Consider the following 72,089-nt stretch of genomic DNA (forward strand, 5'->3'; position numbering starts at 1 on the left):
ATAGTATTTTAGATAAATGTGATACCACAAACTCCAGTGTGAAACTTTAGACAACAGTCATACTAACAATACAAACTGAAAGGATACAGATAAGAAACAAAAACAATTCAAAAACAGTGTCTCTTTCCAAAAATCATGACCCAGTTACTTAAGATAATCCACAGACCTTGCTATGAGCAGTTTCATGTAGGGACTACTTTTTTTTATATAAAGCTGCACAATTTAGTAAAAAAAAAAAAAAAAAGTCATATTGCACTTATTTAGATTGACACTGCATTTTCTATATGATTTGTGGAAATGACCAGTTTTGAAGTACAAGTACCTCTGCTAGATTCCACTGCAGAATGAAAGTAGTTCTTGTATAAAACTGCTCACAACAAGGCCTGTGGATTATCTGGAGTAACTGAGCCATGACTTTGGAAAGTGGTTCTGGTTTTGAAGTTTTCAAATATATTTTTTTGGCACTTTAAGCACCACAAGCCGAGTATCATTTCAGTCCCATTATACTGGAGAGAAGGCAGACATATCTACGGCTGATCTATAAAACTTTGCAACTCACAACAAAACTATTCAGATGGATAAATAGCACAACAGGCCAGGAAGAAAATATACATTTTTGATTTTGGGATGAACTGTCCCTTTAAAGACTACTTGAAGCGCCACAAACATGATCAATGTCAATGAAGAAGTTTAAGTAACAATGTGTTTTGTTAATCATGATTACAACACATTTTAACAGAATATATGTGCATTGATGTGTCAGTTTTCTGGCTGCAGACTTAAACGAATAAATTAAAATTAAATATTTAAACTGCTGCTTTGTTTGAAGTGAAGCAGGGAGGAAAACTAACTTTATGTCCACCAAGCAAATGACTACTGAATGTTCAAACTTAATTAGCTCCTCAAGAGATTAGCAGCAGAGTAACGGCTGGTGCTAATTTTGACCCGGACGTGGTGTCATGACAATTCATGTAACAGCAGCTTTAGTTATCATAAAGTGTTACCAATTCTCTTTTAAACAAAACTGTGTGCTAACGCTACATTTCGGATTTGAACGAGGAAATAAATAAGCTACAGAAACAGTTAGCTAGGTGCTAACATTTTCCCCAATGCGTCGGCTAAGTTATAAACTGTAACCGAACGAGTTAAACCCATTTTTGTAGCTAATTTAGTTGACAAACACTGATGCTAACAGGCAGACATGCTAACGCTAGTTAAGCTGAATGAGCTAGCTTTAGCTCTGCTGCAACATGTTTTCTATATTAAAATAAACTTTTCTGAAGACGTGAAGAGTGTTTTACCTCAGAGACAGACTCATTGTAGGAGGATATTAATGTCTTAAAACACAAGTTACTGACGCTGAGCATACAGAAATCACCGCAACACACAACAACAAATCCGTTTATGCGCGCTCTCACCGACGCTTCCTATTGGTCGCTGGTCACCAGGCAGCAGTGAAGTCTTCTCTGATTGGTTCGCGGCTTGTTTCTCTTCTTCTGTGCGGTTTAACGGCAGCCTCGGTGTTGTATTAGCGCCACCCTGTGGAGTTAGTTCACTCCTACTCCAGTTTGTCCCGTTTTCCTCAAGAATCTGACCAAACATCTTCTGCACTGTTGACTTAAACCAGACTCCAGTATCATCTTTAATCTGGCCTTTATTGTCCCTCTAATATTAGATAAAATAAGCTTTCTTGATCCTATATCCACTTGTTTCAGCAGCCCTAGGATCAAAAGTATATAAAATATTAAGTAATAAATAAAAACAAAATAAAATAATACATACACAAACTGTATACATAATACACACTTTTCACATATACAGATTACTGTTCAGGATCATTGCACAGACTTGGGAAAGATATTGTCAATATTGTCCAACCAGAGCACCTTCAGACCGAGAACAACCACAGAGCGCCACAGGAAGTCTTTTCTACCTGTGGCCATAAAACTCTATAACTCCTCCCCCTTCCTGCAGGAAGGAAAACTGACATGGGACTGAAAACAATAATAATTCCAATGCTGTGTTCAGTATTACTTTCAACATTAATATTATTTTTCAGTATTATTTGCAATACAATGTTCACTGTCATGTGCAAGATCAGGTTTAATGGCATGTTTTAATATCATGTAGAATATTACTTTTCATCATCATGTACAATAACATTTTTTTTTTCTATGAAGTTTAATAAAATAACAGCTACTGATATTTCAGAGCTGTAGTCAGGGCCATAGATTCTAACTTGGACAAACTTTGCATGCCTTTTCTTCCACTAGACTCTGATGTATTTTGTCTATCTTTGACTGTCTTGAACTTTAATGTATTTTGCTTAAAAGTTATATGTGAGCTGATTAAATGTGTTTTTGTTAATGCCGTTTGTTCTGAACCTCTGAGTTTGAATATAAATCAGACGCAGACCTTTGAGTAATAAGTTTGAAAACCCCCGTCCTACATATTTAGAAGGGGAGGGTGAGACGACAGTAATTTACATGTCTTAATCTGGTATATGTCATCCTTTTCTGGGGCAGTTATTTAATCTTCCAAAGTAAATGGAACCCTCTGCTCATCTTCAGTGTTTTCCGTCCTCCCTGTAAGAACATTCTGAATAAAAGAGTTATTGGAGAAATGACTGGTTGTTTCTCCCTCTGAGGAAACCTCAGTTCAGACTAACTGAGCGGAACGGAGCCACACACATCAATACTTCCACCAAACCTCCTCACAGTCACAAAAGACTAAACAGAGACACAGAGCGGAGTTTTTCTGACTCAGTTCACCACCAACAGTCTCCTGTGGAACAACACACAGAGAGCTGTTGTACTGCCGTCTGAGTCGCCTCAGGACGAACTTCAGCAGGGGGGCAGACGGGGAGATAGAGGGGGGAGATTGCTGAGTTGTTGCAAAGATACAATCATGAAAAGGCCAAGAACAGATATGTTGATACCAGCGTGGTCCAGTTACCTGTGGATGGTTTATTTTTTAGGCACATTAGCGGTGTAGCTGTAGGGATGGTAATGTCAGTCAGTGTGTTCGATCCAGACTCGAATATCTCAACAACTATTGGATAGATTGTTGTGAAATTTGTGTCAGATATTCATGATCCCCTCAGGATGAAGTGGAAGAACTTTGATGATCCTCTGACTTGTACAAAAACAAAAAACAGTTCTTCATTCACTGGATGCTTTGAATCTTGCTGGCATAATGTTAGCTTTCTGACAAACAGCTGAGCCAAATAGTTCTGTGAGCTGAGCAGACTGGAAATATCTCCTGTTGCTGAGACATATATCTGTGGTTTGTCCTATTTACTGGAGTAGTGAACAACGTTTACATTGCACAAGAACCTCATGGGACGCTTAGAGCTATCACAGGGCGGGGCGAGGCCCTGCTCACATGCATTCGCTTGAATGATGGACGTGCACATATTCTAGTGCTACTGCATCACAAACTTATGACCAGTGTCACAGCAGCACAGCTTGTGACTGTTGCATCATGGGCGTTATCCCTAACTTAATGGATACCCTGCAGCCAATCAGAATAGAGTACTCACCCAGACCATAGTACAACAAATGTTAGCATGCTAACACATGAAACTAAGATGACGTTGTTCAATGACACTTATTATCATTATACAACACAGGGTCTAAAAAAACAAACACATATATACATCCACATATACACCCAGGAAATAATTCTGTAGTCCATTCTTTGAGTTTGCATCAGGTTGAATGTAAAGAACAGGAACAAGATCATGATGATAATGTGGTTGACACCTTCACATAAAACGTTCATCATCTGTTCCGTCTGTTTAATTTTCCTGTTTCACTTGTAGCATGGCTCTTATCCGCTCGGCTCCGCTCCTCTTACCTGCAGCGGTGCATCCAGCTGATCTGACTGCACGCTCGTAAGATGTTGACTACATTTGTTGATCCTCTCAGGGCCCCACTGCTCTTTCACCCAAATTCCACACTTCATTTTCTAGTGCCTACCAGTGTATTTGTCATATGTATTCCAGCAATTAAACCCCCCAAAAATAACAGTTTAAAAGATAAAAGTAGAGTTTGAAAGAGCCACCAGCCGCTGCATCTACACGCACAGCCATGTTATAAACTTTACTGTGGATTTTCCAGATTAATGGGGATACTTTTGAAAATTTCATTGTCACCTCGAAAACTGGACAAATGAAACAACCACTTGCAGTATTTTATTAGACAGCTGAATTTTCAAGTGTGTCAGTTCATTTTATCTCGTCTTTGGGGTGAAAAAACAAACAGCATATTTTGTTTAAAGTCGGTCACACCCAGCTCTTTTCCAACAGTAAACATTAGTGCACTTCAGGGAGATCATCTTCCTCAGCTGGGTGTGACTTTAACAAATCAATGTTTTGGGGGGTTTTTTTGGTAGTTGGATTTGAAATGAGGATGCCAGTTACATGTCAGGCCATCAGGTCGAAACTGTGTGAATTTTCAAGAACGGTGGTCTCACGTTTTCACTGACCAGAGGGAAAAAAGACTGAAGAATGACGACAGAGTCGAGTCCTTCCTGTGATGAGATACAACCTGTCTGTCAGCCTATCTGAGCACACACATGTGAAACAGGAGACTCAGGCTGAGATAAGCAGAGACCCGGCGGCACCTTCTTCACACCGACTGCCACTGTGAGTGAGAACCCTCTGTGGGAAATACATGATAGTGATGAAGAGGACGCCACGGGTCGACAAGGGAGGAAAACCTTTGAAGAGAATTTATGTGTTCAGGCTGGGTTAACAAACAGCTCAGAAATGTCCTCTGTCATCCACTGAGGACTTACTGACAGAGAATGGGAGGAAAACACAGAGATCAGAAAAGTTAAAGTGCCCAAATTTGACGGTCACATCCCCGGTCACAAGTGCAAACAACAAGATCTGTGGATTATCTTGAGTAACAGGGTCAGGATTTATGAAAAGAAAACACTGGTTCTGAATTTTTCAAATATATATTTTGGCGCTTTGAGTGCCACAGGCTGAGTGCCATTTAGTCTGGAGAGAAGGCTGATATCTGCAAAACCCTGCAACTCACACCCAAAAAATCTATGTGGAAAAATAGCAGTACAGGCCAGGGGAAAAATATGTATTTTTGATTTTGGGATGAACTGTCCCTTCATGTGGGTTTGTGTAATCAAGGAACTGCAAATGATTCATAGACGACAATGTATTTGACAGGCAGAGGTCCTATATGAGCCAAATTTCATGACAATCCATCTGATAATTGTTGATATTACATTTTAAAAAATGAATGTCATGGTGCTCAAAGAAAAGTCTGGAATCATTAAAGTCAGAAAGCTTTAACCTGTCGAGAAGATAAATTCTGTAAAAATAAATTTCATGGCAATTCCATCTGATAGTTCAAATCAAAATAATCTACAGAGATGCGCACGAGTGGTCTGAAAGTGGGTGAATAAAACTTCTTTAAGACCCTTGAAAATCATGTTCTCCTGTCGCTCGGTGAGTGGTTGGTTAAACATGAGCTGCTGGATATTAAAGTCCATGTGAGGTCAGTGAAATAAATAACCATGAGGCTGAGTGCAGCTGTCCCGTGTGTGAACCCTCGTGTGTGTCAGACAGAGGTTGTGTTTCATGCCTCCTCTCCCTGACAGAGTAACCTTGAACTCAGTCCTTGTTGCGGAGGTGAACCCGAGGAGGGGGCATAATGACCCGAGCGAAGTATTTACCTTATCCGCCATCAGCGGGCTGCACAGAGGCGGCTCTTTGAGGGCGCCATATGTGGGCACGCCGTCCAGAGAACATGAGTGCAGGAGTCGGAGGGGGGTGCGGGGGAGGACGGAGCAGAGCTGCACTAAGAAAGCAGCTTCTGTTTGGACCCTGACAGAGTTTGATTCAGGAGCTCAACTCCACTTAGAGGAGGTTGATTGAAGTCCCAGATCAGGGTTCTGCATCAGATCTGTTCTGTGTGCACATGATAAATGAGATAGATTTATCTGATTGTTGATGTTTGATACAAGTCTGGATTTTGATTCAAGTTTTTTTTAAGTTCTATTATGCAAAATAACAGTTTATTAAAAGTTCAACAGAGTTTTTAGAGCGAGCATCAAACAGGAAGCCGTTCTCTCATACAAATGATGTCTTTTCTTAAAGAAGTTTTCTTTTCTTAAGTTGTCTTTTCTTGAAGTTGCAACGTTTTTAGATGAGAAGTTTTTGTTCTTGGGAAAACTTGCAACAATCTGATAGTCTTGATTATTTATTTATTATCACTGGAGGACTCAGTGGGGAGGCAAGGGGGGAAATCACTCCCCCAGTGTCCCTGTGTGAAAAAACACAGCAGGAGTGCCCTCTTAGATCCCCTACGGTAGAGAAAACATAAAAGTAGTGCCCTCTAGGCTGCCCTTCTAGTGGTCAAAACATGAAAAGTGTCCGCTAAGATTCCTTTCAGTGGACAACACAGGAAAAGTGTCCTTCGGGGTGTCCTTCTGGCAGACAAAACATGAAAAAGTGTCCTTTAAGGTGCCCTTCCAGTGGACAGACTTCAATCCAGTGCCATATTACATGCTAGTTGGCCTTTATGTGTCTCTGAGTAGTTTGATATAAAAAGGCTTAACTAGGTTTTGTACTTTAAGTCACATAATAAAGTCACATTATTTACTTAGACCAGACGTTAGAATGAAGTTGATTCGATACAATCAGCTCTTCAAGAACTTGATTAAAACTGATCAGCTACTGCTTTTGAGCCAAAACCTGGAAAATAACAGTTTATGAACAGTTGAACTGAGAGGGATGATGATTTTAAATGAGAAAGTGTTGGTTCTTAAGTCACCTCTCTAAAAATATATTTACATATAAATACAGAATCTGTAGGCAAAAGACATGATTATGGTGTCGAAAGTGTTCTGGTTTCAGTTTGTTGGTGGTCTGTTTGTCATCCTGTTCTCACTCCCGTCAAATACAGCAGCTGGGTCGGCTAACTTTGATCAAAAGATTAAAACACTTTGTATAACGGCTGTTGACTGTCAGTGTCTAATCAGCAACAAATCTAGGGAGTCATTCAGACTTTCAGGGAGAAAGAGAAACAAATCTATTATATTGTAATTTATTCCCATGCATGCTGTAATCTTAGTCAGCACTCCTCTGGCAGCAGCACAGCGTCTCTACGTCTCCCTTTGTCCTCTACACCTCAGGCAGGAGACTGACAGCCTTTATGGGGACACTCTGTGTCTCTGTTACTCTGAAACTTTACAACAACACAAAGAAATCATCAATAATCAAATCTGAGCTCCACAGAACAGATTTTAAGAGTTCTACAAAGGTAATTTTTCTCAGGCTTTTATGCACATATAATAGAAAAAAGTAAAATACAAGCAAAAAAAAAAAAAAAAAAAAAAAAGAATACTGTTTCTATACAGCATGAATTGTGAATAGGACTCAGAACCGGTCATTCATGTTGTTGGGGAGGGGCTGCAGCATGTTAAAGTCTCAGTGTTTGACATGTGTGTGTTCATGTCATTAAACCAAATTCCCCTGAACTCCACCCTGAACCAGCACAAAGACCCCCTGTACACACAGTCTGCACACAGCACAGCACTTACACAGATTTTACTACATGTATGAGATGTTTCCTAAAAATCCTTTGTTGTAAATCATGTACACAGCCAGTTTAAAATCAGTCTAAAAGAACACAAAGAAGCACAAAAAATATTTAAGACAATAATGATCTTCCTACTTAGCAGCAGTTTGCAGAAGTCCCAGAAGTTGTTTCATCATGTTCCTCTGCACAAAGCCACACATCAACTGGAATCTGACAGCACAGAGGAATTTATCTGATCCAGAGGACTTAATGACTAGAGCTGCACAATTACCTGACAAAGCTCAAGTTTTCACTACATGTTCACAGAACATGTTTGATGAAAACACCAACAAAACTGTCCATCCTCAGCAGCCATTTTCATCAGGGGTGTTGATGACCAATTCAGAGCGACAGAAGAGCTGCAGAGTTTGTGTGCAAAGCACAACTGACTGATGTATATAAAAATGTGACAGTGCAGAAAAATATGTCAATGGAAACATGACCGCTGGTGCAAAAAGTGAATCCACTGTTTCACAGTGAAATGAAATGCTGCTGTGATCAGAGCGTTAGCACTCTGGCAGCTGGATGGGAGCAACATCTGGAGAAGAGCCCAAAAACAGACAAGTGGAGGAAATAATCGACTATAGATACAGCAGTAATGTTTCACCGTCCATGTAATTTGTTTGTCCACATACTTTTGAGCATCAGAGAAATTCCTGGTTTGTTATTTTCACTCGCAGCTCTGCCTCCCGCCATCACAGCTGATTCTGAGTAAAACTCATTAAGTCCACGACAAGATTTACTCTCTGAGACAAACCTCTTGTTCAGCCTGATCGTCGACCTTTTCAACTCTTTATGACTTTAACCTTTTGCTGTAAAGCTCACTGACCGCGACAGTGGTGCCGTTAACGGTGCCGTTTTAGCAGAGCGAGCGGGAATAAAGCAAGAGGTTCATTTGACTTAACAGCCCTGGAACCTGAGTCCTGCAGACTCACAGCATCCTGGACAAATAAATCTTTATCTTTTCTTATCAAGAAGCATTTATGTCTTCACTGTTCCTCAATCTTTAGACGCCTACTGAGAGAAAACAGACCAATCGAGCTCTAAAACCAGTGATGAAGCATTAGGAGGATCTGAATTCTTCCTCCACTGCTGTTGACAAGTCCATTATACAACACTGACTCCAGAGGAAAACTAAAAGACGTTAAATTCTTCATGAATTAATTTAGTTGTCCTCAAAAACCCGAGAAACTGCAAGAATAAACTGTCTGACATCTGACTCTGTGTCCTTTTAATCACCTTTAAATCCCTGAAACAACAGAAGAGACAGTAAAGGAAAACAAAAAAAGGAAGGTGTGGTGTGAATGTAACCGTAAATCAGGTGACGGTGAAGCGGTGGGAGAGATGAGCGGAGATAGATGGAGGGAGACGGAGGAACAGAGGAGGGTGGATGGAGGATGGATGGAGGGGAATGTGATAATTGGAGTGTAATTAATTCTTGGGTGGATTTGTTGTGAAACATTCTCCACAGCATGTGGCTCAACACCCAGGAACTGTTCCTCATTACACTGAAGACTGGATCCACCATGTAAACATGGGGAGGGCTTTCTCTGGGACACGTCCCATTCAGCTCAGCGTCTTACACGGAATATGTCCATCCTGTCTTCTGTCACACAGTCAGAACATTTAGAAACATGCGCACAGCAGAGTGCACATTAAGTGGTGTGTGATTTCATTCACCAATGTTTTCATATTTTGAATTTTCTCTTAGATACAAACACAATTTATGAGATCCAGACCATGTTGAGTCGCGTGAAGTCAGTCTGCTGGTATCCAAACCAAAGTTTTTCACAAATGACTGAGTATTTCATTAGTTTGAAGATATTTTGAGTTTGAGAAATAAATTGCATTATCCTGTTTGCCTGCAAAATCTTTTATAGCTCATTAACTAAACTCTAAACTCATTAAACAGATATCTTAATATAACTGCAGAATCTGTAGGCAAGTGACAAGATTTTAATATCAGAAGCATTCCAGTTTCTACTTGTAGTCCAAGCATCACTGACTAATCACGTTCAAGCGGACTTTGACTGCATGCAGGTAAACAGTCAGAGTGGAGAACAAAAGAGGCGGAAAGCGTTGACTAAAATGCTTTTCCAACCTGGTCATAGACGCCGTCTCTCAAGTCCAGCCCCATTCTTGCATCTCAAGTTGCTGATTGGACTGTTAACAATGACTGGCACACAGAAGGAAGAGGAAGTCTGAGCCTGGATGTCTGTTATCAGGATGTCCTCTGGTTACACTGGACATTGGTCCTCAGAGGCTAAATCATCATCACATTACAGCAGATGGGTTCTGAGATGATTTTTTTTTTGGTTGCTTGCTTCACAAAAAACTTAACTTTGGTGATCCTGGATAGCTGGTATGATGAAGCTGGTTATTGTCAACATCCACAGAGTGTGAAGCTGAAAGAACAACAGGGACAAACCGTCCCTCTGAAAGTAGTCAGAAACACAAACTGTCTCACTCCCTTCTTGGTCCCCCAAAACTCTTGAGTGAAGATTTCACTGTTGTTTATGAAGCAGTCAGCATTGACCCTGTTTACATGAGTCAGAACAGTGTCAGGTTTCAGTGTAGGTGTGTCTCAGTTTAGATTCTGGCTGCTTGAACTCGGCTGGATTCAACTTTTCAATCTAATCATTAGCAACGCAACATGGGAGGGACAATAAAAGTTATCCTCTGCCAGTGGAGGAGGGAGTATTCACGTCCTCTGCTACAGTAAAAGCACCATAATGTATTATTTTCTTTTACTATTAATGCATTTAATCAACAGGGAAATTAGTCGCCAGGAGCATCCGCAGTCAAAACCATTATTTCTTCACATTTAGTTGATCATTTTTGTTAATTTTTTTAATGTTTTTAATGTTTTTTAAAGTCTTGCATATAATTAAAATAAGATGAAAAGCACTTTTAAACGGACACTGATGGTGGTGCAGCTGCTGGTGTGTCCATAAGGAGCAACTTCAGGTTCAGTGTCTTGCTCAAGGACACTCATGGAGAGAGGTGGTGTTGCACCGGGGGCAACTTGGACTCTTGACCTCAGTTAGTTAGTAAAATCCTGCCTGTTTTTGTCATTCTGTGTTTCAGGTTCATGTTCTCCAGATAAATGAAGGAAACCTGGAACAGATTGTTTCAGTCGGAGAATTTTAGGACGTTAAATTGAAACATAGAATTCAGTATAACATAAATGGTCGGGTCTATGTGCTGAGAATCCTTCTGATTCTCACAGGTGAGGATACTTTAAAGAAAAGTTTTTTTTTTTTTTATTGGAGCAGATGGACTTTAAAGGGGACCTTTTATGGGACTTAGAGCTCAGAGACAGGAGGAGCAGAGGAAACAACTCTCTAAATCAACTCTGTCATCACACATTGAGCAACAGGGGCTGAGCTGGGCGCCTCCTTTGTTTCAGACCAAGAACAACAACCCAGAGAGGACAGTTCAGGTTCTGTGGATCTGCAGTGATGAGGAGCAAAGTGACAACACCTCTGACACACTCCTGATTTCACTGCTTGGTGACGCTGCTTTTCTTTTTTGCGTCAGTTTGGAGCAAAAGATTCTGGAAATTATTTTCACCTGCGTGCGTCAGAGCGCAAAGTCCTCTCATCCCCCCACAGACACACACACACACACACACACACACACACACACACACACACACAGGAGGAGGAGGAATGCGCGTGTTCGCTGCTCTCTGAAACACTTGTGTTTCTTTAGTTGAAGCCAACAGGAGAGACTGAAAACATCCACAGCGCCTGTTTCCTCTCACCTTCACTGTGCGTAATCACTTTGCGCTCCATTCCGCATCTGGACCGCCGCAGATTCAGGCTTCCACCGCAACACAGCGCACTGACAGAGGTAGGATACAGAACTCTGATTCTCTATTAACAGACCGAGAACAACATCTGTAATTTAGGTTTTTATGGACTATTTCCTCGCTCTTATTAGACATAATGTTGCTTAGTGGAGTGATGGAACACGCACTTTTTTGGCACTGTTTGGACTGGATAACAACAGAAAACAAGCAGGCAAAACAAGCTAACCAATAATATAATAAACTTTTTAAAATGCTTAATATGATGCAAAGTGCTTCACAAAACAGAAAAGAAACGAGAGGACAAAGATGATTATTGTTCTAAACTTTATTTAACTCGAAAATTCATTGAGGGCTGGCTCTCATTTACAATGACGTCGAGTAAACAATGATTTAAAAGATACAATATAAAAACAAAAGATACAAATGATTAAAGGCAAAAGGTAAAAGAAAACAACATGTTAAAACTGTTAATAAAAGTACAAAAAACAGTTGTGGATATGGAAATAATTGTAAAAGAGCTATAATAATAATAATAATAATAATAATAATAATAATAATGATAATAATAATAATAATAATTGATGTGTAAATGATACAAAAGGATGGATTAGAGTATAATAACATAATAATAACAAGTAAAGTCTTACAAGGAAATTGTATATTATTTGATTTATGTCTTTATTTTTACTAATTATCTTTATATAACATTTGTATATACATCAGTAATCATTATGTTTATATATCTACTTTTGTGAATTGTGCATTTGTGCATAATGGACTTATAATAAAAATAAATAAAAACAGTTTTTACAGTTTTTTGGGTCCAGAAACTAGAAAAAAAAGCAGCTTTACCAAAGAAATTACAACATCATGAATTTAATCGCTAATATGACTCAAGAACAATTCGTCATTTCTTGCTGATAGTCATTGTTTTGTTGACTTGTTTTTTAATTTGCATGAAGTTTCAGTGGAGTGACTCACAACATGGACGTGTACTGATTGAGTAATCTGAGTGATTACGTCCTTGTTCTGGAGTCGGTCTGTGATACCCATGCCTTTAAGACATATTTTTTAAAATATATTTCTTGCGTCTCTCTTCTAGTGTAGCCTACAGATTGTGCAGTGTGTGATGTGTCCTTGTCCCTGGTGAGGTTAGGGTCTGGTGACTGGAGGAAAAACCTCCAGGAGGACTTCAGACAGCTCTGTTGTATCTGTGATGTATGTGTTGTGTTCACAGTCCTGTTGGAAATGTTGTAAGTCGACAGAGCAACAATAATAAGCCCTCAGCATATTAATCTGTACGTTTCCGTGATTGTCAGTGTTAATGAGAACGTCTCTGAGGTTGTAACTGAATGAATATGATTTATGTGGGGGAAATACACAAACAAAGAGTTTGCTGATGCTGTTGTGCTGACATTTAATGTCACTCAAATTCAACAGAAACTGTTTTGTTAGGTTTAGGAAAAGGTTGTGGTTTGGGTTAAAATAAATATGTTACGCAAGTCATGTAGGTAACGTAATGTACATAACTTACATACCTAACATAAAGTCAAGGTCGACTTTTGGTTCACATGGGACACAAACTTTAGTCTCTTGGCTGAAAGGCCTGTTTCCTGTATATGACCCATCCATCCACTCACTTCCTCCAAACTCAGACGTTCTCGTTCACCTGACTTCGACAGCCAATTAAAACTTCCATCATATTTTTAAGTGTATGCTGATGTATTTGACGCGTTGGGAGTGAGAATGAACTGTAAATACAACATCTGCTCAGTTAATGAACAAAATACCGTTGTTAATATTATTTCTGTCGTGTTAAAACATTTGTATCCATAATATTCCAACAGTACATACATTTTTTAATGTAATGCTTTTACAAGAGGACACAACAGCCTGAAAGTTCCACCTACCACTTTGCTGATACTGCTCGCCATAATTTGGTGCAAAAATTAAAGACATGACATGAAAAGATGTGAAAAGATTCAATTATGTTATTACTTTTTACTTTTGCAAAAGTAACAAGTTAACTAGCTTCCTGCGATATTCCATAAATCTGCATTTTCATTAAATTTAGTAAAGCGAGCAAACACTTTTGAATATTTTGCCCTGTCACCTGTTCATGTAACATGACTCAAATATCAAAATCAGTATAATTTGTCAAGCAGCTAACCAATATTTTGATTCTGACCAATCAGGAACCGGTACCAGTTTAGCATTGGTTCTTGATCTTGATCTTCAGCCACCTCTGTCTACCAGCATCTCTAAAATTTGCAGCGAGAGAGAGCAGTGATTTCTTAACATGGACTTAGTTACCTTTGGACAGAACCAGGCTAGCTGTCTCCCTCTGTTTCCAGTCTTTATGCTAAGCTAAGCTAACCAGTTTCACATTTACCAAACAGACAATCAATCTGAACATCTAACTCTTATCAAAATGCTGAACTATTCCTTTATGTTGATTAAACCCATTCATGTTTTTATTCTGTGAAACAACAGCACTGTCTGAATATTGGAAATGGTTTATTTTGGCATTTTTTAATTTAACTGACTGACTTATTGGCCTGTTGCAACATCTATCATCTTCCCTTCAGTCATTTGGGTGTCTGCAGTGTAAAATTGTCTCCGCAGCGCCCCAATAAACCGAGGTTTTGTTTTCTGTCCTCGCCGATCCGCGCGCCGTCTGTCAGCTCAGTCCGTCATATTTCTAACAGTTTTCATAGTTGTGGTCGAGCAGATTGTGCAGCGAGTGATTTAAAGCCACTTCCAGCACAACAACCCCTCTCTGTGTGCTGGCTTAGACTCAGCGGCTCCACCCTGACCCCCACCCATTACCCCTGCACCCACCCAACACACACACACACACACACACACACACACACACACACACACACACACACACACACACACACACAATCCCCCAAATGAAAAGGAGGGTGTATTCTCTGCAGCAACACAGACGCACAGTCAACTTCAATTAGCTCAGGAAACAACAGGTTAAATGAACGTGTGTGTGTGTGTGTGTGTGTGTGTGTGTGTGTGTGTGTGTGTGTGTGTGTGACATGTGGGTTTAGATGTTAATTAAGAAGAGGTCTCTTTATTTGCTTCATGAATAGACGTTTCTGTCATGTTGACTAATGTGTTTGCCGTCAACTGGCTGCAGCTTGAAAGGAAATGTTCCCCGAAATAGTCTGTGTGTGTGTGTGTGTGTGTGTGTGTGTGTGTGTGTGTGTGTGTGTGTGTATTTGTGTAGCAAACTTCTTGAGGACACGTTTTCTGAACTTTCCCGTTTAGCAGAAGTATAAATGAAGTCAAAACATTTATTCAAGGTGAAAACGTTCACTGTCTTCGTTTGCTGCTCAAACAAATGAAATGCAGATGAGACACAAAATATAAACGGATGTTTGTAGGTGAGTGAGGACACGCCTCAACGAATCATGACACTGTGGCTGAAGACATCTGAACATGAGGTAGAACTGCTGTCAGGTTTGTGTTCGGATTATTTGGAGTGTGGTACTTACCCATAGTCAGTGTTTTACCTGCAGGAGATGGTGATAGACACGCCCCCAGTTTGAAGAAGCAACTGAAGTACAAGGAAATCAATAGTAGTTTAATTGTACACTATATTTAGCATATTTTCACAGCTTTACCTTGCTGTCAGACAGACATTTTTGATGGGAAATCACTATTATAAGAGCCAAATATCACTCTTTCCAAATCAACCAGACTCCATTGACAAAATCACTAATTTTATCTTGCAGAACACAGGAGTTGCTGTCTGCTGTCTGATACATCTGGCCCTCCTCCCATTCAAACAAATCTCCGCCCATTCTGGTTCCTATTGGGCCAATCACAACCATTTATTCAATCAGGGGGCATCACCCGTCCAGATTTCTTTCGAGCGGAACGCCCCAGTCTCACGAAACTCAGATCAGGCCGTCAAACCCTGAAGTATTGATCAAATATTCTGTGCATTGTCTATTTCTTCCTCAAATCTTTTCAGAAACATATTCTTGTCAGCTGTTGAGCTGTAATTTGAGGAAGTTTGTGACCAGATCATCATTCTTTTCCTTCCAGAAAATGGACTGAGCATCGCCTCATCTTGCATGTGTCAGATGAAAGACGAACTGAGAGGTTCCAGACTAAATAACATTTGCAAAATTAGGCTGGCATTGTTGATTTTGTAGAAACAGGAGGACATTTTAAGAACTACGCTTGTTTGTTTTCATGGAAGAGACAGTCGATGCCACCATCATATCTGTGCAGTAAATAAGAAGCCAGGATATCGTTAGCTTAGCTTAGCATAAAGACTGGAAACAGGGGGAAACAGTTTGAAGTCTGAGGTTCAAAAACTCACCTCCCAGCACCTCTAAAGATCAGTAACATGTTGTATCCAGTGGTGGAAAGAGTACTGAAAATCTCAAAGTACAAAGTATTCTTCTAAAAAACTACTCAGTTACTTTTTAACCGCTGATGTTTAATGCATCATCATTAGTAGCACGGAATCGAAGTAGATTACATGCTGTAATGCATACTTAAGCACAAGTAAAATACAGACTTGAAAATCAAGTACCAGTAATTTATTTGTAATTTATTTGTAATTAGTTACTTCCACCCTTGGCTGCATCTTATCTGTTTAATTTGAACAGAAGTGTAAAAGCTTGAGTTTGTGTTTTGGGGCAGAATTATGAGCTGGAACGTTTTCTTTGTGTCCATCCTCCCAGAGCTCCTCTGCAGGTAACAGATACAGCTGGTTTAGGTTTAAAAGTGCTTTAAAAGTGTTAATAAGTCTATTTTTGGACTTCTGACAGACCAAGTCAGCTCTTTCTTGTCTTTTTGCTAAGCTTAACTAATGGCCTCCATTGTTAACCAATAAACCTTTTTCTGTCATCCCATTAACTCACATTACACTGTGTGCAGATAAATACACCTTGAATGAGTTTTATCCTTATTTTACTTATTTAAAACCCATAACGGAGAGGAAATGAGACGTAACCCTGAAGCTTAAAGTGTTAACCTGTTTAATATCATTAGTATCACTCGGCTGTGACCAGCGCTGACCTTTGACCTTCAGCTTTCACCCCTGGCTCCTTCTGCTTGAGAACGCAGTGAAATAAAGAGAAGATACGAGCCCACATATTAAACACAGTGGCACGCTGGGATGGAGACGCGGATTACCTTTTAACTGTATGGCGTTCCTCAGGGTCAAGGCGGGCGGTTAACAGAGACGAGACAAGCGTAAATCAGACTCTTACAGCTGGGGGGGGGGGGGGGGGGGGCAGGGGGGGGGGGGTGAGGAGGGAGGTGAGAGGCGGGAGGAGGGTTAAAGGGTGACGGTGGAGATTATCAGCTCCTTAAAGAGTCATATATCCTGGAGGGGGTGACTGCTGCTGCTGGGCTTCACTGTCAGGAACTTCTGTGCGAACAAAACAAGGAAAATTTATTAAAAATTACTGCGGTTAAAGCAGGGATGAAGAGAGGAGAGATTTACCCCCCAAACTTCTCACATGGTTTCATTTAAGCAACAGTCTGAGGCCCATTTTTCAAAGTTTCACAACAGTCATATGATGACCCCTCAGATTTATCTGGGGACTTTTTGGAGGGGCCCGACCCCTAGGTTGGGAACCACTGGACTAAATTATCTAAGTGTATATAAAGAAGTTTCCACCTGGAGCAGCTCCAACAGTAAAATCCTGCTCAAACACTGATGCATCAGTATGAACAAACTGATAATGTCACATCGGAGCAGGAGACATTTTACTACAGAATTAGTACTTTTACTGCTGATACTTTGTGTACATCAACCTGGGAATACTTCTTTAACTGCAGGACTTTTTCCTTAAATTACAACCCCAAATCTGAAAAAGTTTAGATACTGTGTAAAATATAAATTAAACCAGAATGCAATGATTTGCAAATCATTTTTGACTTGTATTCAAATGAATATGGTGCAAAGACAAGACATTTACTGACCAAACTGATAAACTTTGTCGTTTCTTGTGATGTCTCGAGAGGTCGGGAGCTTTTCTCTTGGGGTTTTTTGAGGTGTGGGTGCAGGGAATGAAAACAGCCAGCAGATATCCTCAGCAGATAAACAAAACCAAAACTTAAATCCTCAGAGCTGTCTCTCCTCCACACACACTCCTCACACCAGTTTCTGCACCCTCACTGGAGTGATCAGCTCATCTGGTCCAGCTGGGCAGCAACTGATTGCCCTCCTGACTATGGGTTTTGTAGTCCTTTAACGGATGCCATGATGGGTTGTCATCCTTGCTGCAGCCATCAGGAGGGGATGTATCTCCCCTCTGTGACGCAGCCTCTCGTGACATCACTCATTCTGAGTTTGAAGCCTGCAACGTGCTTTAAAAAAGTTGAGACAGGAGCAACAAAAGACTGAAAGTCACATTTCCCGTCTCGTGAGTGTAGCTGTTCACACGCCTCACGTACAACGTGTGTTACTGAAGGATTCCACGCCACAGACCTCGGATTATATGAAGCTAGATGGAAAACACTTACCATATTGTTTTGTGGAAAATTGGTGTCAGTGGACTGACAATCAGCTCAGGTGTCTGATGGCTGGTGGACAAAAGACACAGACGTCACTGTACGTGCCACTCATGTGCACATTGCATTGTGCAGATGTGCACAACCAAAACTCCACACAGATGCAGAACATGTGAGGCAGCCATCACACACATGCAAAGGTGTAGTTAAAAGAAAGTCTATCTGCTGCCTAACGCTCCATCAGGAGGTGACTAAGCATATTTTCTTGGTTTCTGCTGGATAAAAATAATGTTCTGACTTTTTGATGAGTGAACACTGTGTGACAGAAATATGGAGGAACAGTATACTGAGGTCACAGGAGCTGGAACACATCAGATGTGTTTCTCAGAAACGCACGTCCTGATTGGATGTTTGAGCCCTTAAGTCTCGTTCCCGCTCCTGCGGCCTCACCGGCCGCCACACCTGCCCTCACAGCCCCTCTGTCCTCCACACTGAGGACTCTTTGTGGTGCTGATGTGACGGTGACGTGTTGCAAGTCGCTGGTGGACCGGTTTGAACCCACCGCGTTAACCGCAGAGGAAAATATATGTTCTGTGCAACGAGGAAACGGACTGACTGAGCTATTTATGAATAACTGTGTGTATACAGCAAATACCCCACCCATCACTTCCTACCCCACCCACATACAAACACATGCACGCTCTCACAAGTGTCGGTGTTTGTCAGGTCGACTTGTCTCACAGCTGCTGAGACCTGTTACATCAGGCTGTTCCTGCTCTCGTGCTGAATATAGCATCAACAGCTCGCCATGGAAACGCTGTGCGAGGGGAGGAAATACCTGCACGCACAACCAGACTTTAATTTAGCCACAAAAAATGAAGCCTGTGTTTGGCTGGAGGGAGGAGGTTTCCATGATTTTTAGAAAGCGGCTTTATTACACAGAATCTCTGCTTCATTTTTGCTATTTTTAACTTGTATTTTTTCATGTTTGGAGACTGACTTTAAATTGAAGAAAAGTGGTGATTGTCTGAGTGTCTGCAGTGACACTGTGAGTGACGTCTTATCTGTTTAACTGGAGTATCAGTGTCAGCTGGGTGACCTGAAATGTTCTCCAGAGCTCGCCGCTGCCTCTCCTGCTATTTACACCATCAGACTGTCCAACCACAGCAGCCTGAGTCGGCTTGTTGTGTTATCACCTCTTTGTGAGACACAGAATTTGCATCCATCCAGCACGTGAAACCCGCTCCTGAAATTTCTTACTATATGCAGCGATCAATCAGGTGCATGCACGTGTAAAAGTCAGCAGAATTTGAGCTTTTTTTAAAATCAGGATTTTAAATTCTTTAGACTATTTACATAAACAACATCAACATCGGTACTTGATGTATTTATTTGCTGTTGTTCCTGAGACCTCTTCCTGCTCCTGATCAGAGCTGACAGTATTTCAGTGCTTTAGCATCTCACTCCGATAACATGAACATAACATAACCAGAGATGTCGTCTTTTTTACTCACACACACTATGCACACATTCTTCCTCTGTCTCTAAACCTGGTGCCCACATTACCCACGATGCAACTGGACTGCTGACGGCTGGTTAGAGATTGAGGTGTCTAATCTACCCTGGAGCCTCTAACCTGCAGACATTGGTTTAGCTCACTTCTTTTTAACTCCTCACCAACAGATTTTCTAACTTCTGGTCTTCAACCAGCACTGACTCAAGTGACATCACTTGAGGACATTTATTTATTCACACAGCTCCCTCTGGAAGCACAGAGGGCTTCACACAACTGCAGTAACTCTCCTATCACGCACCTGGAAACACTGAGGTGTAACGTCGACACACTTCCCCTTTAAAAGAAAATCAAGACCTCTGCTGTGACATAACTGAGACAGAAATATAATACACAGCCTGACATCATGCTCTTTTTGTCTTTCTCAACATAAATTGGAGTTAACGTCAGCGAGACATGCGTGTAATGGAATCTATACGTTTATCTGACCGCCTGCTCGGCCCGAGAGCTGCTGCGGCCCCTCTTACATCACATAAACACGCTCTCAGGGAGGCCCTCTCAGGTTTTTACTCTCCTCCACCACAGTCAAGTTAAGTTGACTGATGCATGATGGACGTGGTGACAGTAGTCAGGTGACTGTTGTCATGGGGGCATTTTATGTTTTTATTCTTTTGGGGTTTTTTTTGGGTGAACTATCCCTTTAAAAGCTTTTGATTTCACACGGGACACAAACTACAGTCTCCTGGGTTTAACTGTTAATGCAGACCGTCTCACTCTTCTTCTGCTTTTCCCTCGATGACGTTCATGTGTAAAATGATGTCAGTACAGAGTGAATGATGTGAAATGATGTACAAAAGCAAAAAAGACATTCTGTTAACATTCTGCACTGTTTGTAAAATGTTAAAACAAGAAGCATCAAAACAACATAACAACATAAGTGTGTGTGTGTGTGTGTGTGTGTGTGGACATTTTGTACTTCTATGCAGTAAAAAAGGTTGATGTTTTCTCCACCTGGCTTCTAATAGTCTCAGATAAAGTTTCACATAGTAAAAAGTGTGCATGTCCAGATTTATGGAGCTGCTCACTTCACACACACACACACACACAACATGCAGCTGTATTACAGACTGAACAGCCAAAACAGGAGCAAACTTATGAACACCTGAAGCCACACCACCAACACCCTGAAGCATAATTTAATATCCCAAATATTTAAATTCAGGTGTATATTCCAGTGTGACGGAACCAAAAGCAATTATCTTCTTACTTCTTAGAATATTTTTTTAAATAAGTAAATCTCTCTGAACCCAATCAAAAGCCTTTTGAAAAGCAACAAAACATAAAAAAGTAGAATATTTTCAGCGAGCCTTGTTCTAACAATAAAAGGTTTTGGAAAAGTATGTAAAAGATTTATGTAGGAACAAATCATTTCTGTTATTTGATTTACAGATACAGAACATTAATGACTTTACATTCGTTTTAAAGTCATAACAATGCCAAACTGTCCTCAGATCAGGTATCTCCAACAGTTCTGACCCGTGAAGACCTCTACTAGACACATCTTTTCACTGTAATATGAGTCTTCAATCTTCTGTCTTTTGTCCGTGTAAGCGTCCCCTTGGGGTCTCTGTCAGACTTTAAGGCTTTTGGTTGTTTCACAGCTCATTTAGTTCTCCTACCGAAGGAGGTTTGTGAGGGTCGAGTGTCCACTCGCTCCCTTTGCACCTTCATCATAAATATCTGTCAACAACAGCCGGACTCAAACCAGTGGGACGTCTCCAGTGTTACTGGGAGGGGAAGAAGCCCACGTCTCAGGGCACAGATGACATTTTATAGTCCTGAAGTATCAAATTTATACAGCTGCACACTAAAACCACATTTGGTTTGTGTGTTCTGGGTGATGCAACATGGCCGCCTCTATGGAAGAAGGCCCCTGTAGATCTCTCATTCTAAGCTAACAAAAAACACAAAAAGTCTACTTTCAGGTGATTATACTGCACTGAAAACAGCTGAAAGAGTATGAAGAGCTGGAAGAATTGGAAAGGTGCACAATTTAGTGTGCAAGCTAGAAGTCTTCACCCAAAAAGACCTAGAAATGTTCAACCGAGAACCAAGATGGCCTTTTATTTGTAAACTAGGACCAAGACTCGTGCAGATCCGAGAAATGTTGAACCCAACCCAGCCAGGAAACACAGACCCGATCGGAACTGACTTCACAGCTGATTGTTATTAACCAGCTAATGTTCATTTACAAGTTGTCAGAGGAAAACTTTGTGTCTTGGCTAATGTAACATTAGGTTTTCTTTCTCTCTTCACTTGTTGTCATGGTGACAGATGACAAATGTTTATAATCAGTTTTGCAGGTTTGTTGCATCGAGCATAATGAAGATAACTTTGACAATTTACTCTGAACTGCAATAACATTTTCTTGTTCGCTGCCACGGCTGCCGGCATTGTTAGTTTATCATCTGAACTCTCTGTGATGAGTCGGACCTCTGCTCTCTGACCCTTCACCTCACTCCTGCAGGTCATTTAGCGACACCCTGTGGCCACAGATGCACTTTGCAGTTTGCTTGCAGTTGCTTAAAGTTGCAAGATAAACTCTCACACAACAATTTTATCATGATCTGGGCTGTCTGATTACAGCCGGGTTCCTCCTGGGATCCACCTGGGTAATACAAATAATGTTAACCAGACCAGGGACCTGAAGAAACCAACCTGGATCTGACTGACCATATAATCTGTTTATATCCAAACTCGTACAGGTCCTGGATCAGGTATCGGGCATTTGGGTTTAAGTGGACCTGTGAAGACCTCTACCATATGAAATGAAAGGTGTTTGGTTATAATTTGAGGACTTGCACGACTAAGTGTACAGAGAAGGAGTTGAGGTGCTTTACTCAGCAGAGGAATGTGAGAATTAACAGATAAACGTCCCAACTGTAGCCTCTGAGTTCACTGGGAAAGATTTGTCAAACCTCTGATGGTTCCTCTTCACTGCACTTGAATCCTTTCTTTGTTATTTATCTGAGCTAAAACCAACAAAGACTGAATCATGTGGCTACATCTTTTAGTTTGAACGGGTCACTGACTGTTAAGAGGGGATATCTCGATTGTGGATTCCAGATGTGGTGATTCTGGCATTTCAGAAGCAGATGTTCTGTTGTGATTAGATCTGTAGTTTGCAGAGAATGTGGTGCAACTTAACATGCAGCCTGTAGTCAGATCAGAGCGTGAAAATAATCTGTAATTGAGGTCAAAGAGCGAGAACCAGAACCATTTGAACTGACAAGAAGGCCACAAGGAAACAGATCACCCAAAAATCATGTAAAAAAAAAAAAAAAAAAATTCTTAAAAAAAACATTTTGTCAACTCTGTAAGAGTTTGTACAGGAAAACATTACTGCACATGACAATAAACACTTTGAATTTATTAGTAATTCTATTAATATTTTGTGTTTAGTCCTAATTAGCAAATGTTAGCTTGTTAACACAATGAACTAAGATGGTGAACAAGTTAAATTATATTATAAACATGTTAGTATTGTGACTTTGAGCATGTTTCCCTGCTAGCGTTAGCATTTTTGCCCCCGTAGCTTGAACAGCTGAGGCTAATGGAAGTCATCTTTGAAATACACTTATTCACTTTTGAGCACTCGTCTGTTTTACGTTTATATTTCTGTAGATGGACTAAGTAGAGACATGTCTTCTATGTCACAGTTTTTCTGGTCTTTTTCTCACGGTTATAACCAGGTGTTTATCTCAGAAGATGTCACCGCTCTTTATCTCAGCTTCAAAGCTCTGATTGGCCAACTGCTTCTCCGACTGGCAGGAAAAGAGAGAGATTTGGGCAGCGATTTGGAGATTTAAAGGCTGCTGCAGGTGGTGCAATGGTGTTTTCCTGGCACATGTCTATGACTAAGAAAACATCAGGGCAGGTGTGTCTCTTCACTGGAACAGTTGTTACATTTTCAAAGCAGAACTGCCAGCAAGATAACGTGTCACATCGCAAACACTTCTTACATCAAGGTGATTTCCAGAGACCTGTGACAGCGTCTTCAACATGACAGAACACCTTGTAGATAAACTGGAAAACAAAGAGGTGCAGCTGTGTGGTTTTTCAGCAATCAGCAGGTCCTGCATGAAGAAATCCAGCTGTTTTAGATAAAAGGCCTAAAACACACAGGGCTACTGAGAGAATGTACAGGTCCAGTGTGTAATATTTATGGGGATTTATCAGCAAAATATGTCAGAAATGGAGTATAGTCTTCATAGGAATGTTTCTATTAGTTTATAATCACTTGAAAATCATAATCATTGTGTTTTTGTCACCTTATAATGACTCTTAACACAGCCTTTCATGTTTTTTGCGAGTTTGGCAACCACCATTGGTTCTTCTACTTGGAAGGGGAGGGTGAGGCAAGGGATATTCAGTTAGTTCCAATCTGCAACATCACCACCAGATGCCACTAAAGATTACACACTGATCCTGTCAAAGAGTTATCTGTTAGATCAGGTGTTGCATTTTCATTGCAAGAGACAGATTAAACTGATGGCCCTTTGAGACACAATGTACTCTCACTAGGTTCAGCATGAGTTCGACTTATGGCTAATGTAATGCAATGCAAAAGCAAAATGAAAAGATGGGGTTCCTGGGAACAATGCATCTCTCTCTGGCTTACTGTCTCACGTTTAAGCCGGGGTAGCTTAGCTCTTGTCCCAGCTGTCCTCTGTGATTGCTGTCCGGCTGGTCTGGCTGGGTGACCCGTCTCAAAGTCTGCTGCTCCTACGATATTGAGTGTGTTTCTGCCTGTCTGTCTGTAGATAAACCTGCTGTATTTCACCATCCGACCAATGTATGCTGAGATGTAAGCTAGCTTTAGCCTCAGTCAACGTTGTATCATGTACGCAGCTGTTAGCCAACTTTGCATAAACACTTTCACAGGTTCTTGTTTTAAAACATATCAGATGAAAACATTAAAATGTCAGTTGGAGAGAGACTTCTCGGCCAACTCAAGTCCAGTTAGCATTAGCATTAGCCTGCAGCTCCCAGTCCTTTAAGCCCCTCCTCAGCTGGGCTCATGAACACCAGATGACATTTCTTCATCTTCCTGAGAGATCAACTGCATTTTAGCCAAGTCATTGCTCATAATCTCACATTATGTTGATTTGTAGTGTTTCATTCATAGTGAGAGGAAATGAGATATAACCCTAAAGATCGAGGTGCTAATCTGTTCAATAACATCAGCAAGGTGCTGAAATTTGACCTTTGACCTTCACCTCTGATGCCTTGAGAGGAGTACAGAGGAAAAGTCAGATGGTCTCTGAAGTCTTTAGGATTCATCCTCCGGGCAAAATGAAAATCAAAGCGGTGGACGGACCAATCATGACACGAACACAAAAAAAAAACAGGCATCAGAATCAGTGCAGCAGAGATCGACGTGCTAACTTTTAATAAATCCCTATGAAGTTATCAAGCTCTAAAAACTCTTGATTCTACAAATCCCATGATGCAACTCAACAGCACCTTTTACATTAGCAGTTAAGATCATCGGGGTTATTTTCTTCTCCTCTTGATGAATCTCCTTCAGAGCCTCGTTATGTTAAAAACACCATAAAAATGTTTAGGTTAGTTTTAATTTGTGCAGAGCTATTTAGCACTCGTGTTTAAAAGTGTTTATCATTTGTGGAGGAGGTCAAAGGTCACATAAACATGAGTCTAATGGAAGGCATTAGCGCAGAATATCTTTTCTTCTGTTAACAGAAACTGTGGAGACTAAATAAAAGAGAAAAACCAAACATGGAGTGGAAACTTTCAGTTTGTGTGTGTGCCAGTCAGAGGCAGAGGACTTGACCTCATTGTTTTAGATCTACCTGCTAACATACTGAGCTTGTTAAAATAAATGTGCCCTGGTTTTCTGTCCAGTTTATTTTACCTCTGTGTGTTGAGGCAGCTTTGCTTTGTTTGACTCTTGTGGCTGCTGAGAAAACACATTCATACTTTTGTTATTCTTATTTGCTGCCAAAAAATGACTTGATATGTTTGAGTTTTGCCAAAATCTGTGATCCATTTGACCATTTAAGAAAGCCTTATCCTCATGTAAATATGATCATATTCATAGTTATTCCGCTATATCACTGCTGTAACACATGCATTTAAAAAAATATCCTACAGGAAGAAATGTACCCACTAAGTGCTCTTTTCACACCTGCCTTGTTTGGTTCGGTTAAACGTCGCCCACAACAAACAGCCGAACAGTGAATCACACTTTTAGACCAACTGCAGGCAATAAGCTGCCAGAGCCGCGAAAAGACAAAAGAAGTCAGTAAAATGAGCTGGGTGTGGAGAAGAGGAAGCCAAATGTTTGACTGTCATTTGGTCTGACGGCTCACAAACTCACAAAAATTGTGAGAGGACGAGAGAGCGAGGAAGCGATTTGACATCATGCTGATGTCAGAAGCATGTCTGTCCCCAAGCCAATCAATATCGAGTATAGCAAGACGCCGCTCATGTAGGTGATGACAGGATGAAGGTTTATCATGTAGAGTTCTTTAGTGTGCTTGCATAGTTGTAATGTGAAACCAAAGCTAACTGGATGAATTTTATGCGATATATCAAAAACATGAACCATGGTTCAGACTTTCAGAATATTAAAGTGTACAGATGTGGCTCAGGTTGATGGGAGTGTCATTGGTTTTGCAGGTATTTAGTTTAGTGGTATTATAATTATTTTGGCGTCTAGGCTCCGACCTCATCGCTCCTCACAGATTATGTTGACATAGAGATATGGAGGAGCGATGAACGAATATCTTGGACCCCCTGTCGGAGCCTGCGGGTGGATGCTGGGGAGGTGGTGGGGCTGAATGAGAAGGCAGTGATGCTGATGCAGGGCAACGATGGCATTGACAGGCAGAGGGAGAGATGGGAGGGTTCAGCAGTTTAAATAGAGAAGGGTGCGTTTGGTTTGTACTACAGGGAGTGAGGCGTGTTGCATGTACTGCAGCTCGCAGGCGTTAATGGAAAGTCATGGAATCACCAGTCAGTGAGATTCATCCTCTGGGAACCACCTACTGATTATCTTGATGAACTAACTGCTAATAATTAGGGATGGGCATTTCAAGCCAACTTGCTAGTCGTTAGTCACGGGCACTATTCGACAATTATTTGAAGATCGGAAGGAATGCACAACCACAGAGAGATGCAGTTACAGCGTCTGACCACCTGCTCTCATTATGAGGCTGAACGTCCACACAGCGTTTCTCAGCCATCGCCCAGTATTACACAAGTTAGTCCGACAGCGTCCAAACCTCTGAGAAAAGCCGTATTAGCAACACTGCAGTGTCAAATTCAACAGGATAAGCTGCAGAGCAAGCACTAAACACAAAACATGAAAAAACGTGCAGCTTTCCAGTTTGAAGTCAGGTCACAACAGCTGGTATTTCACCATCACTGATCTTGAACCGGTACTGGCAGGTGCTCATTGAGAAAACAGTCAGACGGGGGAAGAAATCCACACACGTTGTCCTCAAAAATAACTTTTTGTCCGCTCAGCTCGTGTCCTCTGAGGCCGGAGGCTGATGTAAGGATTTGTGCTGCTTCTTTGACATGGTGTCAGTTAGTTTGGAGCCGATAAATGTTCAGTAAACAGCCTGTCAGTCTGAAATAAAACACGTCAGGGTCTGCAGACCAGTCTGCTGGCGATACGACCTGGGCCTGAAATTACATGAGATCCGGTGGTATCATGTTATTTTCAGGTGCCGTTAAAATAAGGCAAACAAAGACGGGAAAATAGATTTACAAAGACAAAACAATAGTTACATGAACTATTTGACTTTTTATAATTTAATGACTATTTGAACATTGGAAAATCATGACTGAACCCTGCTAATAATCACATAACACCAGTGGATTGAAACAAGCACTCATTCATATTTTTTTCTTTTGTTTTGGTGATTTACTCTAAATTTGGTTTAAATTTGTGAAGCATTTCAACTGAAACATGCTAACGCTGCTAGCGTGGCTAAAACAAACCAGCCTGTCCTCTGGATAATTCTGTTGGCTGATTGAATTTGTGAATTCCCCAAATGATTTTGATGATGAAAGTAAAAGTAGAGTTTGCCATATAATTATCATAATAGAGCTGTCAGCTGCCAAAATCACACACACACATACCCACACACACACACACACACACACACACACACACACACACACACACACACACTGTTGACCTTTCAAAATAAACCTCAGTATTGATGAGTGTGTGAGTGCATGTGTTTGTGTTGGCCTGTTCCAGTCACTGACTTGCATCCTGCAGTAATGATCAGGGACTGGGAGGAGTCCTGCTGTTCTCTCTGAGAGACAAAAGATCACTTCAGATCCAACTGCACAAAATATGTCTTTTAACTAATCACACAGTCTGATCTCATCCCATGATTAGACGCTTTCTTCTGGTTTTCTTTTCTGTTTTTTTAAATTTAAGTCTGAAGACGAGATTCTGCAGTTAATATCTTGTTTAGATGGATGTTATTAACGGTGTTAATGGAAGTGTCTGATGCATCTCAGTACTGGAAAAGATAAACAATTTAAAAGTTTTAGTGGAGTGAATGTTGTTAAAGGAAGCTGCAGAAGTTCTCACATTAAGTCAGTTTACTTTTGAATATAATCCAATTTTATTTGTGGATGGGATAGTCACTGGCAGTATTATTGATTATAGAAAAGAAGATATTCCTACAGTATTTTTACAACATTTTATTATCAGTTTATTTGTACTTTTATTATGTGAATTCTCAGAGGCTGGACATTTGAACAGTTTATTCATTACATTTTTTTTTTAAATTTGTGGTATTGTTACATTTCCTTGAAGGGTGTTTTTAAACCTGGGGTCTAAATAATAATGGGTATCAAAAGTTTTGGAATTGCTCCAGTAGATTGTCTTGGCCGGCAGCTGCAGTGGCTGTGACATATCACCAGACTTAATTTAAAAAAAAAAAAAGGTTCAATTTTACCTCACAGAAGATGGAAGTTGCTGGTATACTGCTGTCTTGATCAGTTAGTGTTATTGTACTAAACCTTTAAAACACCAAAGTCACACAATGACACAAACAAACTAACAGATCGCAGCAGCTGAAGAGCAGCAGTTCCTGTGTTCTTTGAGGTAAAATTACTGTTTTTGTCAGAGGAGTCTGGTGGCTTTGAGGAGAGCGATATAACAGCTGTCTCTGGTTAAACAGGAAAGGATCTTATTCTTTAACAAAAAGGTCTTTTTCTGCAGGGATCCTTTCATAATGTTTTCAGAGACTTAGAAAAACAATCTAAGCCTGTTAGTTGCAAAAACAAGAATTTTTAGTATTTTAGTGTCTAAAATATGTACAAATAAGTTTAAAAATACCTATCTGAATACTTCTTTTACCACTGATAAAACTGAGCTCCCTGACTTGAAACTATAATACCAAAGTAACACATACACAATCTGACATGACAGCTAGTTAACTCCTAACTTCTGAGGTCTTGAGGAACCAAAAATCATTGAGGAAACACAGAATTAAAAGCTTTTCTTTGCCCAGAATGTGTTGAACTCTCTGCAGACAAACTGTTACAGCATCACACATCCTCAAACCTGTGGATGAGAGGAACCATCGACATGCTGTTTGAGGACAAATAGGTGACGCAAACACTCACACACACTCACACACACACACCTGGCCTATAAAAACGTGGCCTTGTTTACCCTCCACACAGATGGATGCTGAGGAATGCTGTCACTCTGGAGGACACATTTGCTAACTGCTCTGTATGTGTGTGTGTGAGTGTGTGTGTGTGTGTGTGTGAGTCTGGAGATTAGACACACACACTGATGATGTCTAGCCATGTGTAAGTTCTCCATCATAAACAGCTGAGCGTGTCAACAGTTAACACCTGCTGATGGTGGAAGAAGCATTCAGATCTAATATCTCATGACACCCTGATATTAGGACTGTTGTTGGATGAGATGGAGCAGATCAGACTGACACTAATGATCTGTTTCAACTGATTTCACCATTAAACTTGTATCCTCTTCAAAAAAAAAAAAAAATCACTGTTTTAAGAGTTACTAGAAACTTTATAAGCATTTCTTCTAAATTCTTACTGTGTGCTGGTGGCTGCTCCGTGTCTATCTACCAACAAACACACTGTTTCAGCAGTTTTTATTCATTCTAATTCTATTTTTTCACATTTTTTTCACTGTAATTATGTCAGATTTTACAAACAAACAAGCAAACACTAACCAATGTTGGCTACCTCTCTGTCACTGGTGGAGAAAATCACCAAACTGCATTAATAAGTACAATTAAGTACGGTAATGAAGTATTTGTACTGTATTGTATTTGTACCATGACTGCTAAAGCAGTGAGACAAATGTAGTGGAGTAAAGTTATTTCCCTCTGACATGTCGTGAAGTAGAACAGTGAAGTGTCATGAGATGAGACGACACAGGTAAAGTACTGATACAACAAATCTGTAGTTTAGTGCATCACTTGAGTAAATGTACTTAAATATTTGATTCTGTTGCTAATGGAGCATGAAGCTCCAGCCTCCTGCATCATTTCTGCTGCTGCAGAGTCCTCTCAGCCTCCTCCTCCTCTTCCTCCTCCCTCCCTCCCTGCTTCAGCTGTTTTTTTTTCTTGCTGTATCTCACTGTCTTCATCTCCCTCCGTCTTCTCTCCTCTATTCTCATTTCACACATCACCTGCTCCCTGCGCTCATGTCCTGCAGAGAACAGTCTGACTCCAAGTTTTTACCCTTTTTCAGAAGGACAAGTCCTGTCTTTACCCTCACACTCCCCGCGCTCCACACACTTATCGCTGCAACCACCGCCCCCCCTCACTCGTCCTGTCCCGGCCTGCGTAATGACTGTTTTCAGGCAGGGAGGGGTTATAACTGATGTGTGTGTAACTGGCACAGTGTGTGTGTGTGTGTGTGTGTGTGTGTGTGTGTGTGTGTGTGTGTGTGTGTGTGTGTGTGTGCTGCAGAGTTATTCTGCTGACTGCAGGAGCTCCACCTGGCAGAGGGGGCCGGCGCATCAGCAATTTGGGACGGAGTGAATGAAGATAAGGGTTGGGGGGGGCTGAAGAGGGATCAATCCAAATGACTATCCACCTCATACACACACACACACACACACACACACACACACTTACTTTCTGAACTCACACACAAACCTCAAAAGAAACCCTGTGGAAGTTCACAGCTGCCAATAATAAAATTAAATCATTTAATCAAAATCAGAACTGAAACAATTTGTCAGTTAATCGAGTCGAACAACAGAAAACAAACTGGCAACAATTTTGATAATCAATTTATTTTACAGGTCTGTTATTTTAGAATCATTTTCCATAAGTTTCCTGTAAAGTACAAAGTCATTTTATGCCTGGTTTTATAATCTGGTTGCGCCAATCACAACTGCTTCTTAAATACGGGGCAGGTCCTGTTTGATGATTACCATTCTGATTTGAAAAGTCACATGTTTGACTGCTCTGATTGGTTGATGGTCTATCCAGTTGCGTCCAGTCAGCAGGTCCGTCCATTGCAACACCTCACACTCTCAAAACTGTCAATCTAGGCAGCGCCGATCAAATGTGGATCAATAGTGTCAATAGTGGATCAAAAGTGATTGTAATGTGATCAGATGTGCCACATCTGGAGGCAGTCCACTATACTGTATCCAGATCAAGTCCATTTTAATACCAGATGTAAGTGCAGTTTTAACAAAGAAAGTTGTGAGACTGTCTTCAGTCTGAGCGAAGCATTTAGCGACTGACTTGCTAGTCTAGGCATAATTATACAGAAAAAGTAGCAACTGTTTCTGGTGTAATGTAGAGAGCTGCTTCAACATACATCAAGTTAGCTGAACATGCAAAAATAAGAAATTTAAAAAGGGCCACCATTCCACTGCTCTGGTTTTTTGGCGAGGTTTGCCTCACATAATTATACTTGCAGTCGTCTGGTGCAGGACTAATGAGGAGAAGAATAACTTCATTAATCCCCTCGGGGGAAAGTCAAATTTTCACTCTATTGTGTTTATACACACCCGCAAATACACACATGCACCTCAGGCAGTTACTGCAGGGATTTGGTGCATTGGTCAACAGGCAGAACAAACTCAGAGAAGCTGAAAGTTTTCTTGTTTTGGGGAATCATTATAACACTTCATACTCTGACTGGTACCTCTGTTCACCAGATGTCAGGTTTTACTTGGTAATGTGTTTCTTCAAAGGTTGCCAGATGCTGTTAGAGGATTAAGCTACACAATTGGCACCTTTAAAAGTAGCCGAACTGTTAGCAGCTCCTGTTTTCAGTTTACCCATGCATGTTCAGTCGAGTATCACTGTTTTACTTTGATATAATACTGAAGAAAACTTCTCAGCGGATTTTTGGACATTTATTCTGCTATATCTGTATCGGATCTGTGTGTTTCAGATTAAACTGAACTATGACTCAGAGGAGGAGCATCTCATGCTAAGGCTTTCACAGAATAGTTGATTAGTCGATTATCAGAGCTACTAACTAGTCCTCTAGTAGCGCCACTGTGCATCACTGTAGATTTATTATTCATTTGAGTTTTTAGTAGAATGTAAGGTATTACAAAAAGAACAGACTCATGCTATCTGTTCAAGAAATCAGTCATATTGTTACTGCAGCTCAGAAGACTCCTGCAAAAAATGACACCGCAGTCATTTTAACATGTTTTTCAACTAAAATAAGAATGAAAACATAAAAATTATCATTACCTCTAATATTGCAAATCATATTGCAATTGCAATATCAGTCAAAATAATCACAATGAGAACTTTATTCAAAATTGTTCAGCCCTAGTTATCAGGTGGAAAAAAAAGAGACGTATCTGCCACGATGAGATGAGATGACTACTTTTTGAGCATCGTCAATGACTTCTTTAATGCAGTAGTGTTGAAGAAAATTAAAAATGCATTTTTTTTATTTAAATTTGGAATTTTGATAAGACAAAAGAAAGACTTTATTTCAAGTCATTTTAATATCGGCAGCCCTGGACTTCCATAAATCACATCCCTACAGTGGAAGTGAAATAGTGAATCCTTCTCTATCTGGGATGAGTGTGTAGAGGCTGGGCTGCAGTGTGTGTGTGTGTGTGTGTGTGTGTGTGTGTGTGTGTGTGTGTGTGTGTGTGTGTGTGTGAATGAAGGTGGGGGGTGACGCTGCACTGTGGCACAGTCTCCCTCTGAAGTTGTGGACTGTCAGTGTCACCGGGACATGCTGCTGCCTCGCTCTGCTGGATGACAGGAAACATTTACTGCACAGTATGTAGCCGCTGCACACACCTACATACACGCATGTATGTCAGATCTACACTGTGTGCTGCTTGTGATGTGTGTGTCCTCTGTGGTGTGAAGCTTCTCGCGGGGACGTCCGGTTTGTGCATCGAGGACGATTCTGCTCTGTTTCATGCAGAGTTTTTGCATTCTGACATGGCGTTCAGTAACTTTAGAATGAGGATTTGAGATGTTGCGTTTGTCTGCAGATGTGCTCAGTGAGGAGGATGCAGACTGTTCTGCACTCCTGGATTAATTAAGGAGCCTTCGGGGCGAGAAACAGCACTGCAGAGAGAACGTTTGAAGCACACTGTGGTGCATGCAGAACATGTTTTTATATGAGTGACTTTCCTCAATATGTTACACTCTTACATGATACAACTACAGGAAAATGTTCTCATTAGCATCATCTGAATGTATATATTCTAACATATCCACCTCCACCCTCTGTGTGTGTGTGTGTGTGTGCGTGTGTGTGTGTGTGTGTGTGTGTCTCTGCAGTGATCAGACCCCCAGTTTGGTGATGAAGATGATTCCTGTGCTGATCTGTGCTCTGATCTCACTGACTGTAGCAGAGAATGACTTGGACACCCTGTTTCCTGAGCTGGAGCACTCGAGGACCATCTATGTCTTAGGTGAGTGGTGTGTGTGTGTGTGTGTGTGTGTGTGTGTGTGTGTGTGTGTGTGTGTGTGTGTGTGTGTGTGTCTACTGTGTTCATTTGATACAGAGTTTTTGCAGAATCCACAGCGTCTCTCCGGTGTCCCCCTCTGAGTTGCGTTCACAACACTCACTCTGCAGTGTCATCTGTTTCCTCAGTTTATCAGTTAGTTCTGCTGCTGTGGCTCGGTGATAACGCTGCTATGTGGGAGTTATTAGCTCAGGGAGATAAGACTTATCTCATCAGGACCCGCAGATTAAAACTTTGTTTGAACATGTCAAGATTTTAAACACTGTAAGAAAAAAGGCAGCTGAGGTGCAGAGGATTGTTTGGAATTATTTGTATTTTAGAGAAGGGGCCAAGATCTGTGTGACCAGCTGAGATCTGTTATTTAGACTGGAGGCAGGAGGGAATCAGCTGACTCTGTCCAAAGTTAAAACATACACCTACAAACACCTCTAAAGACCACCAATAAACATGTTATAGCCCATTTAATCTGTAAATCGAAATGAGAACACGACGCCGTCATAACCATGGCATGACACCTGCTATGAACAGCCTTTTTGAATGTTCATAGCTGTTTTTATTAAGTGTTATTCAATCAGTGATTTGACTTTTTAGTGAAAAGTTGATGTTTGAAATGTCTTTCTTATGACAACTTGACATTTATCAAGGCAGCAATGTCTTTGTTATGACGACTTGACATTAAAAAAGACAACAATATCTTTGAGATGACCTGTCAAGGTCTTTCTTACGACAACTTGACATAAAGCAAGATAAAATGTCTTCATGACAACTTGACATTAACCAAGACAACATAATCTGTCAATATCATTCTTATGACAACTTGACAAACCAAAGACAATGTCTTTAACACAACTTGACATTAGCAAAGACAACAATGTCTTTGTTATGACAACTTGACACTAACCAAGACAAAATGTCTTCATGACAACTTCACATTTAACAAGACAGCAGATGTCATTCTTATGACAACTTGACATTAACCAGGACAGTCTCTTTGTGACAACTTGACACAAACCAAGACAACATGTCTATAACAACTTGACATTGACCAAGACAACATAAGCTGTCAGCTATGTCTTTGTTATGACAACTTGCATTTAACTGAGACAACTTAACTTGCCGATGTCGTTCTTATGACAACTTGACACTAACCAGGTCAGTGTCTCTGTGACAACTTGACATTAGCAAAGACAACAATGTCTTTGTTATGGCAATCTGACATTAACCAAGATAACATAAGCTGCCAATGTCTTTGTTAAGACAACTTGACACTCTCCAATATCAAACTAACTAAATCTATATTTAATGTAACCTATAAAGGTGATAATGAGGATACAGAGAAAAACAGTTGAAGGTTTACAGTCTAAATGTCAGATTGTCAGTTTAACAGAAGAAGTAAACTGCAGTTTGACGATTCAGGAACTGAGAAAGCAGCTTAAATAAAATGCGAACTGTCCCTTTAACCTCCTCACAGTACAGAACATGGGATCGATGTACCATCAGCTGTTTTCACAGTTGACTTGACAATCACTCGTGCTTATGCAGCTTTGCAGACAAAGTGAAACGCTGTGGTGGTTAAACAGCGCCGGGGTGAGGAGGCAGCCAATCAGAAACCTTGTTAGTGATGATGGAAGCTGAAGGTCACAGCAGCAGATGAACCACACGCTCATTTCAGCGCTGTAACAGTGTGTATATTCTTGTTTACACTTAAACACACTTGGCAGGCTGACAGGTAACAGGACATTATTTAATGGAGAATACAGTGATGGATTTATTCACCTTGAGATGGCAGCACAGATCCATAACCTACATAACCTGTCAGTGTATTTGACAACTTGACATCAACCAAGACAACATGACTTGACATAAACTTGGCATAGCAGGCCTTATTTTCAAACTTAAAGAAACTGTTTAGCTTCATGTGTGAACACTACATTAATCTGTCATATATGGTTGGTTTTGACGCGGCTCACCACGTCCTGACTGCAGCTCTGTATTTGAACATGTGGACATAAGACTGATATCGATTCTCTCGTGTCTCTTTCGTTGCGTTGCAGAGAACGGCCCTCGACTCTCAGTGGTGGCAGAACAATCGAAGGTGCTGACGAGGCGAGGAGGAAACGTTACCTTACCATGCAAGATCCAAAGGGACCAATCACTGGCACCGAATCGAAAGATGAGGATCAAATGGACCAAGCTGACCTCAGACTACCTGAAAGAGGTCTATTTTTCTAGATTATAGATTTGCCATCTGTTTATAGATGTATATGCAGTATTTCTAAGCATCAACATGCTATTAAATTAAGGGAATGATCTACTTTGTTTTTCTTGTAGATGAGTCTTAAATTTTACTTTTATTAATGTGCACACAGTACTTCAGCCCTGACAGAGGTTATAAACTGGAACTTGTTTGACCTGTTAAACAGTGAACAGACTCCTGAAAGATATCCTGTGGAGGTTTGGACCACTACTGACGCTAACTAACAATATTTTGATAAGTGGTTCTCCATTTTGTTGGTATTTTATGCACATGAGAAAGCCCATGTATATAAACTAAGCACACACATCACTGCTAACTGCAGACTTCCATAATGAAAATGTTTGACGCATGCAAGTGTAGCAGTTTCATGTTTTTGCACAAATTGACTTCGGTGGCAGAAATGTGCCAATAAACAGCAACACGGCGGTAAAAAGAAGGGACTGAGAAGTGCACTAGGCAGTGCAGACGTCTGTAAACACTGCAGGTCCCAAAATATTTTTTAAGAAATCTGCTATTTGCTAATTGAATTTTTTACACTACAGTTACAGTTTTTATATGAATTAGAGCTGTAGTCAATTTTTGAACCAGTTGATTGGTCAGTGGGGGAAAACACACATAGTCGAGGACCGGCAATGCATATTGCCAAGTTCAACAGGCCAAACTGCAAAATAAACTACAAAACAACATAAAACATGACAAAACTTTGATGCCTCATTGAGAAAACAGGTCCGGTGAAGTACAATCCATACACATCATTATCAGAAACAACCGTTTTAATCCTGGTAGCTCTGTCCAGTACTTTAACTTTGATATGGTGTCAATTAGTTTGAAGCCTGTAAATGTTATTTTGCTTTTGCTATAAACTGTCTTTTGCTGCCAATGTCAACACGATACTCTGATTATAAGGACAGCATGTACTGAAATATGAAATAATAATCTGTACATTTGTAATTAGCCTCTAAAGTTTTATCTGTTCTCTAATCTTAAATGTAAATAGTATGAAGAACTAGAATTTCATACCTTGGCACCACAGGGTGATTCCTCTTCATCTCGTTCTAGGTGGATGTTTTTGTTGCCATGGATTATCACAAAAGGAGTTACGGCAATTTCCATGGACGCGTCCATCTACAAGGCTCCTCTCCAATGGACGCCTCTCTGGTCATCACAGAAATCACCCTGGAGGATTATGGGAGATATAAATGTGAAGTTATTGATGGGCTGGAGGATGGAACGGTGGTGGTGTCCCTGGACCTGGAAGGTACAATAACTGTGTGAACTATTTCTATACAATTATCTATTTATTTTTGTTAAATGTCATTGTGCTGTAACAGGCTGCAGTCAGGCTAAATTTAGCACCACGAGCAGGGATTGCTCGGGGGAAAGTCAGGAGCGTAAGCATGGAGTACATCAGTGTCAGAGCAGCTTCATTATGTCTGAAAGAAGCAGAGATATCAGCCTGAAGCCAAACGTGCTGGCACCAGGCAGAAACAGCTGTGCTTACGCAGCATGACATGCTTTCACTTTCGCTCATTAGGTTAAATAACAGGATCGAAGACAAAACCCAGAGGACAGATCCTCCTATCGTTCATCTGTCATTTCTGTTTCTCTCCGTACAGGAGTTGTCTTCCCATATTTCCCCCGCCTGGGTCGCTACAACCTCAACTTCTACGACGCCGAGCGGGCGTGTCGGGAGCAGGACGCCATCGTGGCGTCCTTCGATCAGCTCTATGAAGCGTGGCGAGGAAACATGGACTGGTGCAACGCCGGCTGGCTGAGTGACGGCACTGTCCAGTATCCCATCACCACCCCCAGAGAACCCTGCGGAGGCAAGAACACGGTGCCGGGCATCCGCAACTACGGTCTGAGAGACAAAGACAAGAACCACTACGATGTGTTCTGCTTCACCGCCCACTACAAAGGTGAAGGACGTTAGAACCTCCCTGTTTATGTGTGTTTACCTTTAGTGAAGGAGGTCGCTCCTGAGGACAACAGTCCAATAAAACAGCGAGCTGGTGGGTCTTTCACTGTCGGCCATGAGGATCTTTGTGTGTTTGATAAGCAGTGGTGGAGGAGGCACAGGTGTTTTCAGTTAACCTGGCTGATCACACCTCTTCTCAGGACTGTGTGGGCGTGTGTCAACTCTAATTGATTGGCTTTGCTGCACCTGTCTTTTCTATCTTCTTAATCTTTTTTATCCTTGAAACACACTGCAGTGCAAACTCTGCTGAGAACATTAGCTACTTAACTATGTGACCATATATGAGGTGAGATATTATCATTACATTTAACTGTGACTGGCACAGCTGTGATGAGACTAATAATCACCACACCCACTGATCTAGATTCACCTGCATCCAGCCCTTTTGCATGTTGCGTCACTGCAGATCTATGAACCAAAATGGAAGGTGCACCTGAAACCTGCCACCTTGTGCTTGGCATTTCATCAAATTTCAACTGAAGGTGCGATGCAAAGTTTTTGCATTGTAGTTAGTTTAACTGTAGAGAAACGTGGGCTATTTGAGTGTTGTACAGATATCTGTCAAGATTTGGGACACTCAGTTTAAAACTGGGCAGTCCTGGTTAAACAGGAACGCCTGGTCATCCTAATGAACCTTACATACCATAATATAAGACAGTTTACAACTCATTGAGGTAGTAACAGTTGGCTAAATCAGAATGTCTTTAGTTTGGAGATATCTTAGTCTGGAAACACAGAAAGGCACGAAAGCAGCTTGTAATGTGTGTAAAGCCAAGATTCCAAGGGGTGGAAGTTGTGTTCCACTGCACAATACATCAGTATCTGTATCAGCAGATACCAAATTCATGTACTGGAATCGGATCGGCACTTAAAAAAGTGGATCTGTGCGTCTCTGATTGGACAAATTCAAATGTCGGCTCTGTTGCTGTTTGCAAATATGCTCTATTTTTACATCTCTATGTCTTTGTCCTTATCTGCCCGTGTCTTTTTGTCCTTCCAGGTCGGTTCTACTACCTGATCCACCCCTCTAAGTTAACCTACGACGAGGCGGTGAGGGCGTGTCAAAAAGACGGCGCTCAAATCGCCAAGGTCGGCCAGATGTACGCCGCCTGGAAGCTGCTGGGCTACGACCGCTGCGACGCCGGCTGGTTGGCCGATGGCAGCGTCCGTTATCCCATCTCTCGCCCACGCCGCCGCTGCAGTCCCACGGAGGCCGCCGTGAGGTTCAACGGCTTCCCCGACAAGAAGCACAAGCTGTACGGAGTGTACTGCTTCAAGGGCAACAACTGAGCTGCAAACACACACATACAGACAACCTGCAAACACACATCAGCATGCACACACACACACACACACACACACACACACACACACACACACACATTCACACACTAGTGAACACACTGGTGGAGTGAAGAAGAGACAGAAGAGGGATCTCGGACAAACACATTCAAACTGTGATGCTTTATTTCATGGAAGACATCATTGTCAGACATGTTGCTTAGTAATCTGGGACCTGATACTCTACGAGGGATAGTTTACACATATTTAAGGTTCATATAATTTAATCAATGCCTTTGAAGGGGGTGGGTGGGTTGTTGTGGGGGGTGAGGGTTGGAGGATATCACAGCTACAGCCATACTGTCATTCAAGAACGGACTAGGCACGTCATCTATAACAAAGAAGGACACGTCTGAACCGAGTTTCACAGCAAAACGACTCGTGATTGGACGGATTCTTTGGGCACTTATCTTGTTTTGTTCCAAGACCTGGAAGAACAACAACAATAACAGCCATGAAACCACACGAAAAAGAAAGAAAAGCTCAAATCCTGTGATACTTGTCAGGTAGGAATACAAGCCTAGCACAACTGAACCGATCTTTGCTGTCCACACTTCACAAGGTGCTACGACTGGTACTTTGTACTTCATCATACCGTCCAGTATTTTATGTTTTTATATGAATGTGTTGGACCAAACATCAGTCTCATCACTAAAATGAATAAGGAACACCCAACTGTTAGCATTGTTTATGTTTTATAAGTATGTAGAATGTTATTATCTAGAAATGTATTTCTGTTTTTGACTATTTTTTGATATACTGTAGAAATATTTACATTATTATTTTTTGTCTTTCTGGCCAAACTATCCAAGTCTCTTTGGTTTACATAAAACATGACATAACAGTGGAAAAAAATACAAAACTCCACAATAGTAAAATTTTAAAAAATGATATGAATTTTGCACTGAACACGTAGAAGATGCCTAAACGAGGAGACGAGGCAAACAGTAGCTCGCCCTTTGCAGCAGTAGAAAATGCCTGGCATGAATAAAAGCAGTACTGTGCTGCAGAGTCACTCTACAAGCTCAGTTTGACAGCAAAGCAAAGCTTTGTGGCCGTATCTCTCTGTTTGGCTTGATCTTAGACGTCAGAGCATGACTTAGCTTCTACAAGCAGCTGTCAGTGTAGATCTACACACATTATCTATTTAGCGCCTTGATAAACTGCTATTTTTGATACAAATACTGTAGTTTCTTATAGAGAATGAGCAGAGCACAAGGCTAGCCCCATTTGTGATCTCAGCCCTCTGAATGTAACTCCACAAATCTGTTTAATACGGTTTAAATTTAACAGGTTTTGTTGTTACCTCACAGATGAAATGACCATCTAGGGTGATACGATCTTTTCCTGGGTCTAAACTAGCATTTAAATCCAATATTTCCACAGACTTTCCCCAGTTTACTCCACTATGGCAGGCTATGGTAATGGCTAGCCACTGGCCCACTACTGTTGCTAGCACGGTGTGAGGACATTTTGGATTCAAAATTTTCTTTGCAAACATTTGATCAGTGTTAAATTCTTCAACAAAAACCGGAATGAAAAATATTACTGTGTCAAGAAACAAGACAAATTAAATAAAAAGTGAGCTCTGAAAAAAAAAACTGTGATTAAAGGTGTAAGATTTTCCTCAAAGAATAAAAAGACGAATGGACATTTATTAATGTCTTAGTGCAGTCTTATCAGTGGGAGTATATATATGTTCCTAGGGTGCTATGTTCCCAGGGTGCTATGTTCCTAGGGTGCTATGTTCCCAAGGCCCTATGTTCCCAAGGTCCTATGTTTCTAAGGGCCCTATGTTCCCAGGGTCCATGTCCTCAAGGCCTTATCTTGCAGTAGGCCTATGTTCCCAGGGGGCTTTGTTCCCGAGGTCCTATGTTCCCAGGGACCAATATTTCTAGGGTCCTCTGTCCCCAAGATCCTATGTTCCTAGAGCCCTATGACCCCAGGATCCTATGTTACTAGAGACCTATATTCCCGGGGGGGTTTTTCCCCCAAGGTCCTATATTCCAACAGTCCTATATTTCCAGTATGTTCCTAGAGTCATATGTTCCCAGTGTGCTTTGCTCCCAGGGTGCTATGTTCACAAGGTCCTCTGTTCCTAGAGTCCTACATTCCCAGGGTGCTATGTTCCCAAGGACCTACGTTCCTAGAGTCCTATGTTCTGACGGTCCTAAAAATTTCCAGGGAGCTATACTCCCAGGGTATTATGTTTCTAGAGTCCCATGTTCCCAAGATCCTATGTTCCTAGAGTCGTATGTTCCCAGTGTACTTTGCTCCCAGGGTGCTATGTTCCCAATGTCCTCTGTTCCTAGAGTCCTATGTTCCCAAGGTCCTATATTCTTGAGGTCCAATGTTCCAACAGTCTTATGTTCCCAGGGAGCTATGCTCCAAGGGTTCTGTGTTTCTAGAGTCCTATGTTCCCAAGCTCCTATGTTTACAAAGCTCTATATTACTAGGGATCTATGTTCCTAGAGTCCTATGATACCAAGGTCCTCTGCTAACCCCTTAACCATAATGTGCTATATAAGGCTGGGCAACCATCTTTCATTTCAGGAACATTATGTCTGATGTTAATGTTAGCTAACATTAAGGGGTCATGGGAGGGAAAAGTAGAAATGTTCACAGTTGATGTCAGCTGTCAAGCACCTAAAGCTCCTTGTAGATGTTCACTAATGTCACAGTTTCGAGGGTATTTGACATTTTAGCTGTGTTCTCTGAGACAAGTGAGATGAGCATCTCTGTTCAAACAGCCACAGTTGGAGAATGCTGACTAATAAAGACTGTTAGCATTACGTTTGTGTGAACTATTACATCTGGCCATATGCAGTGCCTTGTCTATTATCACTATGTATCAATGATGGCAACAGTTGTATCCTCTTCAGACAGAAAGCAAAGCAAATTTTTGAATTTGATCACTAGACAGTTTGTGCTCATTTGCCCTGAACAGTCATTGTACCAACTATACAGATATTAGCTGTAAGCTAGCTAGCAACAGAAACATGGCCCATGTCTGTGGGATGTTTTTGTATGTTGATGTGATGTACATTATGTGATCAGTTCAATTCATAAAGCCCAGTGATTCGTTCAAATTTTTCATCAAATTGAACCATTTCCAACTTAATGTCTTTTCATTGACTTGGTAAATAATTGTGTGTCCACATTCTGTCTGAAGACATAAAAATTGAAAAAAGCATGACATAAATTGGACCAAAATTTCACTGATAAAACCGAAGCCAAAGGACTGAATATACTCTCCAACAGATGTGTACGCTCACAGCTGCAGAGTCCACGTGCTGGACATGTTCCACACAACCGTAAATGGTATTCTGCAGCTTGTTGTAGTGTAGTGTCCTTGTGGACAAGTCCACGCAGTCACAACAAATCCACACAGAGCCTACATATACACCCTCCATCCATCCAACCATCCGTCTTCAATCGCTTATCTGAAATTGGGTTGTGGAGGTAACGGTTCCAGCAGTGGACCCCAGACATCCATTTTCTTGCCACAATAGCCAACTCAGACTGGGAGATCACGAGGCCTTCCCACGACAGGGGGGAAATATTATTCCTCCATCTAGTCCTCGTTCTGCCCCGTGGCCTTTGGCTGGATGTGCCTAGAACACCTCCCTAGGGAGGCGAGCAGGTGGCATCCTTATGAGATACCCGAACACCTCAACTGGCTCCTTTCTGTGCAAAGGAGCATCGCTTCCACTCCGAGGATCCATGGAAAAGAGAACTTTAGCTTAGAACTAAACCTAAATCAGGTGCCAAATTTAACATTTGATCAGACAAAGAACATTTGTGAGATGATGAAAATGCCTTTATAGATGAATATGTAAAAAAAAAATGACATGTTGATTTCCCCTCTCAAGTTTGGTAGGGAACACTCAAGGTTGCTGAGGTCACAAATGGGTCTAAGCCAGACCCTGACTGAGCATGGTTTTCCTGGCAATGACTGGCTCCCTGATTGCTATCTGAGCTCTGCACCAGCCGCCCTGTCTCCGAGGCACCGATTGGACCCAGCGGGCCTGCAGCCAAACTGCACCAGCCTGCAGAATGAGACAGAAATACAATACATTCAAAATACCAATAATTCCTGCATGGAGGCACTAAGGGCTTCTTCCATGTAAGGGTATCAGAGAGTCAACGGTGCACATTGATCAAGTGTAAGCTCACCAAACACAGTCCCAGCTGGCCCGGACGCTGGTTTAGGTCATCCACTTGGGCCTGGTGTAAGGTTAGCTTTACTTGGCTTCACCTTTGACAAGCCACTGAACAATCAGACTCCTGCTACACTTATCACTGGAGACCTGCTGGACAGACGCTTAAAAATAGCCTTCTGTAATGTGTGGGAAATAAAATGTTGATTTTACAGAACAACAGCTGTGAAGTAAACACGTATTGAAGAGTCTTCTGCAGTGTTGCAAAACTAAGAGATTTGTTCCTTTGAACTTGTGTTATTTTCAGTTACTGTAAACAACTTGCAAATAATGTTTGCAAGTTGTGTTCAGTTTGTAAAAGGAACAGTTTGACATTTTGGTGAGTGAAACCTCACACAAAGGCTTGAGGAAGCCAATGCTCCCAACTAAAACCAGGATTGTGTTTAGATGAGAACCCCAGATTTGGAAAACTTTTGTGAGATTTGTATGTGTTGTTTCATCATTGTGCACTTTGCACAAACTAATTATGTTTTATGTTGCTTAGGTTTGGTTAAGGGTCTAGAAACACTTGGTTAGGGTTTGGGAAAGATCATGGTTTGGATTAAAATGATCTTTCTCGCCAGAACTTTCGCAATAGCTCACAAATCAACACAGTCTCTTCAATCTACATTCAAATTCTTTTAAATTACACATAGTGCAGATACCAAAATCCAATATGCATGCAGGTGAAACACCAGTCCTTCCTATTTACTTCTCCCCAACTCTGTAGTCATGACGACCTTCGTCATGGTTAATATTGTGAAACGGCTGCAGTTTGATTTGGTTTAGGTAAAGATCATGGTTTGGGTTAAAATAAGTACATTAATTTAGACTGTTCTCATTCCCAACTCATCAAATACCAATGTTTTGTCATTGTCTCTATCGGCAGCTCATACAGATGTGCGTGGCACCTGCTATCAGCTGAAGTAGACACACTGGGCTTCCAAGTAATTTCAATGTAAAACCATTCACAGCTGTATGAGACGCACCAGACTTTGGACATATGCCTCCTTTAGATTTGTATGATGTAACCGCTGCCCACATCCTCACTGCCCACATCCTTTATGTTAGCATTGATGTTATGCCATGTTGATGCCTTAGCTTACCACACAGATATAAAATGGCGAAACAGCTAGCCTAAATCCACATGCCAGCAGCTCCAAATCTCACTAATTGTTGTGCGCATTAAACAAACAAAATGTTAATCAGTGATCTTTAGTGGTACTGGTAGACAGAATTTTTAAAATTTGGACAGAGCGAGGCTAGCTGTTGCCTCCTTCCAGTATTTATGCTAAGCTTTCTAGCTAAAGCTTCAAATTCAGCACACACAAGAGAGGTATGGAGCTTCTCATCTAACTCTCAAGGTGATTCATCTATTTCCCAAAATGTCAAACTATTCCTTAAAAGAGTTAAACAAACCCTAAATCTGTTGCCTTTTATTTTGTGTTGAATCAGACCAACTGTGCTCGTCAGGAGTCTTGTTAATAACTGCAGCGCACAAGGAAACCTTAGGGACCCAAAGACAAAAGGACAATAAAACAGAACATAAACCACGACTCTGCCTCCGCCTCTTTACACAGGGCTCATTGAGTTCACCTATTATCCGAAATACATCATGACAACTTATGAGCAATCACACTGCAGCGGCTAAAGAAAATAAAAGTCAGCAGAGCTCATGTCGGCCGGAGCCGGGCTGAAATTGACTTTAGGGTGGCTGCTTGCAGAAGGTGCCAGGTGTAGTTCCTGGGTGATGCAGTAATGTGCTTGACGTGTTTCCACAGGGAGGGGCGCCGCTTGCACAAATGTTTTCCTCAGAGGAACACCGAGGCCATTCATGGTGCTGCTTTCAGTTGATTTTGTAACTGAAATACAGTTATGTTTCCAAAACTCGGGACTGTTTTAATAACTAAGTGACGGCATGTTGGTGACGTTGTGGGTGTTTCTGTTGATTCATATTCTCATGCTGGTTTCAAGGAGGCTGTTTGTTTGAACACCTGTGTCAAGACTGACAAGTCCCAAGTGAAGTCCCAAGTCCTTGGTTCTGAGCTCTAAACAAGTCATTATGTAATTCATAGATTGTTGGATGGATGACATATTTTGAAGGCCACCTCTGCAGTCAGCATCGATCTGGTTCCCTGCACAAAAAGCCAATGAGATTTTTCACTGGATTTTGGATTAATTCAGTTCAGTTTTATTTGTGTAGGGCCAAAGCATAACAAAGTAATCTCAGGGCACTTTTCAGTTAGAGCAGGTCTAGACCGAACTCTTGTTCCCACCAAGAGCAAGCACTGTGGCAAGAAAAAAAACTTCCCTTTAAGAAGCAGAAACCTCAAGCAGATCCAGGCTCATAGTTAGCAAGCTAATGCTTAGCTAAAGTTAACATAACAGCTAAGTAACTTAGAGTGGAAAATAAGCTCTGTGACAGATAAAAGTCTGTGATTAGCAATATAATCTTAACAAATCAATGCCACTTTTATGATTTTTGAAGCGTGAATGTAATCGCTAGGAGTAAGAAGCTAACGTTTGGCTACACCACAGACACATGACTCAGCGATTAATGTCTGTGACAACCTCTGTAGGCTCCTTTAGTCACTCATTAGCAACAACCTGTTTAAAGACACGGAAAAACTTCAACATATTTTATATCGTAGAACAAAATGTAAAAATCTCTTTAACACAAGTTTATTTCAGGCAAATAACAAAAACCACATACAAAAAAAACCCACTGGCTTTGAGACTAGGGAACTGAAATTTTCTATATTTTAGGACTCCTTAAAGCATCAGTCTTGATTTAGAAAGTTAGTAGCTGTTTAGCTAACATTAGCTGAGCATTAGCTTGCTAACTATGTTAATATTAGCCTCAACTTACCATTTTTTGTGCAACTTAAAATGTTGAACTAAGGTGGAAGTTGTTGCATCTCCTTCTGGAATTTTCGATCCACGTGTTTTAAATACTGCAATTCATAGTTTTCATACATGAACAAAATTCTTCTTCTTCTCAGGAGCTCCGTAACATAACGTTGGTTCTTCACGGTTCTCTGCTGTCTGATTGGATCAAAGTGGATCTGGTGAATTAAGTATTGTGTGTTTAAACTTTTTAATCTTTGGATTTGGGGGAAGGTATCACGAATTTTCAAGTCAAGGTTGAAGTCCAAATAAAGTCACAAGTCACTGGTGTTAAAGTCCAAGTTGAGTGACAAGTCTTTTTTGACTTTGTTGAGTCTAAAGTCATCAAATTTGTGACTGGAGTCTGACTCAAGTCCAAGTTATGTGATTTTACCACACTCTTAAAATACACCTGTACATTTTTCTGTAGTATTACAGAGGCAAAAATGTAAGTTTATATTTTTTTAGGAACTGCTCTTTCAGAAACTACATTAATATAATAATTATAAATTATATGAATATAATAATTTTTGCTCAAACCTTCGTTCAGAATTCAAGAGTTGCCATCAGCTTAATAACATTTCACTTAATGATTGCTGTATTCAAATATATATATATAATATTCTATATAATGTTGGTATTCTATATAATAATATAGAATACCAACAGAGATATTTCTCTGTTGGTATTCTATATTTTTGTTAGGGTCAACAATTCCAATAAAAACCCTAAAACCATTGATTACCTGGTCATATGAAAAAAATAATGTGTCCATTGAGCTCCATTGTTGTCTAAAAACTATTAAAAACACAATGAGCTGCGCTGCTGCGCTGGGTGACATGTTCCTTTTATCCCCTTATACAGCGGCTTTGAAAATTTCCCCACTGTGGGACTAATAAAGGAATATCTTATCTTATCTGTGGTTGACATGTTGTCACACATCCAGCAGTTATGGAGCAACACAATCATCCCATTACAGTGGTCTGTGTGTTCACCTCTTGAATGGAAGTCAAACATTCACACTCTTCTAACTCTGTTTTTGGTCTTTACCAACTCCTGAGGGAAATGTCTGACTTTTCTTCTTCTAATCCTGAAACAAATTGAAGCTTTTGGGCTTCTGACATCAGCAGCACAGTGACATCTGGTGGTTTGCAGAAATTATAGCAGCTGTTCAAGACTGAAGCAACACCTCACTGATACAGTAAACTGTAGTTTTAATCCCATGGGTGCACAATAAAGGTTTATCAGTGCAAAATCTGGTTTATTTCACTCTATACTGTTGTTATTCTGTGTGATGATCTTCGCTAAAATCATGTATTTTACCCAGTAAATTTTTTGGTTGACTTGAAATATTTATGCACCTCTGTGCTAAAAGAGGGGCTCATGCATTTCCCCTTTCCATTTATGGAAGTGGAAATTTCATGTTCTCTTATTATTTGATATCAAGTTGAAACATTCCCATATTTATTTCACTGGAGACAAAGGTTCAACTCCGTGCATTGCATATATGTAAGAATGTGATGCAATTTGCATGTATGATTGCATGTACTGATTCTTATGCAAAGGAAAATCCAAAGGCTGTGATGTTTATGCACCCTGCTGCTTGCCATATGTTCCACTCCCGTACACAGCGTGCCAACAGAGTGCCACACTAGCTAACGTTAACTTAGAAATGGGGTAAGCTAAATGTCAACAAATGACTGACTACAGTGATCACAGTGGCTTGTGTGTTGTCACCGCAAAGTCTACAGTCAAGATGAACATTACTGCAAAGTATATGAAATAAACTGTGATATTGTGGTTTTAGCTGGATAATGTTTGCTAACTTTAGCTTGCTTGCTAAGGCAGACACATTGCTAGGTAGCTAACATAGCAAAATATTGCCATAAGTTTTGTCACTACCAAAAAATTTGAATAGATATGTTAGTTGTTAGCAATTACCTGTTTGAATTCATGTAAAACCTTCAAAATTCTTATTTGGCGTATTTGCTGATGTATTTTATGTTGCAGTGTGAAAATCTCTTCAGCTTGTTTTAACCACAGACCTTATTTCAGACAAATTACCAAAAACCCACTCAAAAAAAACAAAACTATTCAGTTCCAGACGAGGAAGCTGGAAATGCTTACTCATTTCCAGGTTTTATGACTCATTCCTGCAGCACTTTATTGATTTACAGTTATTTGGCTGTCAGGTTAACGTTAACTAAACATTATCTTGATGATGATGCTTGCTTTTGCCCACAAAGTGCGAGCAACAGGATACTGAGTGAAGTTTGCTTAACTGCCAGCAGAGTCATTAACACATTAAGGATTTTCTGTAAGTTCCATATGGAACCTTTAATTCAAAAATATTAATTGTCTTCATTAGGATAAGCTTGGAGCTGAGAGCCACAGACAGGAAGTCAGAAAATACTGAGAGACGGATGAACATGTTGTTGATTTTGGTGGGAAAAATATAGAACATCAACTGATTTATCATTTAAATAAAGTGGTATAAAATAAAACTACACAAACAACTTTGTGTTATAATCGTTCCTATTATTGCACACGCAGCTGACAATGACATTGAAACCAGGATGATGGACATTTTTTACAGTAACTCAAATGGAGAAAGAAACAATGATTACATAAAAATAAGCTCTTGTGCCACAGATACAGTGAACCCCATTAACCACATGGAGTAAGAAACATCTTCAAAAATGCATATACACTGACAAACAATATATAAAAAGTAAAATGTATGAAAAACATGAAGATGATAGGGTCAAATGCATGAGGATCACATAAAAAAAAATCTTGTGGAGCATGTAGAAAGTTGTCTTTATGCACATTTTTCACATTCCCTTTTTCGTTGGATTAAAAACACAGATGCCAGATCTGCAGGAAAAGCAACATCTAAAGTTCCTCCAGCTGAGAACACTTTGAGAACCCAACTCAAAACAATCAGGAGCATTATGGTGATGAATTTGTTCGGTTGATTTTCAGTTACAGCACAATAAAAACGACACATGCTACGCGCGGCGGACGTATATGACGGCAGCATGTACTACATGATAAGATGTTTTTTTCATAACAGAATCTGTAAACAGCAAAGGAAGTCATCATTAACAGAATCACTTCGGTTCCAATGACCTTTATTTAATATCACAGTCCATTCATAGTTTTAAAGTATACAATAAGTTAAATTCATATGGCTTCATATAGTATCTATATTATATATCCTATGATTAATAGCCACAGCACACACACACACACCACACATTCATAATAATCTCCTCTTCGGCTCTGTGTGTGCTGCTTTTTAAATCTCCCCGCTCCCTTTTAAAAACCTTTTCTCAGCTAAAACACTTTGTACAAAAATCTACATGTGGAATCAGCCAGAAAAAAAAAAATGGGACAAACCGAAACTGGACAAATGGATAATAATTTAAAATGATGAATTCATGCTTTTTATTTGATCAATAATAGGGCTGTACCGAACAGTTCAAAGCTTTGTGTCCAATGTGAAACCAATAATCAGCGCTGACTTTCTTTTAATTTCCCTAATGTTTGTAAGTGACATTGCGTAACATACTCTACTAAACCTTTGTGCTTTTATTTTGAAAATCCCTGACAATGGCATATTTATTATTGATAGCTTGACCACGGATGCAGAACAGATACAACCTAAAAGCACCATAAATCACAAATACAACCACAATAACAAAAAAAATCTATTTCAGCTCTGATAAAGAATAAAGAATCACTTTATTCTAATCAAGGATTTTTTGTTTTATGGTGACGTCAGAAAACTTCAATAGAAGCGTCTGATGTATGTTTGCATACATCGGTACAGCCCTAATTAATAACATTATCTAAAATCCTCAAAATGACTGAGCTCTTATGAAAAATAAAACCCACAAATATTTCAGTAACTAATGTGCTCTGGTGGCGAGACTGACGCTACACTGCTTAGTTTTGTATGTGCCATATTTTCACAAAATTAAAGGTACCCTGTGGAGTTCATGACCACTAGTAGCGCTGTGGAGCAACACTGTGTTTTTGCAAAGTTAAGACTGCTAGCTAGCAAACAGGAGACTCTTGAAGGGCAGACCTGCAAGGTGAGGACAGACAGAGACGACCAAAGCTGCCGGACGCTGTCAACATTTGGTGCAAAGAGGCGATGAGTGAGGAAGAAATTAACCAAATTAACCTGCTTGATCATTCGTGTGTTTGTAAGTTTTGACTGTAACTTCAAATGCAGTCAAATTAAGAAACGACGAGAATGTCCGTGCTTGCTATTATTTTTTTTAATGTTGTATCTTGAGATCACAAGTTAATTATTTTGTTATCTCACGCTCATTTGCTCGTGATAACAGGTTCATTTATCTCATTATTTCGAGCAAACATACGGCTGACAAGAAAATGAATCACAAGAAAATGAGCAGTAAAGCGCGTTGTGAAGTTGAGACTGACAAGATCCTGATCTCTGATAAACATGATTATGAAAACATGATGAACTAATAAGAGGAGCCAATGTTTTGTTGGTCGTAATAACTGTTTGATAATCTCAAGCTAACAAAGCTCACTTTCTTGGGATAACACAATAAAAATAAAATAACTTCTGATCTCTTAACGAAAATAACTGCACAGCACAGCCGTTCTCGGCTTCTGTAAGAAACAAATAGTTGAAAAATATTCATGCAAACACACATTCAGCTCAAAAACCAAATGTCAGGATCCCTTAAGTAAGTCTCAAATTCTTCCAAAAATTAGTTTTGAAAATCTTTCATGAGGAAGGAATTTCAACAAAGTTATCAGGCCTCAAGGATACGAAACAATAAGATATGGTGAAAACAACAAATATAAATCTAACTGTGTTCGTTTACAAAAAACTCCCCAGAGTACCTTTAGATCTCGATCAGGTCGTGAACTTGGAGAACGGGAACGCAGCGATGACTCACAGACCGCTCGTGTGGTGTTTTATGAGTCCCACACAGTGAAGCCATTAAGGCACCAGTCTTCCTGTTTAGAGCGCTGAGGCTTGATAAAAATCAACTTTAATGAAACTAAACTCTCACTAGTGTTACGGTTCAGATCCTGGAGTGTTTTTGGACAATGTGCTGGTGAAAACGTGTCCCCCGTCCCGCTGAGAGCCATTGATAGACAGTTCAGTGCGTCTCTCTGTCTATCGATGCCTCTGGACCGACATACGCAGCCTGCTGTGATTGGCTGCCACCGCTAAGCTGATTTACAAAACCACAAACCCAATCAGTGTCTCATCTGATCCTGATTGTGTGTCTGGACCTGCTGATGCCTCTTCTCCCTCTGGAAGCTTTTCCAGAGGTTCTGAATGAGGCTGTAACTTTGTTGTTGCTCCTGGTTGTGATTGTGTTTCTGATGACTCTTGGTGTGATGGATGTGGTCGTTATAGTGCCGATTCTGCTGCTCGTTGTTCTGGTTGTTGCGGCGCCGGAGAGTAAATGACTTGTGGTAGGTCGCAGCTGAGAAGATGGATGGAAAAGAGAGTTAAAAGTGAAAATATTTCTAAATGTTTGTGATTGTGAACCAAATAAAGCTCCTCAAACTCACGGCTTGTGCAGGTGACTTTGGGGGTGTCCCATTGGCCGTTGGCCCGGCAGCGTATGGTGGGGGTGTGTCTCTGGATGAAGCCCTGTTTGCAGTGGTAGCGGACCAGGGAACTGATCTCATAGCGAGGCTTCATGGCCCCAAACACGCGAGCGTCCTTCACCACAGGCGGCTGCCCACATGACACTGATGGCAGAAAACAGAAAGATTTTACTGTGTGATGCTTAAACTTCCATGTATTGATTTTCTAGCCACTTGGGGGCACCGCAACAAGCTATAAACTGTTATAAAGTTGATATAGCGACATGATCATTCATTCGCAGTGGCGTTTATATCCACCTGATAAATGTAAAACCAACATTCACTCTCTTCACTCTTTTTTTATCTTGTTTTTGGTCTCCACCTCCTCTTGATACAAACATCTGGCTCTTCAACTGCCAAATGCTCCACTGTGTGTCCAGGTGTGCGTACCTGTTCCCTTCTTGCAGGTGAAGGTCAGGTGATAGTTGCAGGGCACGTCGTTCCACTGTCCTCCCTCGTGCCAGATCATCACCACACAGTCCTCTCCGGACTGGAAGAAGCTGTCCGGCTGGTTCGGCCTCCAGTAGTCATATTGCTGTCAGAACACACATTTTCACTGTTTGACTTTATTGTGAAACACCAAATAAATCTCCCAATAAACATGCATCAATGCACGCATTACTTAATCCCTGCAAAACTGTGTCACTACTACATCATACTCAGAAATAATCAATACGGCTCAGCCAGGCCCTGAAAGCACCACCTATCCTCATGAGGAGTTGGTGCTCACTCACGCATGTGACTGCATGTAGTTCACAGAAAGAGCAGACAGTGGTGCTGCTGCGACAAAAACACCACAAACCTAAACACACCTAAAACGTTCAGTCGCTTATGTGCAGGAGAGAATCCACAAATAATCTGCTTTAGTTTCTTTAAAAACAAGACAACAAGAAAATGAGCTCATGCTACGTGCCGATGTGCAGCCCCTGAGTTCTGCACAGAACATGAGACAGATCTCAGCCCAGTAAGGGTGTGCCTCCACTCTGAATGATAACACATTACAACAGCAGCAGAGTCCCCCCAGTATCAGGTTTCAGGATTTTGTCAGGCCCCGTTTTTGCTGCGGAACTCGGCTCACGTGCTTCAACAGCTGATCGTTCCCACCCATACGTGAGAAAGTGTCATCATGAGCAACACAGACACAGATGAGTGCAGTGGTTGTTCAGGAGATGGTCTGCAGAGCTGCATCACCAACATGTCCTCATATGTTTTTTCAACTAAACAGCAGAGGAAGGGGGAAGTAAGTTTAACTCCCCTCTTTTAATTCAAAGCTGCAGTATATAAAAATGTGAATCAGTTTACATGTATTAATCACTTTGTATTGCCAACGTGTTAACAGACTGTAAAGTGACCGACGTTCTCAGTTGCCTGCAGCAGCCTGTGGACTGATTAGAGATATAACAACATATTAAATATCACATTAAAGAATGCATCGATACTGTACGGGCCGTGACAACATTTACTGTGATATTACATAGTTCATTTTATTATTTTATTATTTTTATTTCATTTTATGAAATTACTGCTGCTTCCTGCTGTATTGTTTTTATTTTGCCTCTGTACATAATCCAAGCATTCATTACCAAAGACAGTTCATGCCGTTTTTTTGCCCAACGTGCCGAGGTCATGGCTGGCTCAAGTTTTGAGTTGTAATTTTTCTTAGTTTTTAAATATAATAAATATCATATCATGGTCTTTTTATCTTTGTTTTTTGCTATCATTTAATCCCTATTCGAGACTTTTTTTCCCAGGAAAATCCAAAGGATGTGACGTTTATGCTCCAGTGTCGTGCCTCTCTTCAGCTCGCCTACTGCGCCAACAGCGTGTAACACTAGCTAACGTTAGCTTTGACATGGAGTCTGCTAACACTGACAAATGATCAGCAGCCACCACAACACGAGTTCAACACAGAGTCAAAGCAAACGTTACTGCAAAGCATGTCAAATATTTTGGAATATTGTAGTTTTTGCAGAACTATCATTACTTTTCTTGCTAACAGGGTTGCAAAATGTAAGCTCTTTCCGTAATCGATCATTGGTAAACTCAACTCAGTGAGTGAAACAAATCTACCATTGGGCTGGCGGCTAGCGCTAATTTTGTGCTCCAGTCAAGTTAAGATTATGGCCTGATGATGGCGCTAGATAAAAAGCCAGAGGATAAAGTTAAAACAAATTAATCCAGAGGGGAACATGAATATCTTGACAAACTTTTGTGCCAATCAGTGGAGAAGTTGTCGAGATGTTTGCAAAATGGTGGATGAACAGACATCGCCGATCATCACAGAGCTAGCAAGGTTGAAATACAAAAGCACATCAGCAACAAACAGAATTTGATGCTCGTGTTACATCCACAGACTGATTTGTTCAAACGTCTTACCATTGGCTTTCCATCAGTCCATCTGAAGTCTCTCTCAAACATCTTGTCATTTAGGCCGAGCCACTGGTAGTCACTGCCCAGACCTGCAGATGCAAAAACAAAGCAGAGTCTAAATTTGAGTCTTTATTTAGGAAGCAACATGATTATTACTGATCAAATGTCTGGAGAGGAATGAGGAGAGACAGAACATGAGTGGAGCTGGAGAGTTGACGCACGGATTTACAAGTTTGTGGTTTGAACATGCGTGTGGCAGCAGGAGGACTGACGAATAAACAAGAGTGTGAACAAACAAAGAGAGCCGAGAGCAAACATTTGGGCTGAGCTGCTCTGGTGGATGGCACAAGTCCATTTCATCAGTCAGCAGTTTCCCCAATAAAACAGAGACCGTCTACATGTTGCTCAAACACAGTGAGCTTTGATTGTCTGTGGAAACTCTTTGTGTAAACAACTTCATTTTATCTCACCAACACTCATCATTGGATTAGATTAAAGGCTGGCCTCTTTCCTAACACTGCTTTATTAAAGTGCACTGACCTATAAAACAGCAGCAGAGTTTTTACAAGCAAAGAGACTGGGATGAAGGTAGAGCGCTGCTGTCAGAGGACCCACAATCCCTGGAGGAGCCCCTGACACCACAATCACAGCTACAGACGTGGTTCAGACGCCACATTACGAACTTACGGTTGACGAAGTGTTGTTCCTCCTGTGACAGGATGCTGGCCAGGTGGGCACCGTGCAGCCGACACTCCCTCTCTGCAGCGTCCCACGTCCGACGGTGTGTGAAGTACTTATAGCAGTGAGACTGAAACTTCTGCCAACCAAATCCACAAACCTCAGTGTCTGGAAAGAGGGAGAAATAAAGTGTTAATGAACTGCAATCCATCCGAGCCTGAGGAGAGTGTATTTTTGGAGCAATGGGCATTTGTTTTCGGGACAACAGGTTGTCAAACAAATGGGCTTGCAGTCCAATGGGAGCGTTAGGTATAGTTAGGTTATGTTACATACGTGATGAACCTTGAATATGTTACATAGGTTATACCAGACTGGTATTTCCAGGACAACAGGCCTTTGGAACAGTTGACATTTGGGCTGTTGGACAAATGGGCTTTTGGCCCAATTGGTATAATGGGAAGTCCCCTTGCCCACAGCCAATTAATTAGGACCTGTGATTTATCTGCTGCTGATTGTCTTGGTTGTGTCTCCCTCAAAAAAACAGATTATAGTTCAAATAAACAAATAAACTAAGATATTAAGGGCTAAAAGCTCCAAAAACAAAAGCCCACAGTTCTGAAAAATATTAGCCTGGAATAACTTACGTGATGTATTCAATTTTCATCAGGTACGTGATACCAGGCTGATATTTTCAGAGCAAAAGACCTTCGGAGCAGTGGGCATTTGCTTTTGCGACAAATGGACTTTCGGTCCAATGGAACATTTTTCAGGAGACTGGGGTTCTGGAATGAAGGGCCATCGGAACAATGGACTGTCCCCCCGCCAGCCAGACAACAGACAGTTGATTTGGACCCTTTCTGTTGAAACAATGAACTTATTTCAGCTGCACAACAACTTTGATTTGTTTATTTCTTCATCAAGCTCAGTTGTTCAGACCAGAGACAAACAGAGAAGGAGTCGAGGTCCAGCTGGGGAATGAAGGCCCCTCACTGAATGAGCTCAGTAACACACAGTTGGACTTCATTAAACCTCACAACTCTCCAGTTGTCTGCAGGTCAAAGGCACACAAACACACGCAGACTTTCTAATATTGCACGGAGAGTTAATGTACAACACACTCATTTAGTTTGATATACACTGACTTTAAGCCACACAATCAGTGCTCTGCTTTGTCAGGCTCAGTAAACAATGGATGTTTTGTATCAGTGGCTTCACAATAATGTGTGTGCCAATAAAGCCGTGATGGAAAGTTGCTGTCGAGGCTTCGGGGTATTAGCTATCGTCAGCCCGCCTCGTCTTAATAACTCCACTGTGCAGCCACCTGGAGGGTCAGGTGAGGTCTCCAGGCCCACTAATAAATGCAGAGCTGCTTTAATTCATGACTCTGCTTCTGGCACTTTGAGAACAGCGGAGCACAGAAGGCCAGCCTAAACACGGCTTCGTCCAGAAGATGAGGGAGAGCTTGACTGAGTCTGAGGCAGTATTTAGCAGCATTTACCACTGATTCAATGCCACACAGCTGCAAAGGCTTTCTGGCAAAATAATAGAGCAATTATCTGTTTTTTCTCCTCTTTTTTTTCCACTGACAGAAAGCTACATGAGGACAGCTGTGTCTCTGGTTCTCTATCTACTGCTGCATGAATCCAGATGGATAAAATACACAGCGATCGGGTTGATAATTCACATCTTAAGCTTCTGCATTATGCTGTACACACTGCATACAGCCTGCATACATGGACGCACATGGACACACCCTCCAGAATTGGAGTTTAGGTCCGGGGATTTCCACTTTATGTTCCCTCCACCTTCTACCAAGAGTTGATAATGATCAGAGAAGTAAAAAGGGTCCAATAAAGGTTGACAAGCTTCAAAATTAAAACTTTTTATCATTGGATTTTTCTGTAAAGCTTCACGTGTATTTTAATGAGAAAAAAAGATAGAGTAGTGTCACATCTAGGACAGTCTTTTGCAAACTTTTATTTGGTTCTCCAATAAAATATGAATAATTTAACTGGTGAGTTACTAAGAAGTGGCAGAAAGCAACTGAATAGATTCATGTGGTACAGTAAAAATGGAGTAAAGTTAAAGTATGCAAGTATTAACAGCAAAGACGAAGGTTATTAAACTCAATCTGAAAAGAATCTGTCGGATAACTATAGAGGAGTAAAAGTACAATATTTACCTCTCAAATAAAATTAATATAACAATAGAAATACTCATGTGGAGGACAAACACCTCAGAACTGTATGGCATCATATGTTTCCACACCAGAAAAAGTAAAACACATCAGGATCATGTTATAATGTGAAAGGTTTATTGTTATAACAATGTTATAACAAGATATTTTCACGTTATTAAATTTATCAGGCTACCTTCCTCGTTGGTAAGTTTTTAATGTTGTAATTTTGTGTTAACATTTTGTTATAACGTGAGAAATATCTTCTTATAACTTTTCATGTTATAACATCTGTGCCATACAGTTCCAGTGTTCTTGTACTCTTCTTGAGTATTTCTATTTTATACTACTTTAAGAGATAAATATTGTTCTTTAATCCTCTACATCCTTTAAATTTATCTCACAAATTATTTACAGATTAAGATTTTAAAAATCTATAACAAGAATCTGAAGTGCAAATCATCGTTACACAGTAAATCAACTGTTACCCAACAGTATATAAAATAACTCCACTTCAGTGCTGCTCATACATTAACGTATCTGTAATAGTTGTTGTGTAAAAGTACAGTGTAGTAATGTACATAATATAATATAATATATAATAATCTAACTCCAACGCAGGTCACCTAAAAAAAGCATCATCTTTGATGAATCTGAACTAACCCTTTAAAATACTGAAGTCACACAACAACACAAAGAAACTAACTGATCTAGGCTGCAGTTGTGTTCCTGTGTTCTGCAAGATAAAATTACTGGTCCTTGTCATCAGAAAAGGTCGTCTGACAACAAGGTAAAGCAGTCAGATATTCTAAATTTAGTGCAAACTTCATACAACCCCACTTAAAAAAAAAGTCCTGAAATATCCCTCTGAATAGATAGAAATATAAAATGCAATTCAAATGCAAAATTGTAGGCAGCTAAATAAACTGAACAAAACACGGAGTTCAAGTTCACTGAGAAATATTCCAACAAAACTTTAACAATTCATTTTTTACAACTTGATAAATAATACCTGACTATTAAATCTGTTGGTAAATAGCTGAGACACAATGCATTCCTTGGAAAATCATAGAATAACAACCAAACCCAACTATAAAAACTTATCATTTCAGATTTTAAACGTAATAACATCTTACTTTTACTGAAAGAATACTGGGAGAGACATCTGAAATTCTCTGCAAGTTGGTAAATGTTTCTTGGAAAATATTAATCTCCGGAGACTGCTTGTATGCCTGAACCTCGATTAGTTGCTGACTAATGGCAGAAATATTGGAGGAGAAGCTGGAACTAATCTTCAGAGGAGCCAACACCCAGAGCTCAGGACCAAACACTGTCACATGACAAAAGACTGCACGCTCTATCTACCTGTGTGCATGTGTGTGTGCACAAGTAGACACCAGGGAGTCATGAAATATATTAATTAAGTTATAATCTTATTGGCCTTTATTCATATCAGTAATAATGAGACTGAGGGGAAGTTTGATGAAACATAATCAGTGAGACAATCAGACAGTTTACAGACTGACTTCAGTCTTGACCTACTCTACTTCCCATAGCTGTGTGCACGCAGCTGTTGGTTTGTTTGCAGTCCGTCTACTGGTCCATTTTATTTTATCCCTCCATGTTCCCAGATTTCAGAAACAGGATTCTTTAATCATAATTCAAACCACATATGAAAATAATAAATATCTGATCTGTAATGATCTGAAGCACAACAGCAGAGATCTCACTCTGATCCTCTGGCATATATAAAGATGGACGACATGACAGTTTCCCAGAAGTGAAGTGATATATTGATCGCCCCCTGGTGGCTGGCTGCAGTATAACCCCACCCCCTCCATGTTAGCAGATGGGACATGGGCCAAAGTAAACGTTAAATAAATGTTTCCCAGAGACAGTGTCTGTTATTTTTCTGATCAGATTGATTCTAAATAGTTATTTAAGTGCTATAAAAAGGGGCTTTCACATCATGATTGACAGCTGAGCTCAGCCAGCTGTGTGGGCGGGACCTCGATACCGCGGCTCCAGCCCCAATCACTACTGCACAGACACTGGTTCCAAATGATGCCAGCACAAGATGACAGTGATCATATCTGGGATATTTTAACTTAATTTTTGTATAGCTGAAGGAAGTGGAGATGGGTTTATACAGTCCATGCTCTGTCCCGTTCTCTTTGATAACCCAACATGGAGGAAACTAGTCAACCATGCTGACCAGCTAATTATGACACCAAACTATCTGGAAAGTGCATTTTGTATTAAGCACCACAGACAGATAAATTGTGCAAACACAATTTCTTATTTGTGGGGCAGTTTTTAGGACAGAGGAGGTAAAATAAACTAATGGTGCAACACAGCTTTATCATTTGGTGCTATATAAAATCAACGAGTAACCTGAAGTCACTGTATTGTGATTATTGCTGAATTAAGGTGTTCATGACTTTAATGCTGCAGCTGGTAAAGGTGGAGTGACTTAATAAAACAGGTTGTAAAAAAGTGGGACTGCACTTTCATTATTTGTCGGCCAAAAACTGCAGCACTACCTTAATTTTGTACATTTTGTGCGTGACGGTACCACTTTGTGGTTAATCAGAAGCAGCTGACCTTGTTCACAGAGCTCTCCGGCGTAGCTGGGCAGGCAGAGACAGGTGAAGGTGTTGACTCCATCCAGACAGGTGGCTCCATTCAGACACGGGTTAGACTGGCACTCATCAACATCTGCAGACACGTTATTATCCCACATCATTCATCTGTCAGTAATGGGGTCAGCATGGTTAGAGGTCAAACAGAGGACTCTGTGTGTGTGTATATGTGTACCTGTTTCACAGAACTGCCCGGTGTATCCAGGTGCACACATGCAGATGTTTTGTGCTCCTTTTTTGAAGCAGGAGCCGCCATTCTGACACACACTGGTTGAGCATGGCAGGAGATCTACACAAAAGACACAAATCCATTAAAATCACACCAGTAACTGTGTCACCAGCAGCGCTCTGATGGCTCAGTGGTTCCTCATAAGTGACTGTGAACTAAACCCCTGTCCTGAACAGAGACTGTAAGTCACAGCTTAGCAACAGTAACTAGTAACAGCAGGTCAGTGTTTGTATTTCACCACAGGTTCAAGTGGTGTACATGGAGCTAAAAGAAATACTCTGTATACAAAAAGTTTGAAAGGTCATGTCTTAGCCTTACAAAACCAAAAACATGAGAGCAGAGGTGTGAGGAATGGATGAAACAGTGTCTGCATTAGCATGCCCAGCTAAATAGCTTATTATATACATACCTTACTTCCAAAGCAAGGGAGCATATGATTAGCTAACGACATTAAGTCAAGTTTAGGACTTGTTCACTGTATGTTAGTCAAACCAGGATGATGCAATATTAGAATTTTGGCTAACATCAGCAGCTTTATTCTGTTCTGTAAGATTATATTACAGCAACTTGTTACTGTACTTGTTTTTTTTAGCGCTACAAAACAAAAAGGTAAGAGCAAAAGTGTGAGAAATAATTATGCCGGATGCCTTTCCTGATACAGTCCTCGCCACTTATCCAAGCTTGGGAGCAGCAATCAGGAGTACATGTGCATCCCCAGAGGCTGCGGTTTAGTGTCTTGCACAAGGACACAAAACCTTGAGGTGGTTATAGTCCTCATTGTGTTTGTATTGTTGTTAACCACAAGTCTACTTTTTTTCTTTGTCTATTTTAAATTATTTATAGGCCTGGGAAAATCACAGTTCATCTGTTTCTGTACATTTTTCTTCTTCTTTTTTTCACAATTGTATTCCACATCTGCTTTGACATTGTCAACAAGTTTAGACTAAATCAAATCAAATCAAAATCAACAGTGGCTGCAGAAAGAGAAAAGGCATGAGAAGCTTCTATTGTTTACTTGTGTCTGACAGTAAAAGTCAACTATTTTTAGATGAATTACAATAAAATTTGATTGTAAATCTGCCACAATAATAATTGCAAACTATGTGTTGTTCTAGATTGGGAAAGCTTCATGGGCGAAGCAACATTGACTAATACTAAAAGGGGTTTAGCAAAGGGTCAGCTAGAGGCGGCTGAAACACAACAGCTGGTGATTTCACTTATTGGCACGTTTTCAGTCAGAGAGAGGAGAGTTGAACCAGGGAAATAAGCTGCTGTGATGGTGAAGAGAACAAACTGTTTTCAGAGAAGTTCATGTACCTCTGACATTCACACTGGTGGCCTCCACAGAGTAAGCCGACTCAGTGCCGCTCTCTGGTTGCTCTGTGGCCAGGGTCTCCGCCGGTATCACAGGGCGGGCCTGCAGCATGGGAGAGACGACCTCTTTGTCGTAGTCCACAGAATCGTCCTCAGGTAGAGGGGTGGCAGCAGGGTCGGGCACCAGAGCCCACTGGGGGACGGAGTGAGGCCTGTGGTCGAAAGTGTACAAGGGTGAAGTAGTGGAAAGTATCGGCTGGCTGACAGACTGCATGGAGGTTGTGGTGGACTGCTCGGGGGTTGTGGGCGCAGGCTTGGTGGGATGTTTCTTATCATCTGTGGAGTATTTTGGCGTGCTCGGTACTGAGGTTATGTCCTCAGCGTCTGTGGTGAGTGTGGTTTGGTCTCCAAAAGTCACAGCTGCCACATCTGGTAAAACAGTGACAGTGACCTCTCCAGGAAGGTCGACCAGACCACCCTGTTCCCCAGAGACCTCCCCTTCTCCGGACAGCTGCTCTGCACCTGAGCCTGTTTCCGTGACCGTGTCAACAGATGGTAAAACCACAGGCACTTCTGCAACTGCGGTACCTGCTGCAGGTTGAGGCTGCTGGGTGGTGTGAAGGGAAGAGTAAATTGGCGGTAGCGTGCTGGTGAACTTGGGCGTCTCTGGTGGCTCTTGTCCTGAAGCCTCGTCTTCTCCAGAGGCAGACCCCTCCAAGTCTTGCGTCTGGGTCCATGCCGTGGTTTTTGGTGACTGTGTGTCTGGGATAGAAGTAGGAGGCTCTGTCCCTCCGATTTCTGTCTCATCAGTCATCACACTGGCCTGGCTGCTTGAAGCTGGGGTGGGCAGAGCATCGTCTGCAGACCCTTCCTGCGTAGCACCGGCCTCGTCGTCAGTGCCATGGCTTGCAGAACCTTCCATGTCCTCGTAGGTGGAGACTCCCTTAGTGTCGAGCTTGGAGACACCTGGGAGAGTGGTGGGTGCTGCTGATGAGACAGGAGGTTTATATGGGGTCATGGTGGTGGTTCTTGTTGCTTTCTGATCACCTGGTTCTTGAGTTTGGACTGATACATCAGGAACTGTGCTGACATCAACTTCCGAGCCTGCATCTGGGTACGTATCTGTAGGATGAGTGACTGCATCAGTGGTGTCCTCTGTAGGCGTCTCCTCAGTGTGGATTTCTATGGCACTGTAGTCATAAGGAGTTGCAGTTTCCTCCTCCCTCACCACTTCTTCCTCTTCCACTTCACGTACGTGGACAGGAGTGGCCGTCTCAAACTGATCTCCTCTGGCTTCCTCTGGCAGCTCTGGCTCAAATGTCACCTGAAAAAGAAGACAGAAAAAAGTAGAATCAGCAAACGTTTTTAAAGGATCATTTCAGTTTATTCCAACTTGGGTCTTACTTATGTAGGTTTAAACATCACTTCTATCAGCTGTGTTTTCATTGAATTGTCAAGTAAATTTGAAGTAAACTTTTGAAATGTTGCAAAAAAGGTAAGAACAAGAAATGTGTGAATTAGGTGCATTTAAATCTACTGGTTACAAAAAGTGTTGAGCCAGGCCAGCTCTGTGTAAAAGAGCCATAAAAGAGAAAAAGGTCCATCAGATTTTTTTTGCAATTGACAGTGGAAACAGTGGAAGCTTCTTCTTCTTTGTCTCTCTGCTGGAAACAGCAGATCAGTCGTGTAAGTCAGAACTTCCATCTCTTATTAAGTGCATTAAATCTATTTGAAAAAGGCAAAACCCCAAGTGACCCTAAACTTTTTCTTGCAAACTTGAAGTTGTTTTCTCAAATTTTGCTGTTTTCTAATGTAGTACTTCAAAATGCTTCACAGCTAGTGTTCATTCCAGCAATGAAACCTATGATAAAACTTATTTGTTGTAAGTTTTTGTTCTTAACAAAAACTAATCTAAAAGTAAGATTTGACAGCAACAACCTCCATGAAATGTACAACATTTTTCATCAATGACCAAATATTATTAGTGTCCTAATGCAAAATCGTGCTCAAAGACTAAGATAAAATCTTCAGAATCACTTACTGTAGCTCATGATTTTAGTAAAACATTATCCTCCACCACATAAAACTGTCCTCAGATGTTGGTTTCGCTGTTCAAACTGTTGCACTACCATTAATGGGAAGCATCTTGCATCACAACATCAGCCAGTATTATCAGTTCTTCAAAAGAAAGAAGCCACATGTTTATGGACTAAATTATGAAGACCACAAAAAAATTAGACAAAAAGCAAAACAACTCAACGGATGAAACTACAAAGACCCGGTTTAAACTGGACTCATCTGTTAATTAAATATTCAGTTGTGTGAACGGTACCTCGTGTTTTCCATTGACGAAGCTGACGGTTGGAGGCAGGTTGAGAGGAGAAGCGTTGAGAGCGTCGAGAGCGTCGAGCTCTCCGCTGCCCTGGTGAGCTGAGAGGTCAGTTATCTGAGGGTAGCTGGACTGGGAGCCGGGCTTGTTCAAGATATCCAGGATGTGGTCAACTAGAGACAAAACAGGAAATTGACAAATAAGTTCCCAAGTTTAAAAGTTGACTAAAACGCCCATACAAATAATTTGTTTATTCCTATTATTATTATTATTATTATTATTATTATTATTATTATTATTATTATTATTATTATTATTATTGCTGCATATACTGCATATATTTTTTTAATGCACTGGTATCAGATCAGTACTTGGTATCGGTACGAAAAGTTCAGGTATTGGAATCAGTATGGGGAAGGAAAAAATGTGATGTGTGTGCCTGGAAGTGTTTTTTTTTTCACTATCTTCTCATTTTTTAAAGACAAAATGATCAGCAGATGAAAATAGTTGCAGCCATATTAAATGTTAATATCTCAACCCAAGCAGCTATATCCCAACTCTGCCTAAAAATAAAATGAGCAAATTATTATTTTAATCAATAAATATCTGATCTGACAATGATTTCGCCTCCAGGGGCAACAGCCAATATTCTGGTGAAGCGAGCAGATACCTGGATTACCGATAAACAAATATTTATTTATATAAGGTCACAACAGAAGCCTCTCCAAATTGTCCCAAATACAAAAAAAATACTGGAACTTAACCACACAACTTGTCTTTGGGAGCGCAAAAAAAAAAAAAAAAGTAATTATTCTGAAAGGAAATATGTAAAGAAATAAATACTGTGACAGAAAAACAACTTCTTCCCAGACCACTTCTGTGCCCGTCAGGGAACATACCAGCCTGTTCAAAGATACTCAGAGAAATTTTAATGTTGACTAGAAAAACTGATGTGGAAACTTCAGATGTTGTCACTTCAGAGAAGCTCAGTCATTGTCTTCTTCTAAGAAAATGGGAGAAACCGCTGAAAACTTCAGGAAATAACTGCAGGTCGGCATGAAGATGAGTGACTGAGACGAGGGACTGTTTTGTTCGGGGACAGTTCCAGTGTTTGTTACTTCTGTGCGGTGATTGGATGAATGCTGTGTGTGATTTCCTGGACTTGTTGTGCAAATACTGTTTATGGTTCTGAGTTGTTATTGTTATTTCTTTCTGGAAATAAAAAGAATGTTCAAAATAAATAAATAAATATCAGACTGAGGAGTAAATTAAACCATTTTAGCTTGAACACAGTTTAAAAAAAAAAAAGCACTTCAAACTTGAAAAATCACCAAAATTTTGCGTGTCTACAGGACAGAAATACTGGATTTCTTTTGTGCTTTTTATCCATTTAGATCAGGGTTAATATTTTGTGAAAGCACCAATAATCATTCCTACAATATTATTGCAATATCGATGTATTTGAACAAAAATATTGTGACATTTACTCATTTTATCTCCTCAGCTGCTTCCATAGTTGTCAGTCACAACCAGGGGTGGAAGTAACTAAGTACAAATACTCAAATTACTGTAATTAAGTAGTTGTTTTGGGGGTACTTGTACTTTTGTGAGTAGATTTTGTAATGTGTGTAATCTACTTAGTTACTTTTAAAATCATAGTTGAGTACAATTTGAATTAATATCAAAACCTTTCATCTGAATTTTTGTAGCCAATCAGGTGATCTGATCACAAACAAGCCAATGAAAAGGACATACAGATGAAAAACAAGACAACACGCTGCAGCAGCACGTTTGGAGTAATGATGTTAATGATAATCATTTATCAGTTGACTGTCATTAAAAATTTAAAACTGTATTGAATCCATATTCATGGCTGCACCTCATTTGACATTGTTTTGTCTGGCAGAGCCATTTGTTGAATAAAGAAACTTTAAGTTAGACTTAAAATGAGAAAAAAGACAAACAAAAACCCCAAATCTTTGAAAATGAGAGAAAAAACCTTTTGTCTTGTAAATGAATAAATAATCGAATCACATTTATCAGTTAAGGAAAATACACAAAATCTGCAAACTTAAACATCAACACTTAAAAAGTAACTCCGAGTAGTTTTTGAGAAAAATACCTTGTACTTTTACTTATAGTTTTTTTGTAGCACCAATACCTTCACTTGTACTAGTACAGATTTTCAGCACTCTTTTCACCACTAGTCACAAACTACAGATCAATAATTATGAATATCGACCAATATGAAACTGAAGAAATGAAATGAAGACATCTCTACAGCTGATATCTCCAAAACTCTGCAGCTCACATCGAAACCATCAAGACAGATAAACATCAGTACAGGCCAGAGTGAAAATCTGTATTTTTAATTTGGGGATGACCTGTGACCTTTGAAAACAGCTCCTCCGTCTGGGTTTGATGCCTCAGTTATTATATTTGAGGACCTGAGAGCAGCTCAGTTCTGGTGTTTATTAAAACAAGCCAAAGTGCATCTCTGGATGGTTAACAGTCAGTTGATGATTAAGGTCAGTCGGTGCCGCGGGCGTCTCTCTAACAATGCACGTCTGTGTCTCCTCATTAAGACGACACATGGAAGCTATATCGTCTGAACCGGAGTAAAAAAAAAAACTGCAGAACGTGACGCAAACACAGACCTGAAGACGCACGCTGTGAGCGGGTCGGGAGCTCCTCTTTGAACCGCACAAATCTAACTAGTTAACCTGCGTTAGCCGCGACGAGTCAAAAAAAAAGCCTCTGTGTGACTCAGAACCTGATACCAAACAGGAAGAGTTTTCTTTAAAACACTCAATGTTTCAATTTTCCCAATTTCCTCTGGAAGTGGAAACAGTGAGTCTGTGCGCCTCACACAAACCAGAGGCGGCTTCATGTGATGATGTATTACCTCTGCAACACAATACGCCGCCAACATTTTCAATAATAAACACACAACTCCTGGAAGATGGCACCACGTGGCTGGAGGTCACAAACACATCAGTGCCCCCCCCCCACATTTAATGATTTTGGGGCCTGGGGCAAACCCAGGTACACTTTATCCTCACTCTTTCCCTCATTAAGAACTGGTGGTGTCGCAATTTCAATTCTAAATCTAAAACCGATCAAAATGAACTTTCAAGATCAATTTTGAAATCAAAAGCAGGATCTGCATTTTTCTCAGTATGTTTTTGCATCGTGACCTGGTGGCAGAATAACTGTTTTAGGTCACATAGAGCAGTCATGCCCAAACACTGGGTCAGGACCCACAGGTGGGTCACAGGAGATTTTATTTGGGTCACTATCGACTACAGAAGAAATTCAGCAAATTTAAGATCTAAAATGTGTACACTGCTTTACTGATCAGGCAAAAAAAATGAGAGAGTTGATTCTGCCAAAATGCACTTATTTAAAAATAATAAATAAAATGCATCAAGATAATCAGGAATGTTTATTTGTGCACAGATGAACTCTTCTCAAGATTTTATTGTTGGGGACTAAATTGGGTTGTGATGGTTTGTCATTTTTAAAAAGCAGGTCCACAGAAAAAACATCTTCCTTTCGGCTGAACAGCTCGAGCTCCAGTATGTTGCTGTTAATCTTTCCCTTGTCGATCAATAAGTCCAGTTGTTTCTGCACAGCCTTCACAACGGCAGGTACAGCTGCTTTGATGGTAAACAGCACTGTCGTAGTTAAATCCTCTGTGAAATCGGCCAAGAGTCCGCCTCATCCTCCGCTGCTGACCAGCAATTTCTTTTTTTACCGTCTTAGTTAAACTTTATATTTAACTGTCAGTACCTTTAAATAATCACTACACATTTTAGGATTCAGGTTTCGAAGAACAGAACAGCCGTCGATTCAAACCTTGAATCTTGTTTTAGTAGGGAGGTGTAGAAGGTGTAAAGGAGGTTGTTCATTGTCATCGATTCAATCATTTCCCTCATCGGTGAAGAGTCCCCGTCATCCAGGTCGTGGGATTCGTTAAAGGGTCCTTGTAGGGAACTGGACTTGCTTGAGGTTCTTGAGGATGTTTCGCCTCTCATCCAAGAGGCTTCTTCAGTTCAGAGCTGAAGTCAGAACTGAGTTTTTGAACATGTTTAGCCCTCCAAAAACGCAACTGTGATTATTGTTTGGACATTAATTAGATCAGACTTGGTATCAGAAGATACTATTAAAACATCTGGAAGGAGAAAAACCCTCCCTACAATACTTTTGACTGAGCTCCCAGACTTTCCAACAAGAAATGTTCATCACTTTAACCAGACGCTCAGGTTTTGAGGCCCCCTGAGTCCTCGGGGCCCTGGGCCTGTTCCCAGTAAGCCTGTTTGGTAATCCATCCACTATGGAAATCCAGCTAATACAGACTGATTCGAGGAAAGGAAGAGATTGCGGAGATTGTTGGAGGAGTTGTTAGTTACGGCAGGTTTGTGGTTTGTTGCGACTCTTTCTAAAGACACTTAGAGACAGAGACCAGAGGTTAATCACCCAATCAGACCCCCAGCGTGTCTTTGTGTGTGTGAGAAAAAGACAGAAATGTGAAGGGAAGGAGTCATTAGCTCTGATAAACTGTACGTATGAGGTTCTGCTGCTCTCCCACTGGACACGCTGTGATGTGTTTACAATATGTTTAGCAACAAAGTTGGCCGAGCAGAGACGATTGACTTCATAACTTTCCACATCTGGCTCGGCAAACTGTGTGTGTGTTTGTGTGTGAGAATCTGTCAGCATGCAAATACAAAGGTAACAAACCGTCAGTTGTTTCCTACGTCGACAACAAACAGCACTCAATCAGCTGTGGCAGATTACCGTAAAGACTCTGACAGAATAACGTAACAAACATTATGAAAGACGAATGTTCTCGCTGACAGACCGAACTGTTTCGAGGGAAATGTGAGACCGTTGGGTCCCACAGCTCCAAAAGAAATCTTGCGAAAGATGCAGGGGGAAATATATTACAGCAAACAGAAGTGGAAATATGAGTTGTGGTGCAGTTAAGGTCAGAGATGGGAAACAGGAGACTGATGTTTAACACCAGTTATCACACTCTGGAGGTCTGTCTTTAAATCCACTGGCATCCATCGTGGGTTTGACCTGCCAGCAGTATTTCTGTATGGAAGTTGGCTTATGGTCAATGTTATACCAGTGGGCAGTTCACTTTATATCATGTCAAAAAAACTGGAATGAAAATAGTCATATTTTCTGCTTAATTCTGAATTTTCATCATTACACTACCAAGGAGGTTGTTTCTGGTGCCATTTGGCACAGCGATATAAATATTTAAAGGTCCAGCGTGTGAGATGTAAGTGGATTTATTGTCAGAAAAATGAAATATAATATTCCAAAGTATGTTTTCATTAGTGTAAAATCACCTGAAAATAAGAATGGTTGTGTTTTTGTTACCTTAGAATGAGCCCTTTATGTCTAAGCTGGTTGTCTTCCACCTTGTTTCCACTGGAGTTGGTCGATCAGATGAATATCTTGCCTGGGCAGTTTTTTTGGGGCCGATTTTTGGGCGATATTTGTTATTTTATTTGCTAAATGTAATGGTCTCTGAGCTGGGTGAAAACAGTCTGCAGAGCCAGACTTTTTGCACTCTTTTCACACGGTGAATTAAAGATTTAATTCAACCAAACCTGAATTGATTGGTGTTGGTGGTGGTAGCCCAATAAATTGCCTCATGAACTTATGTTTTTTTTTTTTTTTTTTTTTTTACTTTTTACTTTTCGTTAAGTAATTATGCCTTTCTAAAAATCCATATGCTAAAATTAAAATAGCATCAGAGTGTTTAATTAATGAGCATCTCAGGGCCTCCGCACTAATAAACATATTATACTATCTCACTGGGCATTTGTGGAAATGATTCAGGAAGACGAGCTAAATCATTCAAAAAACTGGCTCAGTATGGTTTACAGAGTTTGGAAAAATAAGGGGAAACTACCCCAGGAGGATACTCAAAGACAAAATGACTAAAAACATTGCAACATGTATTAGAACTTCTTGAAAAGTTACTGTGAAACGCAACAAAAACAGCTCACAAAATCCTAGAGGGACTGTAAAGTTTGGCTGTAATACAAGAAAGATCACAACGAGGCACGTCTCTATAATTTCCTGCTGAACAAACAAACCAACACCAAGCTTCGCCCAAGTCGCAGTATGTCACCAACCAGCTCCACGCTCTCATCAGTACTGAGCATGCTCTGGTTACCAAGAAAATCAAGATGGCAAAACCCCATAATTTCCAACTAAAGGTTTCAAAACAGTTCACTTAATGGGCAACATCCTCATTGGCTTCCCCCTTCACTCACCTGATTGATTTCTGTCGTGCACGTTGACGATGATGAGATGGAAAGGTGGTTTGGCTGATGACCCGTCTGCAGGGACGGCTGGAGATTGGCCTAAGTCAAACGTCAGCCAAGGTCCAGGAGTGACGTCCTCTTTAAAAACAACAGCGGGTTTATGCCCCACCTCTTCGGTCCTGGCTGGGAGGCCTGGCTCTGGGGTGATCTCTAGAAGCTGCGACGGTCTCGTCGTGGTTTCTATCCACCCAGGTGTTGGAGTCACCACCACCCCACTCGAGCTGTCGTCGCTGCTGCCTCCGTCCCCGCTGCCGCTGCTCTCGCCCCGGCCTGACCCCACCTGGCTTCCATCCTCTCCCCCGTGGGAGATGTCGAGTTGTGCGGGCTGCGAGGAGGAGGTGGGTAAAGGAGGGAGCTGCATGGGGAGCAGAGTGTCTCCTCTAGCTGGGACCGCCTCGACCCTGTTTGAATCATTAAAATCTTGAACATCATAGTCGTCTAATGCGATGGTGGGGGGGACGGAGGCTGTGGTGTGGTCTGTGTCAATGTGGGGGGCTCCATGTTGGTCTGGTGAGGCTGTGTGTGGTCTCTCTATTGGTGAATGCGCGAGAGGACCTGTTTCTCTCACTTGAATTTCAGCTCTTTCAGCGTCTAAGACTGGTCCGGATGTTGGAGTGGTGTGTTTATACTCGGCTGGGGTCATCGGTGGACTCGTGGTGGTCGGCTCTGGTTTAGCTGCAAGACAAGGAAACAGAGAAAAAGAGAACAGGTTTGAACCTCAGCCTGATGAGCAGCAACTGAGATTTTTTTTCAGAAATCTTGTTAATACAAGAAATGTTGAAATTCATAAGATCCTTGCGCCATCTTTCATTTCAAGTCCCCAGAAACAAGGGGTGGGGAAAAAATAAATACAGCATTGCAATGCAATATTTTTAGGTGTTTCTTTCCATTTCACTGACACACTCAAATCATTTCTACCCAGACCTTCATTATAAAATTTAGGCAGCTATTATCATTATTTTTAAAATAATGATAATGAGAAAATCACCCAAAAAGTGTGTGGCACTTTGAAAAAAGCTCCACAGCAAAGTAACGGGTATGTAATCTGTCAGCATTGGGCTAAAACATGCAAAACCCAGAGTCCAGGGCCAGTCAAGTCAAGCTAACATCAGTTATAACCAAAGAAATGTTTACAGAATGAATCAGTATTGTCATGACTCATTAAAAAAATACAACTGTACTGTCTGGAAAATGCTAATCATACAGATGTCAGACTGTTAGCTTGCAGCGGGCTATAAAAGGACATGTAGCAGCTTTGATTTTTGAAACATGAAGTCAGCTGTCAAAAATAAAACAGATTCAGACCTGGAGACTGCTGTACAGTGGTGTCAGAGTAAAAACAGTCATAAATTAAGGCCTGAATATGGTAAGGGAAGTCTTATTTTTAGGCAAATGATGTCTTTAGAGTCCTTACCAGTTAACTTTAGCTGGAAGAAAGTTTTTCTCTCAGGCACTTTCACAGTGTGCTGGTTTCTCTTTCTAAAGCCTGAAACCACATTTTTCTTTCTTCTCTAAACATATTTACAAGTCTGATTCTGAGCAGACCATGAGGCTTTTGTTGTAAAACCCTCTTCAGAATAGCCTGTGATGCTAGCAAAGATTTATATCTCATTATGATGGAATACATACCATATGAGAAAAGACAGGGAATGGGACTCCCAAACCCACTCACAATGCTGTCCTTTGTGTAAGTTTAAGTGCTGAGTTCATATACTTAGTGTCTGGGGAGTAAGCAGCCGGCTTTGAACGTCACTGACATAATGCTTTAATAAACGGTACGTAATTGACTCCCCTCCATCCCTCCCTGCTGGCTGTCACGGGTACGTATGGACGCACAGGAAGGGTGGGTGGAGCGGGTTAGGTGGGGTTCCCCTTTTTCTCTTTACCCCTCTTAATTTTCCATTCTTCCCCCTTTACTCTCCTCTTCCTCATGCACATACCCAGAGATGGAAAGTAACTAAGAACATTTATTTATTATTAAATACAATTTTCAGGTAATTTAATTGAGTATTTCCATTTTATTCTACCACATTTCAGAGGGAATTATTGTACTTTTTACTTTACTACATTTGACAGCTTTAGCTCCTTTTTGTTTTTTTGTTTTTTTAACTTTTAAAAGCCTGGATCTGCTCGAGGTTTCTGCCTCTTAAAATGAAGTTTTTCCTCGTCACAGTCGCCTCAGTGCTTGCTCTTGGGAGTAAGTATGGTTCAGACTAGAGGCTGACATTTTTTGGGGAAGCTG

The 72,089-nt window shown here is 40.8% G+C and overlaps 3 protein-coding genes and 1 long non-coding RNA gene across 5 annotated transcripts in view; 1 reads left to right on the forward strand and 3 right to left on the reverse strand.

Moving 5' to 3' along the window:
* cetn3 (centrin 3) overlaps window positions 1-1,449 on the reverse strand; it is a 5,637-nt gene extending 4,188 nt beyond the window's left edge. The window contains exon 1 of the mRNA XM_084745732.1: window positions 1,302-1,449. Within this exon, the coding sequence (XP_084601858.1) occupies window positions 1,302-1,318 (17 nt within the window). The 5' untranslated portion in view covers window positions 1,319-1,449. The remainder of the gene's footprint in view (window positions 1-1,301) is intronic.
* A 9,767-nt stretch (window positions 1,450-11,216) lies between these two features.
* hapln1b (hyaluronan and proteoglycan link protein 1b) lies at window positions 11,217-41,817 on the forward strand. Of its 2 annotated transcripts, none has more exons than XM_084746028.1 (6): window positions 11,217-11,462; window positions 33,262-33,395; window positions 35,504-35,667; window positions 36,766-36,964; window positions 37,323-37,625; window positions 38,685-41,817. In XM_084746028.1, exons 2-6 carry the CDS (start codon window positions 33,284-33,286, stop codon window positions 38,972-38,974), a joined length of 1,068 nt encoding a protein of 355 aa, XP_084602154.1. In that variant the 5' UTR covers window positions 11,217-11,462; window positions 33,262-33,283; the 3' UTR covers window positions 38,975-41,817. The 2 variants fall into 2 exon arrangements, with proteins under 2 accessions (XP_084602154.1, XP_084602155.1); XM_084746029.1 differs by lacking the exon at window positions 11,217-11,462 and adding an exon at window positions 32,629-32,748.
* Window positions 16,700-37,789, reverse strand: LOC146308797 (uncharacterized). The gene is made up of 3 exons (XR_014772632.1): window positions 37,665-37,789; window positions 36,727-36,882; window positions 16,700-16,831 (listed from the first exon to the last, which is right to left on the reverse strand). It is a non-coding gene; the product is annotated as an uncharacterized LOC146308797 (long non-coding RNA).
* An 8,746-nt stretch (window positions 41,818-50,563) lies between the features above and the next one.
* vcanb (versican b) overlaps window positions 50,564-72,089 on the reverse strand; it is a 34,369-nt gene continuing 12,843 nt past the window's right edge. Inside the window, exons 7-16 of the mRNA XM_084745847.1 lie at window positions 69,797-70,522; window positions 63,501-63,670; window positions 61,172-62,492; window positions 59,801-59,914; window positions 59,588-59,701; window positions 54,817-54,975; window positions 54,136-54,218; window positions 52,150-52,294; window positions 51,682-51,864; window positions 50,564-51,593 (exon numbers count right to left, since the gene is read on the reverse strand). Of these exons, the coding sequence (XP_084601973.1) occupies window positions 51,361-51,593; window positions 51,682-51,864; window positions 52,150-52,294; window positions 54,136-54,218; window positions 54,817-54,975; window positions 59,588-59,701; window positions 59,801-59,914; window positions 61,172-62,492; window positions 63,501-63,670; window positions 69,797-70,522 (3,248 nt within the window). The 3' untranslated portion in view covers window positions 50,564-51,360. The remainder of the gene's footprint in view (window positions 51,594-51,681; window positions 51,865-52,149; window positions 52,295-54,135; window positions 54,219-54,816; window positions 54,976-59,587; window positions 59,702-59,800; window positions 59,915-61,171; window positions 62,493-63,500; window positions 63,671-69,796; window positions 70,523-72,089) is intronic.

This window comes from Lutjanus erythropterus, chromosome 20, assembly GCF_056507025.1.
Source record: "Lutjanus erythropterus isolate fLutEry1 chromosome 20, fLutEry1.hap2, whole genome shotgun sequence".
NCBI lineage: Eukaryota > Metazoa > Chordata > Actinopteri > Lutjaniformes > Lutjanidae > Lutjanus > Lutjanus erythropterus.

Coding starts and splice junctions, on each gene's coding strand:
- hapln1b (XM_084746028.1), top strand. CDS start 33,284: ATGAAGATGATTCCTGTGCTGATCTGTGCTCTGATCTCACTGACTGTA. Junction 33,396..35,503: donor GAGGACCATCTATGTCTTAG/GTGAGTGGTGTG, acceptor GTTGCGTTGCAG/AGAACGGCCCTCGACTCTCA. Junction 35,668..36,765: donor CCTCAGACTACCTGAAAGAG/GTCTATTTTTCT, acceptor ATCTCGTTCTAG/GTGGATGTTTTTGTTGCCAT.